This window comes from Ranitomeya imitator, chromosome 1, assembly GCF_032444005.1.
Source record: "Ranitomeya imitator isolate aRanImi1 chromosome 1, aRanImi1.pri, whole genome shotgun sequence".
In the NCBI taxonomy this organism is placed as follows: Eukaryota; Metazoa; Chordata; class Amphibia; order Anura; family Dendrobatidae; genus Ranitomeya; species Ranitomeya imitator.
The window spans coordinates 118,121,034-118,193,122 of record NC_091282.1 but is presented as its reverse complement, the minus strand read 5'-3'; the positions used below and the strand labels follow the sequence as shown (position 1 = coordinate 118,193,122).

At 44.0% G+C, this 72,089-nt stretch overlaps 1 protein-coding gene across 1 annotated transcript; it reads left to right on the top strand.

Moving 5' to 3' along the window:
• Positions 1–35,120: 35,120 nt before the first annotated feature.
• LOC138656734 (proteinase-activated receptor 1-like) lies at positions 35,121–66,278 on the top strand. Its single transcript, XM_069743976.1, has 3 exons — positions 35,121–35,208; positions 35,296–35,310; positions 65,118–66,278. The coding sequence occupies exons 1-3, from the start codon at positions 35,121–35,123 to the stop codon at positions 66,209–66,211; spliced, it is 1,197 nt and encodes a 398-aa protein (XP_069600077.1). The 3' UTR covers positions 66,212–66,278.
• Positions 66,279–72,089: the final 5,811 nt, after the last annotated feature.

Sequence of the window (72,089 nt, the reverse complement as noted above, 5' to 3'; positions counted from 1 at the left end):
GGGCCTGGAGGAGAGTCTCCTCTCCTCCACCCCGGGTAGGAACCGCACATTAGCCGCTTACTTCCCGCAACGTGGGCACAGCCACATGCGGGAAGTAAGCGGTTCAATGCATTCCTATGGGTGCAGAATCGCAGCGATTCTGCACAAAGACGTGACATGCTGCGGGTTTTAAACCGCTGTGTTTCTGCGCGGTTTTTCCCGCAGCATGTGCACAGCGGTTTGCGGTTTCCATAGGGTTTACATGTAAATGGAAACGCTATGGAAACTGCTGTGGACCCGCAGCATCAAAATCGCGGCGGTTCCGCGGTAAAAACCGCAAAGTGTGAACCCAGCCTAAACCTGGTGGTGCAGTGCTTCCTGAAAAGTTATCCGGGGTTATCCGACCTGCTCCTCAAAGTGCGCAGACTTTGCTCGCATATCCGCCGTTCGCCCGTACACTCCAGCCGTATGCAGAACTATCAGCGGTCTTTGAACCTTCCCCAGCATCGCCTAATCATCGACGTTGCAACAAGGTGGAACTCAACACTGCACATGCTTCAGAGACTGTGCGAACAGAGGCGGGCTGTTATGTATTTGTGGGAGGATACACATACATGGGCAGGCAATTGGATGGCAGACATGGAGTTGTCAGGTGTGCAGTGGTCGAAGGTACAAGACATGTGTCAAGTCCTTCAGCGTTTTGAGGAATGCACACGGCTGGTTAGTGCAGACAACGCCATAATAAGCATGAGCATCCCCCTAATGCATCTGCTGATGCAAAGTTTGACGCACATAAAGGAGCAGGCATCTGCAGCAGAGGAAGAGGAAAGCCTTGATGAAAGTCAGCCATTGTCTGGTCAGGGCAGTGTACAGGACGAGGTAGCGGGTGAACAGGAGGAGGAGGACGAGGAGGATGATGGGGATGAGTATTTTTTTAATGAGGAAGCTTCTCCCGGGCCAATGGAAATTGGTGGCGTGGCAAGGCCGGGTTCTGGTATTTTGAGGGACACAAGTGAAGTAGATTTGCCTGTAACTGCCCCTCAACCCAGCACAACCGCAGATCTGACAACTGGAACTTTGGCCCATATGGCGGATCATGCCTTACGTATCCTCAAAAGGGACCCACGCATTATTAAAATGATGACCGATGATGATTACTGGTTGGCCTGCCTCCTTGATCCTCGCTATAAAGGCAAAATGCAAAATATCATGCCACATGAGAACCTCGAACAAATATTAGCAACCAAACAAGCAACTCTGGTAGACCGTTTGATTCAGGCATTCCCAGCACACAGCGCCAATGATGGTTCTCACATGAGCTGCAGGGGGCAGCAGACCAGAGGTGTTAGGGGTGCACAAATCAGAAGTGGCGTTGGACAGAGGGGTTTTCTGACCAGGTTGTGGAGTGATTTTGCTATGACCGCAGACAGGACAGGTACTGCAGCATCAATTCAAAGTGACAGGAGACAACATTTGTCCAGTATGGTTACTAACTATTTTTCATCCCTTATCGATGTTCTCCCTCAACCGTCATTCCCATTTGATTACTGGGCATCCAAATTAGACACCTGGCCAGAATTGGCAGAATATGCATTGCAGGAGCTTGCTTGCCCAGCAGCTAGTGTGCTATCAGAAAGAACCTATACATGCAAGGCCAAAATCCACATAAAACACAATCAAGGATGTGGAAGGAATCAAGAAAAGATTCAGTGCCAAAATAGATAACTCAGAATAAAAAGCATGCACCACCATGAATCAGTATATGAAAATGTATAGCTTTTATTAAGATAAATATAAAACACTACATGGGATGTGACAGGGGTTAAACCAGAACAAGGGCAGAAACACAACGAGGGAACCAGGCACCAGCAGGTGTACAAAAATATTAAGGTAACTCCATGGTGTGCAATAATCAGTATAGATAACCAATCAAGAGTACACGTGCACACCTTATAGCGAACACCGATCAGAGAGGCTGTATACCGTATCTGAAAATAGTGAAAGGAGTGGAGAACCGAATCAAAAAGACATAGTACTTACCTGCCGGTGTCTGGAGCACCGTGTGTACCACCTTCCCCAACGCGCGTTTCGGCGCTAAAGCCTTCTTCCGGGGCGTTTCGGCGCTAAAGCCTTCTTCCGGGGGAGAAGGCTCCCGGAAGAAGGCTTTAGCGCCGAAACGCGCGTTGGGGAAGGTGGTACACACGGGGCTCCAGACACCGGCAGGTAATTACTATGTCTTTTTGATTCGGTTCTCCACTCCTTTCACTATTTTCAGATACGGTATACAGCCTCTCTGATCGGTGTTCGCTATAAGGTGTGCACGTGTACTCTTGATTGGTTATCTATACTGACTATTGCACACCATGGAGTTACCTTAATATTTTTGTACACCTGCTGGTGCCTGGTTCCCTCGTTGTGTTTCCGCCCTTGTTCTGGTTTAACCCCTGTCACATCCCATGTACTGTTTTATATTTACCTTAATAAAAGCTATACATTTTCATATACTGATTCATGGTGGTGCATGCTTTTTATTCTGAGTTTGCTATCAGAAAGAGTATTCAGTGCTGCTGGTTCAATATTAACTGAAAAAAGGACTCGTCTGGCTACCCAAAATGTTGATGATCTAACCTTCATTAAAATGAACCACTCCTGGATTTTGAATTATTTTGCCCCACCTTTCCCGGCTGACACCTAGCTTTCCTTTGAAAAGGTCTTGCTTGTGGACTGGTCTGACTGAGTTTTCCAATCTCGTAATTTGCAGCAGCTGTTTGTCCAGCATACGACATGTTTACACCTCCCTAAATGGGCAAACTCCCCCCACGGGGCCGTGGTCTTGCCACTTGGCGCAAGCACCCGTGAGAGTGCCGTTTGTCTGAAGAGGTGGGTGTGCACGCTTTTGGTCGACGGCACTGCCACTGGGTCCCTCATAGTACAATAAAGTGTCTCTGGCGGTGGTGGCGTGCAACCAACGTCAGACACACCGTTGTAACATGAGGGGCCCTGGGCCTGTACCGCCGGCCACAAGACAGATCCCCCCAGCTCAAACAGTGCTCTACGATTTGCAAAATTATCTCTCACAGCTCCACCAATGTTTAGTCTATGCGCTGACATCCTTCAATGCCTGGCACTGACAATTCCAATGTGTTGACATGTATGATGCTACTTAAAATAGTCAGGGGGAGTGTCCTATATTTACACCAGTAAATACTTAGCGCCAAATTACTAGGTCTGAAACTCAGCAGAGGAGCCCACCCCTGTACTTAAGTATGCCACCCTTTTGTTTTTTGTTTTTTTTGTATTGCGAGACATTAACATTTATTTATTTTTTGGGAGTACTAACTGTCAGACACTCCTTACAATCGGCCTCCGATGACAACACCAATGCTGCCTGTGTACCCCTGCAAGATAATTCCATGTGCATAGAGCCTACTTTTGTTATGTTAGGCCTACTAAGTCTGTCTGCGTTCCATAATAGAAATTGTCCTTCACTGACCACACCACTGCTGCCCGTGTACCCCTGGAACCTATTTTAAAGTGCCTACGGCCTACTTTTCTTATGTTAGGCCTACTAAGCCTGTCTGCGGTCCCTCCTTCCAATAGTCCTCCACTGACCAGACCAATGCTGGCCGTGTACCCCTGGAACCTATTATAAAGTGCCTACAGCCTACTTTTCTTATGTTAGGCCTACTAAGCCTGTCGGCGGTCCCTCCTTCCAATAGTCCTCCACTGACCAGACCAATGCTGGCCGTGTACCCCTGGAACCTATTTTAAAGTGCCTACAGCCTACTTTTCTTATATTAGGCCTACAAAGCCTGTCTGCGGTCCCTCCTTCCAATAGTCCTCCACTGACCACACCACTGCTGCCCGGGTACCCCTGGAACCTATTTTAAAGTGCCTACAGCCTACTTTTCTTATGTTAGGCCTACTAAGCCTGTCTGCGGTCCCTCCTTCCAATAGTCCTCCACTGACCAGACCAATGCTGGCCGTGTACCCCTGGAACCTATTTTAAATTGCATAGAGCATCCTGTTTTTAATTGTAGGTGTACTAAGTCTGTTTGCGGTCCATAATTGAAATTGTCCTCCACTGACCAGACCAATGCTGGCCGTGTACCCCTGGAACCTAGTTGAAAGTGCATAGAGCCTACTTTTTTTCTTTATTTTATATTTATAAAGCCCAGATGAACTACGCTGTACCACGGTACGAGCTACCCAGTCGACACTTCTTTTGCGAGAAAAGCCATCCCAGCCCTCCACCAGCATGTAAAAGTCCGCATTGTCCATGCACTCAGGCAATCTAAGAGTAGAAAGGTGCACCTGACAACAGACGCATGGACCAGTAGGCATGTCCACGGAAGGTTGCGTGTCCATTACGGCACACTGGGTTAATGTGGTGGATGCATGGTCCACAAGGGACAGCCTACTAAGTCTATCTGCAGTCCCTAATTCAAATTGTCCTCCGCTGACCACACCAATGCTGCCTGTGTACCCCTGTAACCTTTTTTAAACTGCATTGAGCCAAATTTTTTGTTTAAGGCCTACTACCTGTGTCTGTCTGCGCCACTCAATACAGCTGTTCTTCTCTGAAAAAAGCTGAGCGTCAATTGTCTGGTTTTCAGTCTATAGGAATTTGAAAACTGCATTGGGGCTACTACTTCGGTAGGCCTTACTAACGGTGTCTGCCGCTCCAAGGTGTTCTCCTGGTAGCATTTCCTGAGCTTCAATTTTCAGGCTCTCGTTGAAGAGTTTTTTCATTTAAAAACTGCAGTGGGCCTACTTGTTTGGTTGGGTTCTAGAAACGGTGTCTGCCGCTCCAAGGTGTTCTCCAGGTTGCCTTTCCTTAGCTTCAATTTTGAGGCTCTCGTTAAATTTTGTAATATAACAATGCATTTGGCCTACTTGTTTTGTTGGCCCTACTAACGGTGTCTGCCTCTCCTTGCTGTTCTCCACTGAACAAACCAGTGCCGCCTGTTTACTTCTGTTACCAATTTTGAACTGCATTTAGCCCACTTTATTCTTTGGACCTATATCTGTGTTTCCTCCTCATCCTGCCCATTGCCCAGCCAGTGATAGATGAGTCTGCTGGTACATTGCCCCAGACCACTACATTCCCCTTGCACGCTACACAGCCAAAATCTGACCCTGCTGAAATTCAGGTTCCCCTTCCCACATACTATACCACCTTACACGGGGACAAAGAGGAAGGTGAAGATGAAAGTGCAAGTTCCATCATCAGGTGGGGGGGGGGGGCATACTCGTTGGCGACGTCACTGGCACAGGGCTCCTCATAGTACGCAAAAGTGTCGCTGCCGGTGGGAGGCACCCCCGCCGTGCAAACACACCACCGAACTTTGAGGGGCCCTGTGCCAGTGCCAATGCCAACGAGTGGGCCCCCCCTGCTTGCTCAGGATCACAGCACTTGCAAAGTTTAAATACTTACCTCGCCCTGCTCCACTGCCGTGACGTGGTCCAGATTTCCTGGGCCCACAAAATACTTGAACCAGCCCTACCCCCAACAATTTTAGCCAAATGACCCCCAATTTCCAATGCCTAACTATTATTGTAAGGGAAATTAAGATTGACAAGCTTCATTAAGAAGAATGGATGTTTTTGCCATTAAAATGGGCACTCTAGGTGTTTTCCTGGCCCCCACTCACTGCCGACTATGCTGCCCCATTGACTTGCATTGGGTTTCGTGTTTCGGTCGATCCCGACTTTACGACATAATCGGCCGATTTCACTCGACCCGACTTTTGAGATAGTCGGGTTTTGAGAAACCCGACTCGACTCTAAAAAAGTCAAGGTCGCTCAACCCTACATAGTACATGTATCAAGCTACAGCCAGCAATCTCCAATCTCCATAGGCCATCTATACATGGGCACCATGACCTCAGCAACAGATCCCCCTTGACATCACCGCGCCAGCTCACTCATTAAACATGTGGCTTATTATCCTCCCTCTCCTAGGATCAGCCTCCTGGATGGGCAGAAGTGTTCATACCCTCCCCCTTAAACATTTGGTGAAGAATGTTCCAGAAGCCCAGTCTCCATCCTGTCTGCTTCTAGAGTTTATAGTTTTAATATCCACAGAGATATTTTGGTTGGGTGCAGACCAGGTGACATACTGGCACGGAATCACTTTCACTTTTTTGTGCTTTAAATAATTGACATACTGGGAAAGTGCACATCTCTACATTTCATTGTAGGCACCATGCATTTAGAAAAATGAATTTTGAAAAATGCCTACAGTGAAACATGGTGGGGCAGATGCACAATTCCTTCACTTACATACATGACACCTTCTTTCTTTATCATAGCTTTTTATGAAAAAGTGACTTTTATTATTTTTGTCTTATAACCGGGGATAAAAAATATTACGTGGTGCTGTGAACAATTTGTATAGAGACTTTGGATCTTTCAGCTTCTCATTCTTGATGTAAAGTTCCAGTACCAATACACCTCACAAGGACAATAGCACACTGAGATCTCTATGCTGTGAGATCCACAGGATAAGCAACCAATGTTTGATCAGGGGCTGCACTGCACCTTTAGGATCCCTGCTGTTTAGCAGCTGAAAGGGTTCAAATGGTTCCATTTGAATAGGACTAAGCTGCAGTACTCTTTCAGATGAGTGTTCTGTTTGTACAAAGGGGATGGGATTTGAGAGCAGTGGCATCTTTATTCTGAGAATCGGGGGGGGGGGGTAGAACATTAATGCTCTATAGATAGGTCATCAAAATAAAAATTCACACAAAAAATGCTTCTTGAAGACAAACCTTTTCTAAAAAGAAGCAAGCGCTGATCCTGGTGGGTTTGATTACTATTATCTGTTTTATATTACAGCAGCAATCAGTGGTTATATCTATGGGCAGTTTGGCCATTCACATATTTTCCCTGCAGCGTTACATTAGTATTACATTCTGATCATTGAAATTAATGGATATCCAAGTAATGAATGAGTGCATAAAGTTCATCAGAGCAAGTGCCAGTTTTACAATGGTTGTCGATTTTGGCACCTAAGGGATGGTACCAAGTAAGACCCAATATGTCCAACTAGGGTATGTCGACAGGGGTTGCCCTTATGAGACTTTCATTAGAACAATGCAAACAGCATACATACTGCAATTATGTCCACAATCTATTGGAAATACCCCAGCATGCTGCCCTATTCTTCTCTGATGAAATATACTGGTACTTGAAAGTTTGAACTCTTCAGAATTTTCCATATTTCTGAATAAAATAAACCTATCACTTCATCATCAGATTTTCATACAAGTCATTTTTTAAAGGATTAAAATAATTCAATATCACATGTCTGTGAGCGGCAAAAGTATGTGAACCTTTAAAATTAGCCTGATAATTGGAAGGTGAAATTAAAGTATGTTGTTTTCAATCAATGGGATGACAATCAGGTGTGAGTGGGCAACCTGTTTTATTTAAATAACAGTGATCTATCAAAGTCTGATCTTCACAACAAGTTTGTGGAAGTGTATCATGGTGTATCACGGCACAAACAAACTTTAAAGCACTACTGTACATTGGAAGGTAATAATAACTAGGATTTTTATATAGCAACATACAGTATATTAACCCCTTGAGGACTGAGCCATAGTTAATAAATAACATTTCCCACATCTACTTTACATCACAACAATTTTGAAACATATTTTTTGATGTTAGGAAGTTAGAAGGGTTAAAAGTTGATCAACAATTTCTAATTTTTCCAACAAAATATACAAAACAATTTTTTAGGGACCACATCACAGTTGAATTGACTTTGGGGGCCTATATGACAGAAAATACCCTAAAGTGACACTACTCAATTATGTTCAGATCTGGGCTCTGGCTGGGCCATTCCAAAACATCTGGTAAAGTAATTATTTTTTTAATTTGGAGGTATGCTTATCGTCATTTTTGTGCTGAAGTAAGAATTTCCTCTTCAATTTCAGCTATTTATCAGAGACCCAGGGCCAGCGTTAGGGGCATTCAGACTAGGCAGCAGCCTAGGGCCCCTTTCCCGCCACCTCCCCCATATTCAACTGTATCGGCATCATCAATGCTAATACAGTTGAGAGCAATAATGGAGGAGTGAAGGGCATTTGCATTTAGGAGTGCAGAATTTATTTTGAGAAGCGAGGAACCAGAGCATTTTTCCAGAGGCTTTGTACTACCAGTAACGTGGAAGTGCAGCACCCCAGAGTCCTGGTTCGTTGCTGTAATGTTATTCTTCCACCAGGGGGAGTGATGTTACGTCTGAAGGCAATGAAGGAGATCTTCTGTCCCGGTATCACAGCCACACACACACTTCACACGCCAGTCCACTAGGGGGAGCTAAGGGTTCTATCTATTAGGCCACTCCTCACATTAGGGTAAAACTGGGGGTTTGGTGAGGAAGTTAGTCAGTATCAGAAGGAGAAGTCTGAGGAGAGTTCCTGGCTGGGGACCGACGAGGAAAGGTCTCCCGGTCGAGCTTGCTAGGGTGATTCCTGGTCAGATCCAGACTGAAGTCTGAGGAGGAAGAAGGACACGGAGCTGCGCCTGCAACCCATGCGGCAGCATCCTAAGAAAGGACACGAAAGGAATTGTGCTGTAGTGAGTGAGAAAAGAAGTCATAGCAACAGGAGTGAAACATCAGTGGGAGACCAGCTAGATGCAGGCTGCCTCCATCTGAAGCGCAGATCCGATGGCCAGAATACCGAAGGAGTAAAGAGCTCTATGCCGTTACTTCAGAGACTGGCAGGGCAGTTAATTCCAAGTTGGCTGTCAGACCTTTATACCTAAGAAGACACAGTGGCAACTTGTGGGGGTCGGGGCGTCTCTAGGGTCCCTATAAACAAGCCTCAGGCCATCAGTCATACGGGTTTTGTCCTATCAATACCATCTGGGGGACAGAGAGGAGTAACAACAGTGAGGACCTTATGGTAGCTTATGCAAGTAGGGACCTACTATGTTACTGTGCGCTAGGGGAAGGCTATTAAATTCCTCCTGGGCTAGGGGACTCTGGATTTGCCTTCAGACCGGCCGGACTCTGCCTACCCTGTGGTCCCTACCCTGGACTGTGGATGCTGAAGTCTTCAGTAAAAGGTAAAGAGACTGCACCCATTGTGTCCTCGTTATTCACTGCGCCTTGCACCATCCACCATCTACACTCTGGGAAGCCCTGGGGACATACTTCACCTGTGGGAAGGTATACCATCTAGCTGCCATAACATCACCCCAGCGGACCCATAAGCAGTGTCCGTCACCCTGACCGAATACCACAGGTGGCGTCATGACCATTATCCCTTTAAAAACCTTCCCCCCATTTCATCAACGGACCTCCCGAGCGCCACGGACCGGGTCCGCCGCCGTGACATCCCCCATTGACTACAGAAGGGCCCGGTACCGAGTATCCCCTAGCCCTTGGGGGCGATCCAGAAGCCCTCCTACATTTCCATTTACAGATAACAGACCTGAGTTGGGGCTTGCTTTTTTATGGATTGAGTTGAAGCTTCTATTAGGAACATTTTACATAACATTTGGAATCACATTTATCCTGCACTCCACACTGAGCGCTTACATTATGATTTCCATCTAAATCTCTGAATGACGTGATTCAGATGAAACCCCCGAGGGATCCATTCACTATAATAAGGTAGCAGGACTCTGAACAGCACCTGGCCTCTGTTGAGCATTGTCCTTCTTCTAAGAAGTGCACAAAACTGTGGTCGATTGTAGGGTTATGTACATCTAAAAAGACGGACACCACTGGATCATAGGCCAGACACCATCCACAATGCCCCCATCTGCCTCATTATAGGAAATCTTCTGCCGAGCATTCCATCTGAATCACATCTTTCAAAGATTTACAGGGAAACCCTGTGTAAGCACTAAGCACAGAGCGCAGGATAAATGTGTATCGAGCCTTACTGTGTGTTTGTGAAACAAAATGAAAAAATCAGCAGTAGGTGAAGAATTGGCTAAATTTATTTTTTATGCCATTTCTCATGCGTTATAACTGATTAGACGACTTTATTCTTCGGGTCTGTGCCATTACAGCGATACCAGATTTATATTTTTTTTATGTTTGGCTGCGGTCACTCACTAAAAGATACTTTTTTTTTTGCAATAACCAATTTTTGCATCGTCATATTTTGAGAGCTATAATTTTTCCATATTTCTGCCAACAGAGTCATGTGAGGGCTTGTTTCTTGTGGGATGAGTTGATGTTTTTATTGGTACCATTTTCAGGCACATATTTTTTATCGCTTTCTATTATGATTTTTGGGAATGCAGCTTTATTCTTCAGGTCAGTATGATTACAGCGATACCACAATGATGTCATTTTTACACAATACAATAATAAAAACTTTTAGAGAAAAAAAAATATTTGTATCTCGTTATTCTGAGAGATTTTTAACTTTTTAATTTTTCCCCATTGGAGCTGTATGGTGGCTTGTTTTTGTGGGACAAGATAAAGTTTTTATAGATACCATTTTTATTTACATTTGTCTTCTTTTTTGTTTTTAATTCCAACACATTTTTATTAAGATTTCAAAATTCAATAAAAACAGCCTCCTGCCAACATGGCTGGCGGAACCACAGAACTAACAGAGTGTAACATCTCTGCTGGCATCACGTCATGGCCTCACATCTCTCACACAATCTTACCCACTGCTCCAGGCCATGATGTGGTTTCTGTTTCATGCCAGCTCCATAGTCTGTTCCTCTGCTCTGTGCATGCTTCATGGCTATGTGTATAGGGGGCCGGCGCCTGAACTCTCTGGTTCTTATAGGAATCAGGTGCACCTGTCCAATCAGTTCCTGACCAATTACCGAGCGGCCTCCTGTATATAGTGCAGCTCCACCCTGTGGTCTGGGCCTGTGCAATGTGTTTGCTCAGTTAGTGTTTTGCTTCTGAGTTTGCCAGGTCTAGCTCTGTGTTGCTCCCTCTCTGGAGACTTTTCTCTGTGCATTTGCCTTTATCTTTGTCCGCCCTCCAGGAGGCAGAATATCCTGGTCCCTGTGTCTTTGTCCTTGTGTCTTGTTCCATTGCCTTGTCTGTACTTAAGGTACCGTCACACTTAGCGACGCTGCAGCGATACCGACAACGATCCTGATCGCTGCAGCGTCGCTGTTTGGTCGCTGGAGAGCTGTCACACAGACAGCTCTCCAGCGACCAACGATCCCGAGGTCCCCGGTAACCAGGGTAAACATCAGGTAAATAAGCGCAGGGCCGCGCTTAGTAACCCGATGTTTACCCTGGTTACCAGCGTAAAAAAAACAAACAGTACATACTTACATTCAGCTGTCTGTCCCTTGCCGTCTGGTTCCTGCACTGACTGCTGGCCGTAAAGTGAAAGTGAAAGCACAGCACAGCGGTGAGTCACCGCTGTGGCTGTGCTCTGCTTTCACTTTACGGCCAGCAGTCAGTGCAGGAACCAGACGGCAAGGGACAGACAGCTGAATGTAAGTATGTACTGTTTGTTTTTTTTACGCTGGTAACCAGGGTAAACATCGGGTTACTAAGCGCGGCCCTGCGCTTAGTTACTCGATGTTTACCCTGGTTACCAGTGAAGACATCGCTGAATCGGTGTCACACACACCGATTCAGCGATGTCTATGGGGAGTCCAGCGACGAAATAAAGTTCTGGACTTTCTTCCCCGACCAGCGACAGCACAGCAGGGGCCTGATCGCTGCTGCCTGTCACACTGGACGATATCGCTAGCGAGGACGCTGCAACGTCACGGATCGCTAGCGATATCGTCTAGTGTGACAGTACCTTTAGTCTTGTCTCGGTCTCCTTGTGTGTGCCTTCCTTCCCTGCTGTGTCTTTCCTTGTGTTCTCGGTCTGCTTGCACTCCGCACTCTTGCGGCTCTGCCTGCTCTGCATCTTGGTGGCTTTGACGCTGCTCTGCACTTCTGCGGTTCTGCTCCGTCTTGCTCTGCTCCGCTCCCGTTGCTGCAGAAACCTCTTGCTGCAGTTCCCCTCTGCAATCCTTGCGGTTCCACTTTGCTTTGCTTCTGCAGTATCTCTTGCTGCAGCTTCTCTCCACATTCTTTGTGGCTCTGCTCAGCTTTTGTCGCTACGCTACCGCTTGCTGCTTTTCCATTCCTATCTGCAGTCTTTCACTCCTCTCCTGTGTGAACAGGTCCCTACCTGTTCCTCCAAACTATATATCCCTACCTGTTCCTTCATCTCACTCACAATTGGACTGCACTCGGGTGTCATCTGAGTGCAGCCTGATTCTAATATCTCATCAGCTAGTCCTGTGTTTCCTGCCGTCCTAGCCAGTCCTGTCTCCTGCCGTCCTAAGTCAGTTCTGTGTCTCCTGCCGTCCTAGCAAGCCCTATGTTCTCTGCCGTGTCTCTGCCAGCCCTGTGTTCCAAACTACATATCTGTACCTGCACCTCCAGTGTGAACAGGCCCTTACCTGTTCCTTCATATACCACATCAACCAGTCCTGTGTTCTCTGCCGTGCCTCCCAATCCTGTGTTCCTGCCGTTCCTGCCCTGCCTTCCAGTCCTGTGTTCCTGCTGTCCTAGCCAGTCCTGTTTCCTGCCGTGTCTCTGCCAGCCCTGTGTTCTCTGCCGTGTCTCTGCCAGCCCTGTCTCAGCCGTGCCAGCCTACTCGTCTGTGTTCCAGCCGTGCTCTTCTGCCAGTCCTGCCTAATGCCCGCACCAATCCTGGTGTTCCTGTCTCCCAAGTGGGATCAGCAGCCACAGCCAGACACCACCCTGGAGTAGCACCTGGCAGCTGCCTGCTGCACAAGCCTGACCTCACCATCAGAGGCTCCAGTGAAAACCCAGGCAGCTGTCATAGTTACGCCCCTTCCAGGGTAGTCTGGTTTGTGGCACAGTGGGGCCACAAAACCCCCGAGCTCACGCCCACCAGTCAGGGCGTGAGCGTAACACAGAGGATATCTGTGCAATATATCAAAACACTGTGATCTCAGCTTTTCCATCAAGTAATCATGTATTATATATTAACTTTTGAAGATTATGCAGTAAACATAATGTATTGGATAAGGAGGAAATATGAACCATTGCATCCATAATTACACCCAAACTAAACATATGCATGGTCACATAGGAGCTGGAGATTTCACTATTACATTTGTCTTTTTGATCGCATTTTATTCCACTTTACTCCAGCAGTATGATGAAAAACCATAGTTTGGCATGGTTTTTTTTTTTGTTCTGAACACGGCAATACCAAATATGTGTACTTTTTTTGTTACATAAAAATGGGAAATTATTGGTGTAATATTTTTAATACTATTTTGTAATTTTATTTTTTACTTAGTCCCTCTGTGGTACAGTTTACTTTTTTCACTTTGATCAGAGGTATAATGTAACACCCCAGGTTCCTGGTTGTTACAGTGGCATTGCTTTCCTCATGGGGAGAGTGATGGCACGCTTGGAAGCGAGGAAGGATTCCCTTTATCAGGTATTCAGCACATACAACACTGTTCTGACTCCAGGCCAGAAGGGGGAGCTCTGAACCCAGTCTTAGGGGAGCTTTCCTAGATATAGATATATATTCTGGTCTGGAGGAGGAGTTAGTCAGTCAGTGAGAGGAGAATGAGGAGTGAGGAAGGAGATCTGGGGCCGTGCAGCCATGTGAGGTGCTGCAGCTACTGGGAAGAGCAAAGAGAAAGCAGAGCAGTCTGTAAAGAGACTGAGAGGGGAAGTGAAGCGCAGGAGAGTGAAGAGCTGGAGAGAGAAGCTGCGACTGAGCTTTCTCCATGCTGAGCGCAGATACTGGTAGCTGGAAGACCGAGGTTGTGCAGTACTGTACGTCTCACAGCAGAAACCAGCGGGATGGCTGGACTTCAAGTCACCTGTCCACCATTGACACCCGCAGACACAGTAGCAAATAGAGCCCGGGTCGTGATAGAGATCCTGTAAAAAGGCTTGAGTTACCTGTTGTACGGGTACTGTCCTACCAAAAGGTGGACAGAGAGAAAACGTGAGGACCTTGTGTGAGGCCTAAGGCAGCAAGGGACTACACCACAGTGCTAGAGGGAAGACTTCCAACTCCACCTGGTAAGGGGGATTCCAGATTCGCTTTCAAGCCGGCCGGGCCATACCAGTACCTGTGATCCGGTACCCTGGACTGTGGATGCCTGAACCCTTCAGTAAATAGGTAAAGAGACTGCAACCCTGTGTGCTCCATTTCTTTCTACACCACCTGTCTCTACTACACCGGGAGCCCTGGGGACCCAGCTTCACCTGTGGGAAGCCATACCATCCTAGCTGCCATAACATCACCCCAACGGACCCCTTTAAGCAGCGTCGGTCACCCCTAACCGAATACCACAGGTGGCGTCACGAACAAACTTTATTCACATAACCCCTTTGAAGACCTTTCCCTTTACCATGGGCACCCAGGGCCACCGACCGGGTCGCCGCCGCCGTGACACTTCCCTTTAAGTACCAGACCCGGCACCTAGTACCCCACGGCCCGGGCGGGCGTTCCATATAATGCATTGCAATGCACCAGCATCTTAGACCATGTTCTGAGCATGATCTAAGCAGCTATCTGTAGCTTGGTGATGGTGATACGCAGTGACAGTTCAAAGTCATGGAGGGCATAGCCGCTCCATGACGATCTATATCCGTCATTGGTTGTTAGGGGTTAAAGGCTCTATTTACAGCAATATCATTTCTTCCTTTACATTACAACCACGACCACTACACTGGATGCATTAAAATGGATACAAGAATAATTTGCAAATTTCAACCCCCCAAAATACCAGAAAAGGCGACAGGCTCTGAATGCATATATAAACAGAGAGTAACAATATTGTAAAAAGTGTGCTGGAATTAAGAGATAATTACATGTTCAAATGTAATGGTTTTTTTTTATATGACAAGTAAATTAAACAGTTACCTCTGTTTAATGTAAATGTGACATTAGCTATTTGGGGATTGTTAATTCTTTACTTTTTCCTTCTTTTTATTTTTTCCAGCTGCATACATTAGTAAGTATGGAAATTCTTTCTAATTTTATTATTTCCAGAATGCATGGTTACCTATCTAGTAGTGCTGAGTGCCGGCTTGGACTGGCCCACAGAGGAACAGGTGACTCTGCCTGTGGGGCCTTCTGCAGGAGTGGGCCCTCACCTTTCTATATGAGCAGTCGTTGTCACAATACACTTTACTCGATGCATACACACAAGGGCAGGATCTCAGGATTCATTTAATAAATTACCAGGTTTGTTATTATATAGAAACAGAAGTAAATTTGTGACTGAGGGTAATGTAATATGTGCATGTAGCTGAACAGTGGAACCCCAAACTCAATGTTACTGGTAGGACCTTAGAACCCCAGTCAGACATTGGCTTAGTGTATCAAATCTTCAGGCCTGCGTTTGGTGCTTGGCCCAATATTATGTGCACTATTATACAAAAATGTGTCATGTTGCATAAAGTTATAGCAAACGGCTGTCTTTAAGAAATCAGAAACAATCCCTGTTGGCTAGGAGGCACCACAGTGATAACGTGATTTTGCTGGAGAAAACATGCAATAGTCAGTGAAAGAGAAATGCATTGTTACTTGGTGGTTGTTCAGATGGTCGTCAATGTAATACATGCACAGAGCGAGTCCACAGAACGTCAGATAAGTAGTTTGACATAAAGATAGCACGCTGGTCAACTCTGGACTCTGAACATGCATGATTATGAGGGAGTGAAGTAAGTTTACGCCCCATACTTACTGCATATTCTTTGAAGCACCTTTGCGTTCTACATCCGTTTCAGTGTTAGATACCAAATCTTGGACCAGAGAGTTTAGTTAAGGAATGGTCAGTTTTAGGTCAAACCATTTTATGTCCTGTAGCCTCTAGCTTTCAATTGCGTTACTGTGAGGACTTGATGTAGTTTATTTTTTCACATTTATTTTGTGCAGTGGGAAAGTTTCCGGGATCTCAGGACCTTGGTGCAGCGATCAAGGCAGTGGTCTGTGGCTTCCAGGCCAGAGCCCTGTGTACCGTCTGCTGCCTGCTGGCATCTCTGGCGCTTTTTCTGATTAATAGTCGAAATGATGACATCTTGCCAGGCCTACTAATCAGAGGAGGATCCAGGGATGCCAGCAGGTAATAGGTGGCACTGGTGGCCACTGACTACTCACATGGCTGTTAGACGAATGTACTGAAAATCTTTTTGCTCATGTCTACTTCTGAAGCATATGCCAAATGTATCCATAAACCCCTATTGTTCCCAATGCATTTCAACATAGTGTCATTGTGGCATTCTTTGGGCCAGTATATTCTGGCATATTTTTCTGCTGTATTGAGTAGCATCATAGACAATGATATTCCATGCAAAGGCACACAGAATAAACGGGGTCCTTTGGATGCTGTATGCCACTGTATATTTTTCAACACATAGTTTGAACAAAGAATTAGGGCGCAGTCAGATGGCTATATAAATTGGACCAAGATCAGGCCACAATGCTCGGACTGACTGCAGCTCTCCCGACCAGAGCGTGACAGCTGCATAGAAATATGTGAAGCCGACACACTTGGGTAAGGAGAACCATGGCCAGTCTGAACATTACGGTCTGATTTCGGTCCAATTTATAAGGTCATCTGACTACGTCCTTAGACTAATATAATTGTATGCATTTATTGTTCAATAAATACGAATCAGAAAAAAAAAGTTCCCCCAAAGCTCATCCATAAAAAATCTGAAATAAAAATATTGTTTTAGTTGAATAGATTCACAATAATTTTTTTTTCTTTCTTTACAGATGAAATGAATTTCAGTGAGTATGAGTCCAGTCCCAAGCCTCTCAACTAGCCAAATCCGTTCTCTCTCTGAAGAGGCAATTTGCATGTTAAATTTCCCAGAGGAGCATTGCACGGCAAATAAGCCTCCTTACCTTGACTAACCAGATCTGGTATGTCACTCTCCAAAAGGAGAAACCTTACCCCTTACACCCCAGCCTCTCATCTAGCCAAATCAATTCTCATACTTTGCACTGACGAGGGCCAACAGCCCGAAACACCGAGTCTGCGAATTGAGACACTGATTTGGCTTTTATCCTAAGTCATATTGAACGACTCCTTAAAGGGTTGATTGTGACTTGTAGGATCGCTACTTCCAACAGGTGGCGCTATAGAGTTCAAGTCCTCTTTTTCTTTGAAGGGGCAATTTGCATAGTGAGTATGAGTAAAACATCATATTGTTGCCTAACATATTAGGTTAGGTTAAGATTAATGTATTTGTGTACTATATGCTGTGCATGTGCAAAAGAATGGACAGAACAGGAACCCAATGTTGGCCTATGCTAGTCCCATGTGAACTATGTCCAGTTCACAACATGCTGAATTATGTCACAATTTACATATCAGACTAGGTCATGTCAATAGCAAGCGGCTCCTGTGCTCATCTGCGGTGTAGACCTGTACATGGAGCCAGTCAGATACAGAAATTGTGGATGTGACTGCCTAGGACTTTACAGCGGCCCTCTGAACCCGGCCTTATAGTACTGTATCCTATTACATCTGGTTAAGAACGTTCATTGTTTCTGCCATTATTCTGCATTTACTTTTCATTATTTATAAAGGGAAGAAAAAAAATGTTTTTTTTTGCTGTGATCTAACAAGTATGGTATATCCTTTGTCTATTTTTTTTTACAGTTAAGGCTATGGAGATGAATCTAGGTATGTTTGATCTTTCTGACCTTTCTGAATAATGTGCTTTATAATGCACTGATCAAGGTTTTTTTTCCAGAAAATATATTTATCATTTATCCATAGTTGGTTGCTGTGACCATCACTATCACTAAAAATGAGATGTCAAACCCCTGTATCTCCTTGCTGCAGTAAGAATGGAAAAGTATTGTGTGACATTAGTGCTTTATTATAGGCAGTGATGTGCCACAGACAATGAATAGCACGGCAGTGCACATATGCAACCATTCGATCCTGACTGCAACGAGAAGAAACAAGTGTTGGGAACTTCCATTCTAATGATTGATGAGGGTCCCATCGGTGAGACCCTCAACATTTAGACATTAATCATGTCTCATTGTGGGGTGCACAGGTGATGCATATGGTGATGTGCCCATTTACATACAATGAAGGAAATAGCGGCTCTCCGTACCACAATCAGGGATAGCGGACTGAAGCAGAGGTAAAATGCAAGAACTTTACTTTCAGGAAGACATCAAGCTTCATGATTACAGAACCTAGCATGAGACAATAAGATTAATACGTTTATCATTCTCACAAGAGGCAAGAGGCTCACTTGAACAGAGGAACATTGTGCTGTTGCGGTAGGTTGACTCTTGTGACACACTACTTGCGACAGGCGGATGGGGGTAGTATTATAATGAAGTCAGGAGATAGAGATTTCTTCCAGGCACCGCAAGCCTCTAAGCCTGGAAGAAATCATTAACATAAAACATTAAATCTCTATTTCTCTGTTTTAAACATTCTGTTACCTGTATGCCCATACTAATAGCTTAAAAGCGTCCAGGGGTGACATATTCCCTTTGAAATGAAAGAGAAAAATTTTCAACTTCTAATCTGTGCTATATGTTCTCTTTTGAATAAAATATGGCGCGCAAGCCTCTAAGCCTGGAAGAAATCATTAACATAAAACATTAAAACTCTATTTCTCTATTTTAAACATTCTATTACCTGTATGCCCATACTAATAGCTTAAAATCGTCCAGGGGTGTCATATTCCCTTTAAAATGAAAGCGAAAAATGTTCAACTTCTAATCTGTGCTTTATGTTCTCTTGTGAATAAAATATGGCTATAGATTTCGAAGCCACTTCAGTCTTATTTTCTTGACATTTTACATAGCGTCACTACTATTTTGGAATTGCGGTAGAGTTTGTAACCCCCAAAAATAAGAAATTTGAATGTGTTTCATCAATCAGTATGCCTTAGTTTGGATCTCAATACCTTCTACAGACAACCAAAGCTGCTATAGTACCCAATTAGTACAGTGTAAAAATACCACAGTGCCTAAATATCAAGGCCAAACAATTACAAAATGAAGTTTGCCCAGTAATACATAATAAGCTAAGTTGCTTGCCTGGATCCAATCCAGCTGCCTTTTCGTTTCTTTCAAAACAATTTGGGATTGAGTGAGAAAGCTACAGTTGACAGGGTCAGCAATAATAGTCAGAAGCTATGGTCAAATGCCCAATTTTCTCTCATCCAAAAAAATCAGTCCGATTATGCTAATCACACTCTGATCAGACTCTGAGTTTGATTATAGTGTGATACGATTTCCTCGGATGTGAAGAATAAAAAAGTTTCTCCATCTTTTAACATGCAGTGTGCCCATGAAAATCGGACCACATTTGGATGTCATCTGAGTGCAGTCCGATATTTTCCACGGAACCATAGACATGAATGGCTGAGTGCCATCCGATTATTGGAGGCAACTTGTGCATGCTGTGATTTTTTTTCCCCTCGGGCCGAAAAAGGTCCCATTATTACGGTCGTGTGCAGAAGCCCTTAGTTATGAGTAGTGATGAGCGAGTATACTCATTGCTCGGGTTTCCCTGAGCACGCTCGGGTGATCTCCGAGTATTTGTAAGTGCTCGGAGATTTCGTTTTTGTTGACGCAGCTCTATGATTTATGGCTGCTAGACAGGTAGACAACTAAATCTACGAGCACTTACAAATACTTGGAGACCACCCGAGCAATGAGTACATTCGCTCATCACTAGTGATGACAAGAGATGCTTGCTGTGAGATCTCGTGGATCTCTCACCCCAAAAGCCAGCCCCCGTGAAGCATCACTAAGCATGCCTGGACGACAAACCACATTTTGTATCATGTCACATAATCAATCCATCTGTTTTAATAATTTAATTATGAATAATGTTCAGTTTTAACAATCTTACATGTGTAAGCGAAAAATATGCTTAATCCTACATATTATTGTTTAAAGTGATAAAATCTGTGCAAAAAAATAGGCTTATATATCGGTTTCTTTTAATTTTAGCCTCTGCTTTGGTTGGTAAGTAATGAGAAACTATATCATTTACCCCAATTACTATATATGATCCATCACCTACTGCACTTCACTACATAATCAAATACTAATGTGTACCATAATACCCATATAGACATCAGTATCATTATTTTACCATACCTAGGATGTAATACAAATATATATATATATATATATATATATATATATATATATATATATATATATATATATATATATATATATATATATTTATTTATTTATATATATATACGGTATATAAATTCTCACGCAGCAGTGCCATAAAGTGAGAGCAATGAACCCTCAATGATAACCCAGCAGGAGCCATTGTCTCCTGTCAGTGTGTCACTGGAGGCCTATAGAGTGGTCACATCTCTTGATGTGACAGCTCTATAGGGGAAATCGTCGTGGGACAGTCGTTATTAATTGGACTGCGTCAGACAGGGAGTATACGGTTAGTTTTTTATGTTTTGCAGGCGAGCGATGGCTTCGGGGAATTAGGCGTGGTTGTAAGTATGGTGAAATTAAGAATATTAAAATACTTTTTTCTGGCTGTGTCTTTTTTTTAAACTCTTTCACTACTATAGGATTAGTAATGGATAGGTGTCTTATTGATGTCTCTCCATTACTAACCGGACTTGATGTTACCTTACAATATAAAGGTGACATTAACCCCTTATTACCCCATATGCCACCGCAACAGGGCAGTGAGAAGAGAGAGGCTAAGTGTCATAATTACAGATGTGCCATTTCTGGGGCGGCTGGTTGTTTGTAGCCAGGGGGTCAATATCCATGGCCCCTTCCTAGGCTATGAACATCAGCCCGCAACTGTCTGCATAGCCTTTCTGCACATTAATTATTGGGGGACCCCACATTATTTTTTTTGGGGGGAGCCCCTATTTTAATAGCCAGTAAAGGCTAAATATACAGCTGCAGGCTGATATTCATAGCCTGGGTAGATTCATGGGTATTAACCCCTTCCCAGGCTACAAACATCGGCCCCCAGTTGTTGGCTTTCCCACTCTGGACTTGAAAATTGCGCCGGAGCCCACGCAATTTTTTTCCCATTTTTTGTAAATTAAACAGATAATGCATTTAAGGCCGGGGTCACACTTGCGAGTAACTCACATAAGCCTCGCACCTCAATACCCGGCACTGCTGCCGGCTCTTGGGACCAGAGTGCACATGTATTTCTATGTAGCTGAACACTCCAGTCCTGAGTGCCGGCAGCAGTGTCGGATATTGATGCGAGAGACTCGTGTGAGTTTTCCTGCAAGTGTGACCCCGGCCAACACAGATTTTGTGTGTGTCTTTATTTAACTCTTTATGTACCATTTTATTATGTTTATTATTAAACATAGGGCTTGATATTATCTATCTATAGATATATCTATCTATTTATAGATGTATCTATAGATCTATCTATCTAGCTAGCTGTGTGTAAACATATTCTTCAATGGAGTATGTAAATGAAGAGGTTGGACAAGAAATGACATCACAATTCTTTTTTTTTTTGTTCAATAACAGATCTTTACTTAGTTTAAAGACTGTAAGGTAGCGGCGCTATTGCAATTTGTGTGAGGTCAGCTGCAGGTATAGCCCTATATCACGTAGGGAATAAAAACTACAAAAAAACAGATGTGTACCTGCGCTACAAACCACATTACATTAAATAGTCACTATTGATATTGGTTACCTGTTGAGTACAAAAGAAGCCCAAGTTGACCTGTGCTGAAGTAAATCGGTTCAGGGATAGTGAAGGGTCAAACTAAAATGAGGAGAGAAAGGGGTGTTTATTATGTATAAATTTACTACGCTATGTCTAGATATATATAGTACCCCCTTTCCTTACACCTATATGTATGAACGAATAGATGAATCCGACAGAGTGCTCTATAGTATGACTAAAAATTAGATATTCTCTAATATAGGTTTAAAAACCATTAAGATTTTACTTAAAAAAACCCCCAAGCTCCATGAGGCTTATGACAAAGTTAGTGTTTTGTACCTGCGGTACAAGTAGCTGTATCAATTAGAACGATCTGTGGATCCCAAGCAGTGGTGGTAAAGTGGAGTTACTTATCTGCTGCAGTTGTGTCTGCTTGTGGATTCCTGAGTAGCTTCTGCGAGCGCCGTCCTGGCCGGTGACGGACGCTCGCGCGGTCAGAGATCCTTGCGCAGTGTTCGGCAGGACCTTTCCGCTGTTCGGGTCACGTGATCGGCAGTCACGTGATACCCCTGAAGTAAGTACGGATCGCAGTGGGAGCCAATTACCAACGCATTTCGGAATGACAGCAGATTTCTTCATTAGGGTACCTGATGGTGGGGTACTCGGAACAGGGTCGGACAGTTCTTTGGGGAAGTCACGGGGCCGTGACCTGGCTCCTTGGCCCTGGGTGTTCAATAAAAAAGATGCAAGGGGAAAAGTTATATGGGATTGATTCGTGGCGCCACCTGTGGTGTTCAGCAAGGGAGGGCCAACGCTGCGGTTCAGGTACACTGGGGCGGTTGGTTAAGCAGCAGAAATGTTACAGCTCTCCACAGGTAGAGCGGGCCCCAGGGCAGTTATAGGGTTAATTTGTTGATGGTAACTGTTGTAGTACTGGGCAGGTGATGAAGTAAATAACTTTGAGGACACAGCAGGGTGCAGTCTTTACACTTTTACTCAGTCTGTTGGTTACAATCACCAGCCAGGTGCTGTGTCCTCCGGGTCCATGGTCCAGCCAGCTCTCGGGTAATTTAGGTGGACTTTTCTGGGACCCCCTTCTTGTGTACCTTTCCAGGTCGCCTCTCTCTGTGCTGGCCCTTGTCTTCCTGCCCTGCGCTTTACACACAGTGTCCCAAGCCAGCAGCCTCAGGTCCTGTCAGATGATGTCCTTTTGTCCCTTTGACTCTATGTGGCTGCGGTTTTAGCGAATATGTGTAGATTTGGCTGTGGTGTATACAGACACCACAGCCTCCGGTTTGCTAGCTAAGTCCTACAGTTTATCCACTAGTCTGGGGCCGGTCCCCACTGTGACCTGGTCCCTCCACTCGACTTCGTTCAGCGTGGATTCAGGCGCCATGGGTGGATTCTTCACTTTCCTGGCCCCTAGTACCTCTTCTCTCTGGAGCTCCTCTCTGACACCTCCATTATCCTCTCGCTCCTCTCACTGAATCCTAACTACGCCCCACTCCCGTTTCCATGACAACACTTCACTCCCAACTGTCACTCCCCCTCATCCACCCACACCCTCTACCTGGTTTCCCCTCCAGCCTGAGATGGTTCCCTCCCTAAATAGGGTCTGCCCATATCCCCTGGCCTGGAGTGGTGTGGTGTTGGATGCTATTGTGCGGGTACCGGGTAGTGCCCCCTCCTTACCCAAGAGTGGGATACCACAACTTTGGCTGAGATGCAGTACCTCTGTGGCGACTGGACCCTCAGGGGTGCCACATACCCCCCTGTTAAACACAGCATGTCCGCGGGCTGGAACAGAGTAAAATAGATGTTAAGAACATGCAAATATTTTCGGAAATGCATTTCATCAGGTACCTTGCACTTAAACGTTGTATATTAATAACAAAAACATAAAACAGAGCATTACTCTCAATAAAACTTTCTCAATCAAGTTCAATAGAGTGCAGTGAGATCCCGAACGGGGTGTCCTTCTCACCGTTTTCAGTGCAATACGAAGGAACCTGTCTCAAACCCCCAATGTAGGCTCTGGGCGTGGCTATAGGGCATAGCTGGTTAACTTGTTGGACCACTTTTCGGCCATGCCAGATGGTTTTTATTCTTTGGTCTACTGTAAAATGTAGAGTGTTCCATTCGCACTCTCAATGTTGGCTGTAAAACCAACAGGGAGCAAATTAAGTGCTAACTATTTACAATAAGAGTTCTGGTCATTCATCGTCCATGACCACATTGTCTTTAAACTCTACAAACATTCACTCTAACTTGCCCTAGCAATCACTTCTTACTTCATCTTCCAAGGCAGTTCTTGGTGCTTGCAACCTCCTGATCGGGAAAGTTCTCTCTCAGGTATCACACCGGGTGACACAAACTGTCCAGATTCTGCAGCCGAGGTCTGAATGGCCTGTGTCCGCGCTGCCATTTTTGCTGAATCAGCAGGGACTGGGGCAGCATCCGGGGTTGAAGCTGCTTGTTGCCCTTCTGGCACTGGACCTGATGGCATGGGAGCAACACGTCCCCCACCTGCATTCTTTTACATTGAGGGCATACCACCCTCTCTCGCCCACATACCGAGTGAAGGTCACAAGATCCCCCAAGTACAAGTTACAATCGGGGTGTTATGCAGTCCTAAAGCCTTTGCACTCCCTCTTTGAGGGATCGTAAATCCCGCCTGGGGTATGGCTACTTTATGAACAAATCAAAAGCTATGTTCTCGGGGTATCCAAACGGATCGACCTATTCCGACCGCTTACTTCTTTCGAGTCGGCGTGTCTGGGTGGGGACCGTCCATCACACACAGTATCATTCTTGTATAAAATGTTCCAGGGGCACCAGATATCTACATTAGATCCTCCTGCTTTCTTTCAGAAATGGGAAATCGACTTGAATAAGTCGTTAATACCAGATGACAGGAATAGGAGTCTTCTCTATACACTTAGATCCTCACTGTGTGCGGACTACCAAGAGAGAGGTTATAGACTTTTGGCTCGGTGGTACAGATGCCCAGACAACATCCATTTTATGTTTCCAAGTACCCCAGCCAAGTGCTGGAGATGTTGGAAGGACAAGGGATCGTACATACACATTTGGTGGTCTTGCCCATCCATTAAAGGTTTCTGGGAGGATGTTTTTAACCTTCACAACAAGCTATCTATGCACAAAGCCTGACCCACAATAGTGGTGGCTCTGCTATCTAATTGTGAGCTTTCCATAGCTAAATTTAAGTAAGGCCTCCTCAGACATTTCTTGACAGCTGCACGTAATTTAATACCTCGCTACTGGAAGCAGACGAATACCCCTTCAAGATCCGAGCTTGTGGTAGAACTGAACCACCTCTTTAGAATGGAGCAACTGGTTGGTCAGGACACCGGGACTTTGGACAAGGTCCTAAACATATGGGCCCCTTGGATAATGTTTAGGGAGACCGCGGGTCTGACTGTATGGCTCAGTGGAGTCTGACTCAAATCATTAATTTTTGCGGATATGACCCCTTGGGCTGTGAATCAATATGCATTAATATCGACTCCAGGTTGAGTTGGATGGGACAGCGGAGACCGATTCACCCCCACCCTCCCCCCTCTTGTCTCTTCTTTTCTCTGTCTCTCCCCACTTTCTTCTTTGTCCGTTAATTGTTGTATTGGTTATAAAGGTGTTATGGCTATGATTGGGAATTAATTTGGACAACCTACTCCGGTAATATATCTGAGCCTGGCTGTTAATTTGGGTTCCGGAGATATAGATCCACACTATGACTATAATCATATTCCATCGCCATTGGGTACAACCTAGTACATGTGTATGGGGTTCCTTCCCTTATCTACTTCCTTGACTGACAACACAGGTTTTGTTAATTTCACCTTTGGATATCCTAGAATTGTGAAGTTCCCTTGCAATGCATCTGAAAATGCTGGCCTGCCGACCCTGAGGGAAACTGCAGGGTGCTGATACTCATCTTATCTCATGGCAGAGGTGGCCCTGCTGGAGCTCAACAGATTTCACTACAAAAGAATAAATTCTATCAGCTTATTACAGCTTGTGTCCAGCAAGTTTTCTCTCCTGGTTAACTTGGGTTTTCCATCCAAACGTGAGAACCTTGGTCTATATAATCACATTGGCCTTTTTTCATCATATGCAGTGCCTTGAAAAAGTATTTATACCTTGTGAACTTTTCCACTTTTTTCAAGTTACACCCACAAACTTAAGTGTATTTTATTTGGGCTGTATGTGCCTTACCAACACAAAGTAGCAAGTATTTGTGAAGTGTAAAGGAAATGATACATATATTTTTATAATATTTAGAAAACTAAGTCTAAAAATTGGGATACGCATTTGTATTCAGCCCCTGGAGTCCATACCTTGTAGGACCACGTTTCGCTGCAATTCTGCTGCAAGTCTTTTGTGATATGTTTCTACCAGTTATGCACATATAGAGGCTGAAATGTTTGCCTATTCTACTTTGAACACTAGCTCAAGCTAAATGAGATTGGATGGAGACGTCTGTGAACAACAATTTTCAAGTTTTTCTACAGATTCTCAATGGGATTTATGTCTGGTCTTTGGGCCATTCACACTCATGAATATGCTTTGATCTAAACCAGTGTTCCCCAACTCCGGTCCTCAAGAGCCACCAACAGGTCATGTTTTCAGGATTTCCTTAGTATTGCACAGGTGATTGAATGCTTGCCTGTCCATGTGATGCAATTATCACCTGTGCAATACTAAGGAAATCCTGAAAACATGACCTGTTGGTGGCTCTTGAGGACCGGAGTTGGGGAACACTGATCTAAACTATTCCATTGTAGCTGTGATATTTAGGGTCGTTGTCTTGCTGGAAGGTGAACCTATGCCTCAGTCTTGAGTGTTTTGCAGCCTCCAACAGATTTTCCTCAGGAATCAGGGTAGCCTTGTATTTAGCTCCATCCATTTTCCCATCAACTCTGATCAGCTTCCCTGTCCCTGATGAAGAAAACTAATTTCACATCATTATGCTGCTGTCACCATGTTTGATGGTGGGGATGGGTTTTGCAGGGTGGTGTGCAGTTAGATTTCTGCCACACATAGCATTTTGCATTTAGGCCATAAAGTTTTACTTTGGACTCATCTGACCAGAACACACGCTCTTCCACATATTATCTGTGTCCCCTACATGTATTTTTGCAAACTGCATTTCAAAAATGTTTGTCTTCCATAAAGGCCAGATTTGTGGAGTATACAACTAATAGTTGTCCTGTGGACAGATTTTATTACCTGATATCTGCAGCTGTTCCAGAGTGACCATGAACTTTTTGGCTGTTTCTCCAATTAGTGCTCTTCTTGCTAGGGATGTCAGCTTAGGTGGAAGGCCATATCTTGGTAGGTTTGCTGTTGTGCCATACTCCTTACAATTTTGGATAATGGATTGGACAGTGCTCCATGAGATGTTCAGAGCTTTGGCTATATTATTATAACCTAACCCTGCTAACCTGTCTGGTGTGTTCCTTGGTTTTCATGATGCTGTTTGATACCTAATGTTCTCAAACAAACCTCTGAGACCTTCACAGAACAGCTGTTGTTATACTAAGAATTAATTACACGCAGACTCAATGTACTAATTACACTGTTCTACATATTTTCAAAAGTTGTCAGGTTCAATTATTAAATGAGCTATTTCTTAACAATTTTAACATCCTGAATTCAAATCTGACAATGAATATTTTTAGTTGTCTCTTGTTTCTATGATCTCAAATAGTTTTCCTTTTACTGCTACATATAATTAAGTAAGCTAATTTAATAATAGAGTTAGTACTGTCCCAATTATGGTTGCCTTGACGAGGCAGGATGGCTTTCACATTGATCAAAAAACATGTTAACTAAGTGCCATATATTTTCGTCCACTGTGATATTTATTTACTGCAGGGTATTTAATCATTATGTTTGGCTCTTTGTTTTTTTCCTCTTTAGTGGCTACTGTGAACATGCACTTACATGCTGCATGCACACCAGGTTATATCCCAGTTCATGTTTTTTTTTTTCTTTTACATATAATTAATGCGTAAAAGATTTGAAACATTATTATTTTTGCAAATAGAAAGATGCAGAATATTTTGTTATGCTAATTTTCTAATATTTATTTAGAGGCAATGTATCAACAAATCAAAAAATTAAAACATGTATAATCACTATTGCAAATTATAGAAAGTTACAGAAAGTGCACGACAAAATTTGGTCCTCATTTCAGAGACAACTATTTTTTTTTTTTTACTCCTACATTGGATCTTCTCTTACAATTATCCAACAGTAATTTGGAAACATTGATGGATTCCATTTTCCTTGATATCTTTTCTCCATAGCTACATCATCTTGGTAAAACCTCTTGCCGTACTCGTCGCTCATTGCTCCGTAGTTTGGTGGAGAAAAGTCTAGATGAAAATGTAATAAATTTATCTTTAAGGACATATTACAGTCAAGATCCTTACATGTTTTAAGGAGATTTTCCATCAACTATTCAGTAATCTGTGTTTTGAGTTTTCCCTGCAAACAGAAAAACTCCTCATCTTGAAGAAGCTTATGAATCTGAGGTCCAATAAAGACTCCTCCTTTTATCTTTGCTTCACACAACCTTGGAAATGTATCAATGAGATACTTGAATGCTTTTTCATTTTTATCCATTATCTTTAAAAAGTTCTTTATTAGGACCAACTTGATATGCAATGGTGGTAACAAAATCTTATGTGGGTCAACAAGTGCTGGATGCAGGTAATTTTTACATCCTGGCTGAAATGAATGTCGGAGAGAGGCCAGTCTCTTTCATCATAGTGATATTCTCTTGCTCTCTTAAGATGTCAACGCTGGTGAGCGAAGTTCCCTCTGCCAATGATTTCCCTGCAGTGGGTCTTGGAAAAATGGCCACAGGATACAGAACATCCACAGACTGAGATTTCAGGAGATGAGATATCATCTTATGAGCTCTCAATATGTGCATGTGCTGTCTCCGGCGGCAATTTTCCTGAAGCCCACCACAAGGAAATCATTTGGAAAGGGGCCGCTGGCCTTCTGAAGCAGTGACCCTGCCTCCTGAGACCTCACTGCACCACTACTGCCTCCCCCCGTTAAGCTACCTTTAAAATTATAAGAAAACAACCATTCTATTTTTAAAAAAAATTCCTATCTTGAACCCTAAAATTTGGGGTGTGTCTCATGTTCTGGTGCATCCTATAGTCCACAAAATCTGGTATATTTTTAAAATATTCAGAAAACATTTATTATTTCATTTACACTTCACAAATACTTTGTGTATTTCACATAAAATCCTAATAAAAATATATTTAATTTTGTAGGTGCAACGTAAAATAATGTGGAAAAGTTCACGGGGTATGAATACTTTTCCAAGCAACTGTAGACACATTACAAAATGCATTACAAACATCATAGGGTATGTGCACATGAAGTTTATTCCAGGCTGCAAAAAACACTAAACTGTTTCAGGAAACACATTTTTGTTTGATTTTCTGTAGCTTTTTGTTATTGGTTTTTCTTTTTTTGAGCTTTTTTTGCTCTTTTTTTGGGTGATTTAACGATGTTTTTTGAAATCCATTAGGCTATGAATAAAATGGTAGAGGTTTTAGACAAAACGAAAATTCCTCAAAGATGCTTACAAAACACGCAAAATGATGCCCAAGTGTCTTCCGATTGTTTTAAGTTGGTTTGCGCTATAATGACCAGGCCAATTTTTACAATTGTGACCACTGTCACTTAAAGAGGTAATAACTCTGGAACGCTTCAATGGATCCCGGTGATTCTGAGACTGTTTTTTCGTGACATATTGTACTTCATAGTAGTGGCAAAATTTCTTCAATTTGACTTGTGTCTATTTGTGAAAAAAAAGGAAATTTGGCTAAAATTTTGCAATTTTCAAACTTTAAATTTACATGCCCTTAAATCAGAGATATGTCACCCAAAATTGTTAATAAATAACATTTCCCATATATATACTTTATATCAGCACAGTTTTAAAAGCATAATTTTTTATTAGGAAGTTAGAGGAGATAAAAGTTCACCGGTCATTTCTCATTTTTCCAACAAAATTTACAAAACCAATTTTGTTCGGATCACATCACATTTGAAGTCACTTTGAGGCGTCTATATGATAGAAAATACCCAGACGTGACACGATTCTAAAAACTGCACCCCTCAAGGTGCTCAAAACCATATTCAAAAAGTTTATTAACCCTTCAGGTGCTTCACAGGAATTTTTTTTAATTTTTTTAAATGAACATTTAACTTTTTTCACAAAAAATTTACTTCAGATCCAATTAGAAAAATTGGCTGATGCAATGTCGCGTTTGAAGAGCCTCTGATGTGCCTAAACAGTGAAAATCCCCCACCCCCCACAAGTGACACAATTTTGGAAACTAAATGCCTCAGTGAACTGATCTAGAGGTGTGGTGAGCACATTGAACACTTAGGTGCTTCATAGACGTTTATAACGTTGAGTCATGAAAATAAATAAAAAAAACATTTTCCCCACAAATAAGTTTTTAGCCCCAAATGTTGCATTTCCATAAGTGTAACAGGAGAAATTGCACCATACAATTTGTACTGCAATTTGTCATTAGTACACCAATACCCGATATGAGTGAGAAAACTACTGTTTGGACGCACGAAAGAGAAGGAGCGTCATTTGACTTTTTGAATGTAAAATTTCCTGGAATCATTAGCAGACATCATGTCCCGTTTGGAGAGCGATGTGCCTAAACAGTTGAAACCCCTCACAAGTGATGCCATTTTAGAAACTAGACCCCTTAAGGAATGTATTTAGATCTGTGGTGACCACCTTGAACCCCCAGGTGCTTCACAGAAGTTTATAACATTGAGCCGTGAAAAGAAAAAAAAATCACATTTTCCCCACAAAATTGTTATTTTGGCTCCGAATTTTGCATTTTGATAAGGATAACAGGAGGAATTACACCATACATACTGTTAAGGCCCCTTCACATTAAGCGACGCTGCAGCGATACCGACAACGATCCGGATCGCTGCAGCGTCGCTGTTTGGTCGCTGGAGAGCTGTCACACAGACCGCTCTCCAGCGACCAACGATGCCGGTAACCAGGGTAAACATCGGGTAACTAAGCGCAGGGCCGCGCTTAGTAACCCGATGTTTACCCTGGTTACCATCCTAAAAGTAAAAAAAAAAAACAGTACATACTTACCTACCGCTGTCTGTCCCCGGCGCTTTGCTTCTCTGCACTCCTCCTGTACTGGCTGTGAGCACAGCGGCCAGAAAGCAGAGCGGTGACCGACGCTCACAGCCAGTACAGGAGGAGAGCAGAGCACAGCGCTGGAGGACAGACAGCGGTAGGTAAGTATGTACTGTTTGTTTTTTTTACTTTTAGGATGGTAACCAGGGTAAACATCGGGTTACTAAGCGCGGCCCTGCGCTTAGTTACCCGATGTTTACCCTGGTTACCAGTGAAGACATCGCTGGATCGGTGTCACACACGCCGATCCAGCGATGTCCACGGGAGATCCAGGGACGAAATAAAGTTCTGGACTTTGTTCAGCGACCAACGATGGCCCAGCAGGGGCCTGATCGTTGGTCGCTGTCACACATAGCGATTTCCTTAACGATATCGTTGCAACGTCACCAAAAGCAACGATATCGTTAACGATATCGTTATGTGTGAAGGTACCTTTAGACATCACTTCAGCCAACAGCTGAAGATATTTTGAGCGTATAACAAACAGATTTTTTTCAAATACCACAAGACTAAAAGATGCCACAGAACTGCCAGTGACCACTCTGTGTCGGTAGAAATATTCGCTAGGCAGGTAGTTATTAACTTCTTCTTAGGACCACAGTAAAAAAATAATATAGTCCTGGATATCCCTTTTACTAATTTAGTGCCTGGCTAAATTTACTTCAAATTGTATCTTGTCCTGTAATTAGACAGTAAATTTTTTTTTTTTGCAGAATCAGCAGTCGTGGAACAAGTACCTGTAAATATAGGTGAGTATAAGATAGAGTGACACTATAAATTACAATGGATGGTAAAGACAAAATCAACTTCCATTGCAATTCAAACAGTAAATTGCTGAGGAATGTCATAAAAATATGGGTTATCCTGACATTTTACCATAATTTTACCATTATATCTGCAGAAATAAAAAAGTTGTCCTCTTGTATTCGTAGGGGTTGTCCACTACTAGGATAACCCCGTCTTTAACTTAAATGGTCAGCCCGATAAAATAATAAAGCCTATACTCACCTCCGTTCCCGCGTTGTCGGCACTCGCTATCTTTGGGAATGTGATGCGGTGGAATAACACATGACGCTGGTGCCCAATCAGCGCAGGCATCACTGTCTCCACCTTTTTGGACAAACTGAACATGAAGTGGAAGCCAAAGATCAGCTGCAGCCCGGACTTCTTCATGTTTAGTTTGTTTACAGGTGGAGACAGTAACGCCAGCGCTGATTGGGCGCTGGACATCATGTGTCATTCCACAGCATCACTGTCCCGGGAGGAAGGATTCAGGACGCAAATTCAGTTATAGCGCAGAATCTGCCGTCCCCTCTCTCCATTGAAGGCAGTGCCACTTGAGGCAAAGTACTCAACTTGCCACATGGTAGCGGCGCCCCTGCATAGGCTTTATTATTTTGTTGGGTCCGAACATTTAGTTTCAGAAGGGGTTGTCCTAGTAGTGGACAACCCCTTTAATTTACTTGTTAATGTGTCTTAAGGCTCGTTCAGAGGAATGTATTATAAATCAGCATGCTGTCTAAAGGCAAAACAGACAAAGCATGCACTAGTCTGATCCATTTCAAAAATCAAATTGGGAAGTGGAAATCTATCAGCTGATTCATGCTGCTCAAAACACAGATAACATAAATCAGACACTTTTTGTATTATAGCAGCTGTGTATTTTTTATTCTGAAAATCTGCAGCATTTAATAGAAAACATAAGATGAAAAGCTGGTCAGGGACTATGCATCTTGAGTGACAGGTCCGAAACAGGTCTCCAGTGGCTTCTCCGCACCTTAATCCACTTAAGCTGCCGAGGATCTGCCCTGAACTTGTCATTAAACATACATCGTCTCTGACCAGATTTTTAAAGTTCTCTGCAACGCCAAAACATTTTAGAGTAAAGCATGCATAATTGCAATAATGCAACCAGTGACTGATACATGCTGCCCGTGGTTCACCTCACAGGTTCCCTTTAAATTGAATGGGTGCAATAAAAAAATAGATGGCATACAGATGATAATACGGGTAAAAATCGTTTGCTTTTTTTCCAGATGACAATGACTTTCCTGAAACTGGCCTATAACCTATAACTTTTGGTACAATACTTCAATTTAATAGAGAAGATTTAGGCCTTATACACAGAATTGGTTAGTATGCAGGTGTAGAAATTTAACTCTTACATTACCCCTGTATTTCCTTACTTATGATAAATACTGATCAAGTGGGCAATATGTGCAGAGTTCCAGTTTGTTTGTGGTCAAGAAAATAAAAACAAAATAACGAAAAATTGTAGGAACATTGGTAGAAAATGAGGCTCTTTATCTTTATTTTTTTCTTTATTTTTTTTATATAGCGCTAACATATTCCGCAGCGCTTTACAGTTTGCACACATTATCATCACTGTCCCCGCTGGGGCTCACAATCTAAATTCCCTATCAGTATGTCTTTGGAATGTGGGAGGAAACCGGAGTACCCGGAGGAAACCCAATACAAACTCTTTGCAGATGTTGTCCTTGGTGGGGTTTGAACCCAGGACTCCAGCGCTGCAAGGCTGCTGTGCTAACCACTGCGCCACCGTGCTGCTCTTTATTGAGGCCCAAGATCAGTAAAATGTTTAAGTCTGAGTAGATTCATAAAAATAAAGAGAATATTAACCTAAATTTAAAATTTGTCATAAATAAGTAAATCAGGATTTGGAGCAGTAGCCAACTACTGCACAGCCCGGAAGTAATAGTCAATTCATTCCTAACAACGCCTCTGCAATATGACATCTGATTGAACATGTATTCGTTTCTACATATAAGGCTTCTTTCACACTTCCGTCTTTCAGCTAACATCACAATCCGTCGATTTTTGAGAATGCAGGATCCTGCATTTTCCCGTAGACTTGTATTAGCGACGGATTGTGACGGATGGCCATCCGTTTCATCCGTCGTGCACTGGATCCATCGGAAAATAGCGGTCCATCGTGCGGAGAAAACGTTCAGAGGACTGTTTTTTTCTGCACGTCGGAAAATCAGTCAGCGGTGCATCCTGCGCTGCCCGTCGTCGGCTATAATGGAAGCCTCACTTTCTCTCTCTTTTCCCGGAAATTTTTCCATTGACATTGTGGCAACAACACAAACGACACATCCGTCATTACACTGGATGCGTCACACACGTTTTTCACTATTTTCGTGACGTAAGTCATTTCACTGCACAACGACGCACAGCAGAAGACGGAAGTGTGAAAGAAGCCTAAGCAGCGTTATATAGTTTTATAATATATGCCTAGCATGAGGCATATGGGTATATTAGGGGTCTATATGAGACATATGGATATAGAGTATGATTCCATAAATTGTGTGAATTCAAGCACGGTCCTGTAATAGGAATCAACAATGTAACAAGTCAGTTCATGAAATGTGTTCCCTCCTAAATATTCCACAATTAGCTCTATTGTTAAAATATGGAAGAGTTTAGAAACCATAGAAACTCAGTCATGAAAGGGAGATCACGTAAAGTTATAGCGCGCGGTCTCCGAGTGCTGAGGTGCAGAGGTCATAAAAGTCACCAACGTTCAGTTGACCAAATTACTTCAGAGTCCAATCCTCCTCTGCCATTAACATCACCTCAAATTAGTGAGACAGGAACTTCATGGCTTAGAAGCTGTATGCAAGCCTTGTATTACCAAGCACAGTGACAAGCATCGGATGGAGTGATGTAACTGACGCTACTACCAGTGCACTCTCGAGCAGTGGAAATGTGGTCTGCACAGTGAGTGATGAATCCTGCTTCTCTATCCCAGAAGAATCTAGGTTTAGCTAATGTGAAGTAAACATTACCAACTGATTGTATAGCTCCAGCTGAAAAATGTTGGTGGAGGAGGGATAATGTGATGGGACTTTTTATTAGGGGTCAGTCTAGGCCCTTAGTTCCAGTGAAGGGAAATCTTTTAATGTTTCAGATACTAATACATTTTGTACAATTGTAGTTTCCAACTTTGTGGGAACAGTTTGGGGAAGACCTTTTTCTGTTTCATCATCACTGTGTCCCATTTCACAAAGCAAGGTCCATAAAGTCAAGACTGGGCGAGTTTGGGGTTGCAGAGCTTGACCGACCGCAAGGAGCCCTGACTTCAACCCCATCCATTACTTTAGGAATGAATTAGAGTGGATATTGTGTGTGAGGTCCTCCCTCCAACATCAGTGACTGACCTCTCAAATGTTCTTTTGGATGAATGGGCATACATTTCCACAGATAGCTCCAAAATCTTGTAGACAGTCTTCCAGTGGAAACTGCAATGGAGGACGAACTCTACATTGATGCCTATGGATGTAGAAGGGATGTCATAGAAGATCCTTTAGATGTAATGTGGAGGTGCACCAATGGTTTGGTCATTTTGTGTAGATGCTCACAATTTAGAGTAAATTGTTATACATATAATTTATTGTTAATCGCTTTCCTTATCTTTTCAGGTAACTACGTTATAGGTAAGTGAAAAGAAATAAATTCTACCTAAATATACTACTGCTCCAACAGTTGAGTTAATTATGTGGAAATGTAATTAACATGGGATGTCAATCTGTTGATACATCTAGATATTAGAAACTTACTCCCATACCTGAGCCCTTCATAGGGCTACCAAAAAGCTCTGTACCTAGACTTATCAACAGATTGACACCTCTACAATGGCCAAGTCACCACTCTTGACAAGTAGGTTTTAGTAAATAATTGCATTACTATTAACCCCTTAACGTGTATTCTCAAGTTATGTCTTGAGTAGCTCATAGTTAGGCAGGCACTCCTTCTTGACTGACAGTTCTGGTGAGTAGCACAGCTACAGAGATAAAAGGACATTTGAACAAGCACACAACTCAGAAAGCTGCTGTGGTGGGGGCTGGTGAGGAGTTGTGTTGTTATTCCCCTCTTTCTTAACCCCTTTCTGTCCTCGGACGGGATAGTACGTCCGAGGTCAGATCCCCTGCTTTGATGCAGGGCTCCGACGGTGAGCCCGCATCAAAGCCGGGACATGTCAGCTGTTTTGAACAGCTGACATGTGCCCGTAATAGGCGCGAGTAGAATCGTGATCTGCCCGCGCCTATTAACTAGTTAAATGTCGCTGTCAAACGCAGACAGCGGCATTTAACTACCGCATCCGGCCGGGCGGCCGGAAATGACGTCATCGCCGACCACCGTCACATGATCGGAGGTCGGCGATGCTTCTCCATTGTAACCATGGAGGTCCTTGAGACCTCTATGGTTACTGATCGCCGGTAGCTGTGAGCGCCACCCTGTGGTCGGCGCTCACAGCACACCTGCAATTCTGCTACATAGCAGCGAACAGCAGATCGCTGCTATGTAGCAGAGGCGATCGTGCTGTGCCTGCTTCTAGCCTCCCATGGAGGCTATTGAAGCATGGCAAAAGTAAAAAAAAAGTTACAAAAATGTGAAAAAAATAAAAAAAATATAAAAGTTTAAATCACCCCCCTTTCGCCCCAATCAAAATAAATCAATAAAAAAAATATAAAATCTACACATATTTGGTATCGCCGCGCTCAGAATCGCCCGATCTATCAATTAAAAAAAAGCATTAACCTGACCGCTAAACAGCGTAGCGAAAAAAAATTGAAACGCCAGAATTACGTTTTTTTGGTCGCCGCGACATTGCATTAAAATGCAATAATGGGCGATCAAAAGAACGTATCTGCACCAAAATGCTATCATTAAAAACGTCATCTCGGCACACAAAAAATAAGCCCTCAACCGACCCCAGATCATGAAAAATGGAGACGCTACGAGTATCGGAAAATGGCGCAATTTTTGTTTTTTTTTAGCAAAGTTTGGAATTTTATTTCACCACTTAGGTAAAAAATAACCTAGTCATGTTAGGTGTCTACGAACTCGTAATGACCTGGAGAATCATAATGACAGGTCAGTTTTAGCAGTTAGTGAACCTAGCAAAAAAGCCAAACAAAAAACAAGTGTGGGATTGCACTTTTTTTGCAATTTCACCGCACTTGGAATTTTTTCCCCGTTTTCTAGTACAAGACATGCTAAAACCAATGATGTTGTTCAGAAGTACAACTCGTCCCGCAAAAAATAAGCCCTCACATGGCCAAATTGACGGAAAAATAAAAAAGTTATGGCTCTGGGAAGGAGGGGAGTGAAAAACGAACACAGAAAAACGAAAAATCCCAAGGTCATGAAGGGGTTAAGGCTGTTGTATTAAAAGTAAAACCCTAAAAACAATGGTGGAATAACAATTAATTGTCATTTCAGCCTCATCTACAAGTTGTTTTCGTTTTTCCGTACATTATATAATAAAACCTATTATATTATTCAAAAATACAACTCATTCTGCACAAAATGAGTACTGGTTGAAAAAAAATGCCAACATTTCCTTCATTATTTAAAAAAAAGGTGAAAACAACAGGTAAAAAGAAGCCACAAAAACATGGGAAAACCCTCCAAAAACCTGCTGGCAGCAAAAAAAATCTGAAAACGCTCATGAAATGACGGAAGAATCAACAGGACAGACAATTCAGGAAAAAAACACCAGTTTCTTTAAAGGGAATCTGTCAGGTGATTTTTACAGTGGGGAAAAAAGTATTTAGTCAGCCACTACTTGTGCAAGTTTTCCCACTTAAAAAGATGAGAGGCCTGCAATTGACATCATAGGTAGCCCACAACTATGAGAGTCAAAATGAGAAAACAAATCCAGAAAATCACCTTGTCTGACTTGGCAAGATTTATTTTGCAAATTATGGTGGAAAATAAGTATTTGGTCATTAACAAAAGTTCATCTCAATATTTTGTTATATATCATTTGTTGGCAATTACAGAGGTCAAACGTTTTCTGTAAGTCTTCACAAGGTTGGCACACACTGTTGGTGGTATGTTGGCCCATTCCTCCATGCAGTTCTCCTCTAAAGCAGTGATGTTTTGGGCCTACCGCTGGGCAACATGGACTTTCAACTCCCTCCAAAGTTTTTCTATGGGGTTGAGATCTGGAGACTGGCTAGGCCACTCTAGGACCTTCATATTCTTCTTACGAAGCCACACCTTTGTTGCACTGGCAGTATGCTTGAAATCATTAACATAATGAAAGACCCATAAACGTTTAATCTTCAATGCCCTTGCTGATGGAAGGAGGTTTGTACTCAAAATCTCATGATACATGGTCCCAATCATTCTTTCTTATACACGGATCATTCGTCCTGGTCCCTTTGCATAGAAACAGCCCCAAAGCATGATGTTGCCACCCCCATGCTTCACAGTAGGTATGGTGTTCTTCGGATGTAACTCAGCATTCTATCTCCTCCAAACACGACATGTTTGTTTCTACCAAACAGTTAAACTTTGGTTTCATCAGACCATATGACATTCCCCCAATACTCTTCTAGATAATCCAAATGCTCTATAGCAAACTTCAGATGGGCATGGACATGTACTGGCTTAAGCAGGGGGACACATCTGGCACTGCAGGATCTGAGTCCCTGGCGGCATAGTGTGTTACTGATGGTAGCCTTTGTTACGGTGGTCCCAGCTCTATGCAGATCATTCCCTAGGTCCCCTGTGTGGTTCTGGGATTTGTGCTCACCGTTATTGTGATAATTTTTACCCCACTGGGTGAGATCTTGTGTGGAGCCGCAGATCGAAGGAGATTATCAGTGGTCTTGTATGCCTTCCATTTTCTTATCATTGCTCCCACAGTTGATTTCATCACACCAAGCTGCTTGCCTATTGCAGATTCAGTCTTCCCAGCCTGGTGCAGGGCTACAATTTTGTTTGTGGTGTCCTTTGACAGCTCTTTGGTCTTCACCATAGTGGAGTTTGGAGTGTGACTGTTTGAGGTGTCTTTTATACTGATAACAAGATCAATCAGGTTCCATTACTACAGGTAATGAGTGGAGGAGAGGAGGTTTGTGAGAGACAGAAATCTTGCATGTTTTTAGGTGACCAAAAAATTATTTTCCACCATATATTGCAAAATAAATTTTGCCAAATCAGACAAGATGATTTTCTGGATTTGTTTTCTCATTTTGACTCTCATAGTTGTGGTCTACCTATGATGTCAACTACAGGCCTCTCTCATCTTTTTTAAGTGGGAGAACTTGCACAATTGGTGGCTGACTAAATACTTTTTCCCCCACTGTATGTAGTATGCTAATAGTATCCTGAAATAGGGCTTGGGCAGCACTTTTAGGATATGCAACTTTTATTTCTCTATGTGCCCCCATGGTGTTCCTGTAAGCCACGAGAAAATTTATTATCTCACTCTGGCAAGTCAAGTGTATGTAAATTGCAAATGAATATTCACCCCCTTCCCCCACCCATAATCCCGCCCACCCCTCTGCACCAGCGGCATTAATTCAGTCAAACTCCAAAAACCCAATGATCTCATTGTAATCCTTGGACTTGCCGTTGACTTTCCTCACCTGAGAGTGACAGCTGCATAGAAATACATGCTGTCACGCTCAGGTCAGAAGAGCAGATGGCTAGTCTGAGGATTGCGATGCGTTCCTCGGGTGGGTAACACAGCAGTCTAACTGCACCCAATCAGTGATGCCGTCCGGGAGATGTGGGTGGGATTATGGGCGGGGGAAGGGATGAATATTAATTTACCATTTATATATGCTTGACTCCCAGTGCAAGACATTACATTTTTCCTGGGCTTAAAGGAACACAACGGGGCCACAAAGAGAAATAAGTTGCCTGTCCTGAAAGGACTGCTCAAGCTCTATTTCAGAATACTATTAGTATACTACATAAAAATCACCTGACAGATTCCCTTTAAATGTCTTCTGTTTGAAACACTCGTTGGGTTTACCGGACTTAAGACATCATGAGCACATGATACATGTAAGCGTCTTGTGGTGGCTCCTCAAGCAATCTATATCAGACAGAAGAGGAGAGGTAAGCAGTGGGGCTTTATTGGGTATCAATGTGTGGCCGCCAGATGTAGACTGCACAGTTTTTCTTGTATTACCGTATTTGGTGCATCAATGTGCAGTAGCTTGTACTATTATGGGCATTACTATGTCTCTGGCACTGTTATGGCACCATTGTAGATGCAGTGCCTTCTCCACTCCGGAACACAGGACTCAATATGTGCATTGTGTTAAAGGTTTATGCAGAGAGGAAGCCGAATAGTTTTTTGCCAGAAACACCCTAAAAACTTGGTCCAAGCCTCCTCCTCATGGTTATCATGACACAAAGATTGTATGTGAAGACATTGGCCTAGGATCTGTATAATGACTAATCTTTATGTGTAAACTTTTTTTTTCAGCGTATGCAAAGAAACATGGCCGTGGTAAGTGATGTGAAAATTGTGCATTGATTTGGATACTGGATTTCTTTCCATGCAGTCGGTATGGAAATTATTCAGACCCCTTTAAATTTTTCACTCTTTGTTTCATTGCAGCCATTTTGTAAATTCAAAAAAGTTTTTTTTCTCATTAATGTACACTCTTCACCCCATCTTGACTGGAAAAAAAACAGAAATGTAGTATTTTTTTCAAATTTATTAACATTTATTATGGTCATATGGTTGAGTAGAAGCACCCTTTGAGCTAGGGCAGCCATGAGTCTTCTTGGGAGTGATGCAACAAGTTTTTCACACCTGGATTTGGAGATCCTCTGGCATTCTTCCTTGCAGATCTCCAGTTCCGTCAGGTTGGATGGTGAACGTTGGTGGACAGCCAATTTCAGGTCTCTCCAGAGATGCTCAGTTGGGTTTAGGTCAGGGCTCTGGCTGGGCCAGTCAAAAAATGGTCACAGAGTTGTTCTGAAGCCACTCCTTTGTTATTTTAGCTGTGTGCTTAGGGTCATTGTCTTGTTGGAAGGTGAACCTTCGGCCAAGTCTGAGGTCCAGAGCATTCTGGAAGAGGTTTTCATCTAGGATATCTCTGTACTTGGCCGCATTCGTGTTTCCTTAAATGACAACTAGTCATCCGGTCCCTGCAGCTGAAAAACACTCCCATAGCGTGATGATGCCACCATGTTTCTCTGTTGGGATTGTATTGGGCAGGTGATGAGCACACATACCGCTTAGAATTATTACCAATAAGGTCTATCTTCTTCTCATCATGTGTTTTTTAGAAAACTCTATGCGGGCTTTCATATGTCTTGCACTGAGGAGAGGCTTCCGTCGGGCCACTCTGCTATAAAGGGCCAACTGGTGGAGGGCTGCAGTGATAGTTGACTTTGTCTAAAACCGGCCCTGTCCCTACTGCATCTCTGGAGCTCAGCCACAGTGATCTTGGGGTTCTTCTTTACCTCTCAGCAAGGCTCTTCTCCCACGATTGCTCAGTTTGGCTGGACGGCCAGGTCTAGGAAGACTTCTGGTGGTCCCAAACTTGTTCCATTTAAAGGGACTCTGTCACCTGAATTTGGAGGGAACAATCTTCAGCCATAGGGGTGGGGTTTTCAGGTATGTACTACGGAGGACAGAGAATGAACTTCAATCCAATATTGCAGCCAGCATGCAGCCAGCGGGTAAGGAAAGGGTGAATCAAACACCTGAAAACCCCGCCCCTATGGCTGAAGATTGTTCCCTCCAAATTCAGGTGACAGAGTCCCTTTAAGAACCTTGAGTACTGCAGAAATTCTTTTGTAACCTTGGACAGATCTGTGCCTTGCCACAATTCTGTCTCTGAGCTCCTTGGCCAGTTCCTTTGACCTCATGATTCTCATTTGGTCAGACATGCACTGTGAGCTGTGAGGTCTTATATAGACAGGTGTGTGCCTTTCCAAATCAAGTCCTATCAGTTTAATTAAACACAGCTGGACTCCAATGAAGGAGTAGAACCATCTCAAGGAGGATCACAAGGAAATGGACAGTATGTGACTTAAATAAGAGTGTCTGAGCAAAGGGTCTGAATACTTATGACAATGTGTTATTTCAGTTTTTCTTTTTTATTAAATTTGCAAAAATTTCTTCATTTGTTTTTTTTCAGTCACGATGGGGTGCAGAGCTTACATTAAAGGGAACCTGTCACCTGAATTTGGCGGGACTGGTTTTGGGTCATATGGGCGGAGTTTTCAGGTGTTTGATTCACCCTTTCCTTACCCGCTGGCTGCATGCTGGCTGCAATATTGGATTGAAGTTCATTCTCTGTCCTCCATAGTACACGCCTGCACAAGGTAATCTTGCCTTGTGCAGGCATGTACTACGGAGGACAGAGAATGAACTTCAATCCAATATTGCAGCCAGCATGCAGCCAGCGGGTAAGGAAAGGGTGAATCAAACACCCAAAAAATCCGCCCATATGACCCAAAACCAGTCCCGCCAAATTCAGGTGACAGAGTCCCTTTAATGTGAAAAAAAATGAACTTTTTTGAATTTACCAAATGGCTGCAATGAAACAAAGAGTGAAAAATTTAAAGGGGTCTGAATACTTTCCGTACCCACTGTACATAATGTAAAGTGCTATTTCCTAGACAGTTAGGCTACGTTCCAGCTATCAGTATTTGGTGAATTACTGATGTTGCAGAGATTCCTATTATGGAAATTAAAGGTAACCTGTCACCCCGAAAATCGCAGGTGAGGTAAGCCCACCGGCATCAGGGGCTTATTTACAGCATTCTGTAATGCTGTAGATAAGCCCCCGATGTTACCTGAAACAGGAGAAAAAGACGTTAGATTATACTCACCCAGGGGCGGTCCCGCTGCTGGTCCGGTCGGATGGGTGTCTCTGGTCCGCTGCGGCGCCTCCCATCTTCATTCCAAGATGTCCTCTTCTGATCTTCAGCCACGGCTCCTGCGCAGGCGTACTTTGTCTGCCCTGTTGAGGGCAGAGCAAAGTACTGCAGTGCGCAGGCGCCGGGCCTCTCTGACCTTTCCGGCACCTGCGCACTGCAGTACTTTGTTCTGCCCTCAATAGGGCAAAGTACGCCTGCGCAGGAGCCGTGGCTGAAGATCAGAAGAGGACGTCTTGGAATGAAGATGGGAGGCGCCGCAGCGGACCAGAGACACTCATCCGACCGGACCAGCAGCGGGACCGCCCCGGGTGAGTATAATCTAACGTCTTTTTCTCCTCTTTCAGGTAACATTGGGGGCTTATCTACAGCATTACAGGATGCTGTAAATAAGCCCCTGATGCCGGTGGGCTTACCTCATCCGCGATTTTTGGGGTGACAGGTTCCCTTTAAGTTACTTGTGTTTTTTTTATTGCGTTTGTTTCTTAGTGTTTTCTTACATGCGTTTTTGACCTTGCAGTTTTTGTCTCTTTTTGGTGCATCATGTTTTAAATAAAGCTGCTTGGTATTTGATATTTCCAAGTATTTGGCTTTGACAAAACATCATGAATGGACTACACACATTTTAAGTGCGCTTCCATAGAATGCATATGTGTTTTTTACTTGCGGATTTTCCACATTTAATACAATTCTGAGGGGAAATCTGCACAGAAATGTCAACATACCCGCAAGAAAAATTGACGTGTTGCAGATTTCAGACATGTGCTACAGGTTAGTTTACACAGAAGCACAGTATTTCTAGGAATCCCACTCACTTTGCTTGATCTGTAAGAAGCTGCGTTTTCTCACAGCAAATATACACAGCTTCAAAAACTCATAATGTGAACACAAATTTGGTTGTCCCCTCTCCATAACAAAGGGGTATCTTACTGACTGTGGGTGATCTGTCCTTAGATACACATCAATCCTAAGAGCGGGACTATGAATCTGGAAACTTAGCTCTGAACCAGTTTTGAATGAAGAGGAGGTGCAAATGCTCAACTTCCACTCCATTCACTATCTATGAGGCTTCAGTAAAGAGACCATTGCTGTCCTTGACTTTCTCTAGCAGTCCCATAGAGAATAAATGGAGCAGAGGCTGAGCGTGCTCACCTCAGTTCCATTGAAGATCGCACAGACTCATCTTCTCGGGTCACCAGTGGTCGAACCCTCAGCAATAAGTAAGCTATTCTCACCGTATTCTATGTTTTGGGATAACTTATCCTGGGAATAACTCATTAAAGGGTTATTAACAACATTGTTAACATAAACATCTCACATTGATTCTGAGAACAAGTTGCCTGAAGGCAACTATTTGTATAAATCTATAACTGAGCATGTGCAGCCACTGCTTCATTATGTGTATACCTCCTAAAGGCAGTGGTCGTACATGCTCAATAAGGTTTCATTTGCATAGGGAATTTTGAGACTCCCTCTCTGGAAAAATGGGGGTTTCATATCTTATGGACAGGTGTTAAATACTCTTTATGGAACAACCCTTTTAGAAAAAGCTCCACAATACTTAGAGGTGGATTCCAGTAACAAGAAGTCATTATCTATTTGCAGGATAGGGGAAACCTTTTAGATCAATGAGGTTCGACGTATGAGAATCCTTAATGACCACATGAATCGGCTACTCTTGTCTCTGTTTGTATGGAGCTGCAGTACACCTTTGACCGCTGTTCCATTGATTCCCTAAGGGACTGACAGGGAAAATGCTGTATCGGCTATCTGCCCATTCCATAAGGAATCAATAGAGTGATGGTTATGTAATAGTATGCAGGTACTGAGTATGTCACCATGGAACAGACAGACCAACAGTTGAGCGGTTTAATAACAGGAATCAGGTTCTCGTCGCAGGGAGGAAGCAGTAGAATATAACTAACAATAAAACAGTGCAAAAATATGGGAGTCAAACAGTGTAACAGAAGTAAGCAGGATTTCTTGAGGAAAAAGAACACTTATCAGTCTGATGAGGACTTGCTTGAAGGGTCGTCTTCTCCAACGTAGGCACCGAGAAACAGCGGCACTTGTCGTCCTTCTGTTGTCCGTGGGCTGAGTAGTCTCTAGGAGCCCGCTGCCTGGGGTTTCGGGAGCTAATGTGATATGCACAGGCTCTGAGTCTTTAGCTTTTACAGCACAGACTATCCCGGGAAAACGATGGTCAGTCTATTATTAAGTCTCTCACCAGGATTCAGGGACTCTGTACTGATACTACGGGTACCAGGGGGTCGCAGTCTCTACATGGGCCAATGTCTCTACACGGGTCTCAAAGCGCCCCTCTCCAGTCACAGCAGAGTCCGCTTTCAAGTACTCACAAGATGCAGTCTTTCTGGGCAATCTCCCTGTATTTGTCCTCTGACCGGAAGCTCTCTCTCTCTCCTGGAGCGCAGCTGCACCCTGCTCTGACCGCTGCTCACGCTGCTCTGTTTCTTGCGTGCGTGCCTTTCCCGCTCTCTGCCCGGCTTCCTTCCTGTCCCAATCTCAAAGTCTGCCCCCTGGGGAACCAGTAGCACAGCTCAATGGTTCCAGGCACAGAGCCGAAAAGGTAACCGCCCCCGGACTTTTCTTGTTCTTCACCTCCTTACATTTATGCATCATCTCCATTCAGATGAGGATAATTTGTGCCCCATTTTGGCGATTGTGGTTATCTAAAAGGTCCAACCCCCACTTATTTACAGTGGGTTACGAAAGTATTCACCCCCTTGGCTTTTTACCTAATTTTTTACATTACAACCTTGTTTAAATATTTTGGTAATTTGATTTGTATGTGATGCATCAGCACTAAATAGTCTAAGTTGGTGCAGTGAAGTGAGAAAAATATAAGCATAATTTAAATTTATGAGATAAAACTACTAAAAAATGTGGCATGTGTATATATATTCTCCCTTTTTACTATAAAGCCCCTAAAAATTTCTGGTGCAAGCAATTACCTTCATAGTCACATGCTCAGTGAAAGGAAATCCACCTGTGTGCAATCTAAGTGTCACATGGGCTGTCAGTATATACACTTTACCTTTTCTGAAAGGCCACAGAGGCTGCAACACCATTAAGCAAGAGGCACCACTAACCAAACAACAGCATGAAGTCCAAGGAGATCTCCAAACAAGTCAGAGGCAAAGTTGTTGAGACTTTCAAGTCAGTGTTGGGTTATAAAAATATATCCTAATTTCTGATGATCCCCCAGAGCGCCATCAAATCCATTCTCATCAAATGGAAAGAACATCATACCACAACATACCTGCCAAGAGAGGGCCGCTCACCAGGGCATTAATCAGAGAGGCAGCACAGAGACCAAAAGGTAACCACGAAGAAGCTGCAGAGTTCCCAAGCAGAGACTGCAGTATCTCTTTGTACGACCACAATAAGCCGTACACTCCATAGAGATGGCTTTTATGGAAGAGTGGGCAGAAAAAAGTCTTTACTTACACACAAAAATTGTAATGCTCATTTTGTGTTTTCAAAATGCATGTGGGAGATTCCCCGAATGTATGGAGGAAGGTGCTCTGGTCAAATGAGACCAAAATTGAACTTTTTGGCCACATAGGTAAAGGCTATATCTGACACTAAACCAATACAGAAGGAGCTGGAGTAGATTTGCCTTGAGAAATGGGCAAAAATCCCAGTGGCAAAATGTGGAGAGCTCACAGAGACTTATCTAAAGCAAATTGCAGCTGTAATTGCCGTAAAAGGAGGCTCTACAAAGTACTGACTTTAGGGGCATGAATACCTAAGCAGACTGGAGTTTTCAGTTATTTGGCTTATTTGCTGTTTGCTTTACAATCAAAAAATAAAACCAAATGTTTGCAGTTGTAGGCATGTTCTTTACATAAACTAATGGAAACCCTAAAAAAAAGGGAAATTCCAGCTTGTTAGGTAGCAAAACACAAAAAATGCCAGGGGGTGTCTGAATACTTTTGCAAGCCACTGTAGAGGTTAGAACGTACACTGTGGATGTGTGATAACCACTTGCTATTTATATAGTAATTTAAAGATGCTATATGCCACAGATGCTATTAATTACTTTCAGAATTATTCTTAAGTCTATCTGTCACCTGAATATTCTGCCCTATGTGACAGCAGCACATTACCGGGACAGGTTCTCTTCCCTATTTGCCCAAATGGCACAACAAAAAATTGTGTAATTACGATAACATCTACTAAACAACCCCTCAATGGATGTGACAAAGATGGATCACAAATATATAAACTATTTATTTTTATATTATTTTAAAAATGTAATTTCTAGAGTTGGTGCAAATTGATCCACAGGACTCGGTGAGTAATTTCCGGTTGCTGGATGAGAGCCCTAAGCACTACCTCCTACCTCCCGACATCTGTGGCTCTTCTTTTGAATAGCCGGCCTGGTGTAATGTCATCCCTGTGATCCGATGCACATGTGACGTTGGGCCAGACTGGCTAATCAAACGAAGAACCGCGGCTGTCAGAAGAAAGGGGACAGTTCTTAGAGTTCCTATCCAGCTGCTGATCTGGCCACTAGATCAGGTCCTGTGAATAGATCTGCACCAACTCTAGTAATTTCCCATTGTGGGATCCTCCTACAGGAGTGGATAATGAAGCAAGTGATCATTGATCAATGCCCTGTGTATCATCCAAGAAATTGATAAATGCTACATTTCACTTTCATTTGTTTTTTTTCTCCATTTATTTTCAGAGGATGAGCTGTTGGGTAAGTATTAAGGAATCTATACATCTCCAGGCACTGTGGTCAAATTTCTCCCAGTGTATTTTATTTACCATTTACAAAAGTTTCTTTTCCTAGATGAGCGCTTTCACTTTCCATCATTTTAGAGAGGAAAGGCGCTCCTAGTGCAGATCAACCAGATGCTATAGTCGTTGTGACTTGATGTGCTGCTCACCAAATTCCATTGTGAAAAGTCAGGCACAAAAGTGATTGAGTATACAGATGGTTCCTCCATTGGGACAGGTGAAAATAGAACAAAAATCACGGGCTTGGTGAGCGCTGCCAAGGAGAGGACAATCCAAGGAGGGTAAAATATATTTATTGATAATAGAATAAATCAGATTTTAGTAATATAATAGATGTCATGGGATTGTGCAGTAATGTATTTTAAATATGTTTATAGGTATTTTTTTACTACTTCATCGTTGACTCATATAAAGGTCGTAGGTAACATCCTGTCATCATGTACCTGACGAAGATGTCTGATCGACTCTGAAACACATAGTCTTAACAAAACTGTATGCATTACTGTACTTGGAATATCCTCTCCTTGGCAATGCTCACCAAGCCCGTGATTTTTTGCTCTATATTGACTTCTCATCATTTTGGCATTTATTGATAGTAAAGCTTTTTCAGCTAATGTTCGCATAACAATAGAGTAAAAGTCTATAGTATGGCAAGGGGAAGAAAAGCTAAGGCTTCATGAATCACCAGGGTACTGAAACATGGAGAAAAACTCTGTTTTATCTTCATTTATCTCTGTATTTATACTTTTTGGTACATTTTTAGGTTGAAGTATTTCACATCTGATTTATAAATTTGGGGTCCTTGCAGTAGCACATTGACTAGACAGTCAAATTTATCATAGGGGCTCACATTTGATAAATCAGGCAAATGTTTAGACTGTCTGGACTAAGTTCACACCTCCTATTAATTGGCTTATTTTGTGCCAGAAATGTACACTGCAATTACACATTTTTGGGTGTAATGTAATGTGTAAAGATCCTGCCATTTCCTGATAAGCCACATCTCTTTTCAGCATGGCCATGCCCCCTTGTCAGACAAGGCAAAGAAAGTTTCTAAAGCACAATATGCTGAAAGTTTTTTGGAGCAAATTCTGGCACTTTACCTTTATAAATATCCCCCAACGTGGCGGACTTATCAGTATTATATAATTTTTGGACAGTCTTAAAATGAACAAGATTTATCATAGTGGTTCATGCTCTTTGACGACTCTGCCTAATTTTAAACCTTTCTAACCTAGGTGAACACTACTTATTAGTTGGCTTATTTAGCGCCAGAAACATTTTCCATAATTGTGGATTATTGGCGCACAGTGTTGGATGTTAGGCTAAGCTGCATTTTAGAGAGGCTACAACCTCTTGTTGGACAAAAACCAGACAGAGTCTAAAACACATTGAAAATATAAAGGACATTGTAAAATGTTGGTGCAAATTCAGGCACAATTCTGGAGAACTTAGATTGAAAAATATGCCATGTAGGCCAGCACTTCTGAAACTTTGAGATGCAGCATCAGCATTTTGATAGAGGCCTGTCAGTGTATATTAATTTCTATCTGATGATACAAATCTCAGGTTTGATGCTATAATGAAATAAACTCATGTCATACTTGTTATAATTTAAAGGGGTTGTCCACTACCAGCACAACCCCTTCTCAAGCTGAGTGTTTGCCAGCCTTAAAATAATAACAGTGAAAACAATGGGAAAATCCAGCAACCGAAAGTCATAAAACATCACATTTATTAGTAGATTTAAAACATGAAAAGGAAAAATTAAAAAAACATGATACATTTTTCCTTTTCATGTTTTAACCCCTTAACCCCCAAGAGTGGTTTGCACGGTAATGACCGTGCCAATTTTTACATTTCAGACCACTGTCCCTTTATGAGGTAATAACTCTGGAACGCTTCAATGGATCCTGGTGATTCTGACACGGTTTTCTCGTTAGTGGTAAAATTTATTTGATATCACTTGTGTATATTTGTGAAAAAAATGGAAATTTGGTGAAAATGTTGAACATTTCGCAATTTTCCAACTTTGAATTTTCATGCCCTTAAATCACAGAGATATGTCACACAAAACACATCAGCACAATTTTGGAACCAACATTTTTTTTGTAAGGAAGTTACAAGGGTTAAAAGTTGACCAGAGATTTCTAATTTTTACAACATTTTTTTAGGGATCACATCAAATTTGAAGTCACTTTGAGGGGTCTATATGATAGAAAATGTGACACCATTCTAAAAACTGCAACCCTCAAGGTGCTGAAAACCACATTCAAGAAGTTTATTAACCCTTCAGGTTCTTCACAGGAAGTTTTGGAATGTTTAAAAAAATGAACATTTAACTTTTTTCACAGAAAAATTACTTCAGATCTAATTTGTTTTATTTTATCAAGGGTAACAGGAGAAATTGGACCCCAAAAGTTGTTGTACAATTTGTCCTGAGTACGCCGATAACCCACTGTTAGGGCTAGCGGAACGCACCAAATAATAAGACAGATAGTGTATGGTGCGTTCACAGCCTGGGGTCCACCGTGCAGAGATTGAACCTGCTGCTAAGTAATGACGGACTATATGGCGGTACTCATAAGTATACACACGTGGGTTAAACTTCACCCAGCGTGAAGGAAGCGATCCTGTTGCGTCACAGGATCGCGGTACTGCACATAGAAGGCGAGCAAGTAGTCAGCGAACTCAACCCCAACTAGGATTGAAGTCCAATTAGACCCTTGCTGGCACAACACCGCAACTGGGTGTGTAAGGAAGCTGAATAACAATATTAGGGCACAAGAGTGCATGCGGTGCCGCACTGACGAACGCCACTAACCACCCAGGCTTGGGTAAGGAAAGCACAGAGGAAGTGCACGGCGCCGTACTGGCGGTCACAGCAACTGGACGCTGTAACGTGTGATTAGTGCTGTCGGATAAGTCGGGCGCTAGATAGCAACCATACACCTTCCGCGAACAGACATTCAATAGGGAAGGGGTATCCAAGGACGACTTGCACTCACAACAAACACACGTAAGCAAATGTACACTAGCGCATGGCCGTGCGGTCATGCGCAGTTTATATAGTTGCAGCACAGGAAGTGGCCACAGAAACTTTGCCCTTCCAAGACCTGCCAAGAGGACCAATGGAATGTGCTGCAGAGCCTGAGCACATGACCCTCGATCTCCAACGGGAGATCTTGCCCTGGGCATGCTCAGTGTGTGCAGACAAGGACTTAGTCCCAGAGAAGTCCGCTCGCTGCTGACCAGCACTGGCTTTAATGGCAGAAGCTGAAGAAACAGCAGTAACTCTCTGTACAGAGTGAGACTGAGCAAGACGCTGGGACCGACGTCCCTGCTGAGCAGACTCCACTGCGGCTGGATAAGAATGGGAGACCGCAGCTGAGATGGCTCGAGATTCCCCCTGTGCAGAAGCGGGAACTCGAGACCTAACATTACCCCCCCCTCCTTGGGCCTCGCTACGCTCGAAGGCAGCAATGAGCTGTGGGGCCCGAATGTTTTCAGCAGGCTCCCATGACCTGTCCTCTGGGCCATAACCCTTCCAATCCACCAGATAGAACTTTTTGCCGCGTACCACCTTGCACCCCAAAATAGCGTTCACCTCGTAATCGTCCGTAGACGAACCCGATGTCCCGGCAGATGACTCAGAAAACCGGGACATGTATACGGGTTTCAAGAGGGACACATGAACCATGGACCACAGGATTAACCTGTTTGAGAACCTTGAAGGGACCCAAGTAGCGAGAAGCAAACTTAGTGGACTCAACTCGCAGCCTGATGTTACGGGCGGAGAGCCACACCAAGTCACCAGGAGCAAAGGTCAGAGCGGGGCGCCGATGAACATCGGCGGAGGACCTCATTCTCTCCTTGGAGGCCTGAATGGCATCCTGCATGCGGTCCCAAATGTCCCGTGCCTCCACAGCCCAGTCTGCCACCCTGGAGTCAGCAGAAGACACAGGCATGGGCACAGGAACACGCGGATGCTGGCCGTAATTTAGGAGGAATGGAGTCTGACCGGTGGAGTCGGCTACGGCATTGTTAAGTGCAAACTCTGCCCACGGTAGCAAGGATGCCCAGTCATCCTGCCTGGCAGAAACAAAATGTCGTAAATATGTGACCAAGGTCTGGTTGGCCCTCTCTACCAACCCATTCGTATCGGGATGATATGCCGAAGAGAGATTCAACTCAATACTGAGTAGACGACAAAGCTCTCTCCAGAATCGAGATGCAAACTGGGGACCCCGGTCACTAACAATTTTGTCTGGCATACCGTGTAGGCGAAAGATATGCTTGACAAACAAGACAGCCAACGCCCGTGCAGAAGGTAGCCGTGGAAGAGGCACCAAGTGCACCATTTTGGAAAAATGGTCGGTGATCACCCAGATAATGGTGCAGTTACGAGACTTGGGTAAGCCCACCACAAAGTCCATCCCGACCATCTCCCAGGGCCTGTCCGCCACCGGCAGAGGAAAAAGCAAACCAGCTGGCCGTTGCCGAGGAGTCTTGTTCTTGGCGCAAGAGACACACGCCCGAATATACTCTGCGACATCACGAGCCATATGCGGCCACCAGTATGTCCTCGCCAGTAACTCAGATGTCCTTTTGGTACCAAAATGTCCACCCACCCTGGACGAGTGTGCCCAAGAGAGAACCTCCGGTCGCAAATTGGATGGAACAAAAGTCTTGCCCGGGGGCACAGACTCTAGCGAAACCGGGGCCACAGTTCTCAAGCTCTCTGTGGGGACAATAAGCCGAGGCTCCTCCTCCTCCTCCGCAGATGACACAACGGAGCGAGAGAGAGCGTCGGCCCGAATGTTCTTCTCCCCAGAAAGAAAATGGAGGGTGAAATGAAACCGGGAGAAGAATAAGGACCATTTGGCCTGGCGAGAATTCAACCGCTGGGCTGTCTGCAGGTACACCAAATTTTTATGGTCTGTGAAGACTTGGAAGGGAAAACGTGCTCCCTCCAAGAGATGTCTCCACTCCGAGAAAGCCAACTTCATGGCTAGCAACTCCCTGTCCCCGATGGAATAATTCCTCTCTGCTGGTGAGAAGGTCTTGGAGAAAAAGAAGCAAGGATGCTTCCGACCTTGAGCATCCTTTTGGAAGAGGACTGCTCCAGCACCAACAGAAGAGGCATCCACCTCCATGATAAATGGCTTATCAACATCGGGGCGATGTAGGATGGGAGCGCTAGCGAAGTGTGACTTTATAGAGTTAAAGGCCTTGGAGACCTCCTCAGACCACAATTTGGGATTCGCCCCCTTCTTGGTGAGGGCAACCAAGGGAGCTACCAAAGTTGAGAAGTGCGGAATGAACTGGCGATAATAATTAATGAACCCCATAAAGCGCTGCACCGCTTTAAGAGAATGGGGTTCCTGCCAGTCCATCACAGCCTGTAGTTTGGCAGGATCCATAGCCAATCCCTGGGCAGAGATGATGTAGCCTAGGAAAGGTAGGGACTCCTGCTCAAACATACACTTCTCCAACTTGGCATAGAGGGAGTTTGCCCGTAGGAGGTCGAAGACTTTGCAAACATCTCTCCGGTGGGAGTCAATATCTGGAGAGTAGATGAGAATATCATCCAGATAGACTACGACCGAGGTGGAAAGCATATCCCGGAAGATATCGTTCACAACGTCTTGGAAAACGGCTGGGGCATTACAGAGCCCGAAGGGCATCACCAGATATTCATAGTGCCCATCCCTGGTGTTAAAAGCCGTCTTCCATTCGTCCCCCTCACGGATGCGAATCAGGTTGTAAGCACCCCGCAGATCTAGTTTAGTAAATACCCTTGCTCCCCGAAGCCTATCGAAGAGCTCAGATATCAAGGGCAAAGGATACTTATTTTTAACGGTGATAGCGTTAAGACCCCTGTAGTCTATGCATGAATGCAATTCCCCATTCTTCTTCTGCACGAAGAAGAACCCTGCCCCAGCAGGTGACACTGACTTCCTAATGAATCCTCTTGCCAGATTTTCCTGGATGTACTGTGACATTGCCTCCGTCTCCGGGAGAGATAGCGGATAGACTCGACCCCGGGGAGGCTCAGCACCAGGCAAGAGATCAATAGGACAGTCATAGGGGCGATGGGGCGGAAGGATCTCCGCCGCCTTTTTGGAGAACACGTCTGCATAAGACCAATACTGCTTGGGGAGAGAGGAAAGATCTGCGGGTACCTCTGTAGTAGCAACCTGAACGCACTCCCTCTGACACCTACCCCCACAAGATTCACCCCATCCCAGGATTCTGCCTGAGGACCACTCGATATGAGGAGAGTGGTACCATAGCCAAGGTATTCCCAACAGGACCTCATCAATTCCCTCTGGAATGACGAGCAGAGATATAATCTCCTGATGAGATGGCGACATGGACAGAGTAAAAGGGATGGTCTGGTGTGTTATCTGTGAGGGCAGTGTCGACCCATTCACCACTCGTACCGTTACTGGTTGAGCTAGCATAACCAGGGGTATTGCGTGACGTTGGGCGAAGGCAGAAGACATAAAATTGCCCTCCGCCCCAGAATCCACGCAGAGCTCTACCGAGTGGGAGAATGAGCCTATAGTAATTGTCCCCTTAAAGGACAATTTAGAGGCAAACGTCGCCGTGTCTAGTGTACCTCCACCTACTACCACTAGACGCTGACGTTTCCTCGACCACTGAGAACATCTGGTGGCTAGATGTCCTGACTGCTGGCAAACATGACAGACCTTGAGTGCACAAGTGGTCCGAGACTTAGATCCCACTTGTGACACTTCCCTGGCCTCATGTGACTCAGGAACCAGGACCGGAGATTCCAGAGGTTTGGCGAAGGTAGGAGCCAGCCGAAACCTCTGCCTACACTGGGCTCGCTCTAACCTCCGCTCGTTAAAACGGAGGTCAATTCGAGTGGAGACAGTTATTAACTCCTCCAGTGTGGCAGGAATCTCCCTAGTGGCCAGAGCGTCCTTAACGTGGTCAGCCAGGCCCCTCCAAAATATGGGGATAAGAGCTTTATCCGACCAATCCAGCTCAGAAGCTAAAGTGCGGAATTGGACGGCAAAATGACTGACCAAGGACTCACCCTGAGTTAATGCCAGCAGTTGGAGCGCAGTATCATGGGTGACTTGAGGTCCTAAAAAGACCTGTTTCAGAGTGCTCAGAAACAGCGGAGCACTCTGCACCACATGATCACCACGCTCCCACAGCGGCGTAGCCCATTCCAACGCCCTGTCCGACAAGAGAGACACTATAAATCCCACCTTAGCCTGCTCTGTGGGAAAACGTGCAGCGAGGAGCTCGAGGTGAATAGAGCACTGACTCGCAAATCCCCTACAAAACTTGCGATCACCAGAAAATTTTTCTGGCAGCGGGAGGCGAGAAAATGTCGGAGCAGGGGTGGCAATGGACAGGGTTGCTGCAGCCACGCTAGCAGCCTGTACAGCAACTGCGGTAACATCCACAGCTGAGGTTGCGCTCTCAAGAGCCGTCAACCTACCCTCCAGCTGCTGGATATACCGCAAGGATTGCTGTTTGTCCGTCATTACTAGCCAGACCCTGGCGCTATTGTAATGTTAGGGCTAGCGGAACGCACCAAATAATAAGACAGATAGTGTATGGTGCGTTCGCAGCCCGGGGTCCACCGTGCAGAGATGGAACCTGCTGCTAAGTAATGACGGACTATATGGCGGTACTCATAAGTATACACACGTGGGTTAAACTTCACCCAGCGTGAAGGAAGCGATCCTGTTGCGTCACAGGATCGCGGTACCGCACATAGAAGGCGAGCAAGTAGTCAGCGAACTCAACCCCAACTAGGATTGAAGTCCGATTAGACCCTTGCTGGCACAACACCGCAACTGGGTGTGTAAGGAAGCTGAATAACAATATTAGGGCACAAGAGTGCATGCGGTGCAGCACTGACGAACGCCACTAACCACCCAGGCTTGGGTAAGGAAAGCACAGAGGAAGTGCACGGCGACGTACTGGCGGTCACAGCAACTGGACGCTGTAACGTGTGATTAGTGCTGTCGGATAAGTCGGGCGCTAGATAGCAACCATACACCTTCCGCGAACAGACATTCAATAGGGAAGGGGTATCCAAGGACGACTTGCACTCACAACAAACACACGTAAGCAAATGTACACTAGCGCATGGCCGTGCGGTCATGCGCAGTTTATATAGTTGCAGCACAGGAAGTGGCCACAGAAACTTTGCCCTTCCAAGACCTGCCAAGAGGACCAATGGAATGTGCTGCAGAGCCTGAGCACATGACCCTCGATCTCCAACGGGAGATCTTGCCCTGGGCATGCTCAGTGTGTGCAGACAAGGACTTAGTCCCAGAGAAGTCCGCTCGCTGCTGACCAGCACTGGCTTTAATGGCAGAAGCTGAAGAAGCAGCAGTAACTCTCTGTACAGAGTGAGACTGAGCAAGACGCTGGGACCGACGTCCCTGCTGAGCAGACTCCACTGCGGCTGGATAAGAATGGGAGACCGCAGCGGAGATGGCTCGAGATTCCCCCTGTGCAGAAGCGGGAACTCGAGACCTAACACCCACATGCAGGGGCAAACTGTTTGGGCGCATGGCAGAGCTCAGAAGGGAAGGAGCGCCATTTGACTTTTCAATGCAAAATTGGCTGGAATTGAGATAGGACGCCATGTCACGTTTGCAGAGCTCCTGATGTGCCTAAACAGTGGAAACTCCCGACAAGTGACACCATTTTGGAAAGTAGACCCCCTCAGGAACTTATCTGGATGTATGGTGAGCATTTTGAACCCCCAAGTGCTTCACAGAAGTTTATGTTGAGCCATAAAAATAAAAAATCATATTTTTTCACAAAAATTATCTTTTCGCCACCAATTTTTATTTTCCAAAGGATAAGAAGAGAAATTGGACCCAAAAAGTTGTTGTGCATTTTGTCATGAGCATGCCGCTCCCCAGGGTCCTGGTCGTCGCAGTTTGTATTGCTTTTCTCTCGGGGAGAGTGATGCTACGTTTGGAGGCAAGGAAGGATAGCTGCATCCAGGTATCACAAACATGCAACACATTTCATACTCCAGGCCACCAGGGGGAGCTTCTGCTCCTATTTATTAGGTCACTCCCCACATATATATAACTGGTAGTCTGTAGGGACAGTTAGTGAGTTGCTGGCTGAGCTCAGCTCAGTCAGTTCCAGACCAGAGTCTGAGGAGGACTGAGGGTCAACGGAGCTGCAGCTCCCAGAAAGCGACATTGAAAGGCAGAATTGTATTGCAGCAAGCGTGAAGGAAGTCAATGCAAAGAAGGGGATACCAGAAGGGGACCAGCCCCGCTCAGGCTGCCTCCCGGTAGCCAGAACACCGAGGGAGTAAGGACCTCTACGCCTTATTTCAGAGACCGGCAGGACAGCTAACTGCAGGTTACCTGTCGCACCTACACCCAGGAGGCACGGTGACACCTACAGAGCCGGGTTATCTAAGAGACCATATAAACAAGCTCAAGTCACCAGTCATACGGGTTTTGTCCTATCCTATACGGGGGACAGAGAGAGTGAAACGCCACATCTGTGAGACCCTTATGTGAAGCCATAGACAGTAAGGGACTACACCACCGCAGCGCAAGGGAAGGCTACTGATTTCCACCTGGACAAGGGAACTCTGGACTTGCCTCCAAACCAGCCGGACTGCCCTGTGATCTGGTGCCCTGGAATGTGGATGTTGAAGTCTTCAGTTAAGGTAAAGAGACTGCAACCTTGTGTCCTCGTTCTTCTCTGCACCTCTCACCATCCACCGTCTACACACTGGGACGCTCTGGGGACATACTTCACCTGTGGGAAGTTATACCATCTAGCTGCCATAACATCACCCCAGCGGACCCCTTAAAGCAGCGTCGGTCACCCTGACCGAATACCACAGGTGGCGTCACGAACATAAACTCTATCACTTTAAAGACCTTTCCCCCTTTTATACGGTCCGTGACCACTCCTAGCACTTGGTACCGGATGTCAGCTGTGAGAATCAGCTGACACCCGTCCCCGATCGACCGCACACCACCCGTGTGTGCTGTCGATCGGACTCGTCATATTATTCCGTCCATGGTCATACGGGCCCAGCCCACATGGATGGGATAGTACCCCGGATGTCAGAAAGGGGTTAAATCTACTAATAAATGTGATGTTTTATGATTTTTGCGGTTGCTGGATTTTTCCATTTTTTTCATTGCTCATTTACTCAGGAAACCAGCCTCAAGTCTCGATGCACCGCACCCCTATTCTAGGAATTTCTCAACCTGGTGAGCTGATGGTTGCTCCATTGTGTTTTTCTACCTTAAAATAATAACACTTACTATATACTCACCTCCTGGGTCGGCGCTGTTCCAGCGGTGTCGGTACTCACTTTCCCTGGGCTCAAGTGAGGTTGTTATGTCACGTGAGCCCTGCATGCAATCAGCGCTGGCTTCACTTTTCCCACCTTTGGACTTATAAGTAATCAAGAGGAAGTGAGAGCAGCTGCAGCTTACTTGGTACTTATTTGCTTGAAGGCAGTGACATTGAAGCCAGTGATGATTGGACGCAGGGCTCACGTGACGTAACAACCTCACGTGGAAAAGTGCCGGTCTTGGCACTTGGGGATGACTGAATAGTAAATGGAGCATATTTTTTTTTATATACATAAATTTTAAGCCATAGCCATTGAAAGATCCCTACTTGAATCTAATCTAACAATGTTTTATAGATTAGTTAAACTTTTACTTTCAGGTTATGCTAGAAGACTGGGGATATCAATAACAATAGGTAAGAAAGAATCTCTGCTATGAAATTTTAGCATAACCCAATACTAAATACAGTACATCAGGCATATACAGTGGGGAAAAGTATTTTCCTTAGATTTTGAGAAAAGACCTTAGATTTTGCAAGTTTCCCCACCTACAAAGAATGGAGAGGTCTGTAATTTTAATTGTATGTACACTTCAAGTGTAAGAGACAGAATCTAAAAATGAAAACCAGAAAATCACATTGTATGATTTCTAAATGATTAAATTGCATTTTATTGCATGAAATAAGTATTTGATCACCTACCAGCCAGCAAGAATTCTAAGACCTGTTAGTTTTTGTTTAACCCCTTTACCCCCAAGGGTGGTTTGCACGTTAATGACCGGGCCAATTTTTACAATTCTGACCACTATCCCTTTATGAGGTTATAACTCTGGAACGCTTCAACGGATTCCAGTGATTCTGACAATGTTTTCTCTTGACATATTGTACTTCATGATAGTGGTAAAAATTCTTTGATAGTACCTGCGTTTATTTGTGAAAAAAATGGAAATTTTGCGAAAATTATGAAAATTTCGCAATTTTCCAAATTTGAATTTTTATGCAATTAAATCACAGAGAAATGTCACACAAAATACTTAATAAGTAACATTTCCCACATGTCTACTTTACATCAGCACAATTTTGGAACAAAAATTTTTTTTGTTAGGGAGTTATAAGGGTTAAAAGTTGACCAGCAATTTCTCATTTTTACAACACCATTTTTTTTTAGGGACCACATCTCATTTGAAGTCATTTTGAGGGGTCTATATGATAGAAAATACCCAAGTGTGACACCATTCTAAAAACTGCACCCCTCATGGTGCTCAAAACCATATTCAAGAAGTTTATTAACCCTTCTGGTGCTTCACATGAATTTTTGGAATGTTTAAATAAAAATTAACATTTAACTTTTTTTCACACAAAATTTATTTCAGCTCCAATTTGTTTTATTTTACCAAGGGTATCAGGAGAAAATGGACCCCAAAAGTTGTTGTACAATTTGTCCTGAGTACACCGATACCCCATATGTGGGGGTAAACCACTGTTTGGGCGCATGACAGAGCTCGGAAGCGAAGGAGCGCCGTTTGACTTTTCAATGCAAAATTGACTGGAATCGAGATGGGACACCATGTTGCGTTTGGAGAGCCCCTGATGTGCCTAAACATTGAAACCCCCCACAAGTGACACCATTTTGGAAAGTAGACCCCCTAAGGAACTTATCTAGAGGTGTGGTGAGCACTTTGACCCACCAAGTGCTTCACAGAAGTTTATAATGCAGAACCGTAAAAATAAAAAATCATATTTTTTCACAAAAATTATCTTTTCGCCCCCAATTTTTTATTTTCCCAAGGGTAAGAGAAGAAATTGGACCCCAAAAGTTGTTGTACAATTTATCCTGAGTACGCTGATACCCCATATGTGGAGGTAAACCACTGTTTGGGCGCATGGGAGAGCTCGGAAGGGAAGGAGCGCCGTTTGACTTTTCAATGCAAAATTGACAGAAATTGAGATGGGACGCCATGTTGCGTTTGGAGAGCTACTGATGTGCTTAAACATTGAAACCCCCCACAAGTGACAACATTTTGGAAAGTAGACCCCCTAAGGAACTTATCTAGATGTGTTTTGAGTGCTTTGACCCACCAAGGGCTTCACAAAAGTTTATAATGCAGAGCCGTAAAAATAAAACATTTTTTCCCACAAAAATTATTTTTTAGCCCCCAGTTTTGTATTTTCCCAAGGGTAACAGGAGAAATTGAACCCCAAAATTTGTTGCCCAATTTGTCCTGAGTGCGATTATACACAATATGTGGGGGGAAGCACTGTTTGGGCGCATGGGAGAGCTCAGAAGGGAAGGAGCGCCATTTGGAAGACAGACTTAGATGGAATGGTCTGCAGGTGTCACATTGCATTTGCAGAGCCCCTAATGTACCTAAACAGTAGAAACCCCCCACAAGTGACACCATTTTGGAAAGTAGACCCCCTAAGGAACTTATCTAGATGTGTGGTGAGCACTTTGACCCACCAAGGGCTTCACAGAAGTTTATAATGCAGAGCCGTAAAAATAAAACAAAAATTTTTTCCCACAAAAATAATTTTTAGCCCCCAGTTTTGTATTTTCCCGAGGGTAACAGGAGAAATTGGACCCCAAAATTTGTTGTCCAATTTGTCCTGAGTGCGCTGATACCCCATAAGTGGGGGGGAACCACTGTTTGGGCGCATGGGAAGGCTCGGAAGGGAAGGAGCTCCATTTGGAATGCAGACTTAGATGGAATGGTCTGCAGGTGTCACATTGCGTTTGCAGAGCCCCTAATGTACCTAAACAGTAGAAACCCCCCACAAGTGACACCATTTTGGAAACTAGACACCCTAAGGAACTCATCTAGATGTGTTGTTAGAGCTTTGAACACCCAAGTGTTTCACTACAGTTTGTAACGCAGAGCCATGAAAATAAAAAATAAAAAACTTTCCCCAAAAAATTATTTTTTAGCCCCCAGTTTTGTATTTTCTCGAGGGTATGAGGAGAAATTCGAACCCAAAAGTTGTTGTCCAATTTGTCCTGAGTACGCTGATACCCCATATGTGGGGGGAACCACCGTTTGGGCGCATGGGAGGGCTCGGAAGGGAAGGAGTGCCATTTGGAATGCAGACTTAGATGGAATAGTCTGCAGGCGTCACATTGCGTTTGCAGAGCCCCTAATGTACCTAAACAGTAGAAACCCCCACAAGTGACCCCATATTGGAAACTAGACCCCCCAGGGAACTCATCTAGATGTGTTGTGAGAACTTTGAACCCCCAAGTGTTTCACTACAGTTTATAACTGTTTTTTTCCCATAAAAATTATTTTTTAGCCCCCAGTTTTGTATTTTCCCAAAGGTAACAGGAGAAATTGGACCCCAAAAGTTGTCGTCCTATTTGTCCTGAGTACGCTGATACCCCATATGTTGGTGTAAACCCCTGTTTGGGCACGCGGGAGAGCTCGGAAGGGAAGGAGCACTGTTTTACTTTTTCAACGCAGAATTGGCTGGAATTGAGATCGGACGCCATGTAGTGTTTGGAGAGCCCTGATGTGCCTAAACAGTGGAAACCCCCCAATTATAACTGAAACCCTAATCCAAACACACCCCTAACCCTAATTCCAACAGTAACCCTAACCACACCTCTAACCCTGACACACCCCTAACCCTAATCCCAACCCTATTCCCAACTGTAAATGTAATCTAAACCCTAACCCTAACTTTAGCCCCAACCCCAACTGTAGCCCCAACCCTAGCCTTAGCCCTAACCCTAGCCTTAGCCCTAGCCCTAACCCTAGCCCTAACCCTAGCCCTAACCCTAGCCCTAACCCTAACCCTAGCCCTAACCCTAATCCTAGCCCTAATGGGAAAATGGAAATAAATACATTTTTTTAATTTTTTCCTAACTAAGGGGGTGATGAAGGGGGGTTTGATTTACTTTTATAGCGAGTTTTTTAGCGGATTTTTATGATTGGCAGCCGTCACACACTGAAAGACGCTTTTTATTGCAAAAAAATCGCGGTGTGCCAGGGGTTAATGTGCCGGGGGCGGTCTGTGACCGCTCCTGGCACATAGTGCCGGATGTCAGCTGCGATAGGCAGCTGACACCCGGCCGCGATCGGCGGCGCTCCCCCCGTGAGCGCTGCCGATCGCATATGACGTACTATCCCGTCGGTGGTCATAGGGGCCCACCCCACCTCGACGGGATAGTACGTCTAATGTCAGAAAGGGGTTAAGAAGCCCTCCTACTCTGAACGTGGAAACATAGCCATAGTCCTTGCTCACACTGACCTATAACACAGCCGAGTGCTATGTGATGTTTATACTATGGGGCAGCGCAGATCTGTGATTTTTTCTACAGACCGAATTGGTCTGTGGAAAAAATACTCTGTAGCATGCTGTGTCTCTGGAATTCGGATCACATGCACCCACTGAAATCTATGGATACGTATGAAACATCAGGCTGCACACAGCTGTCATCTGAGCCTCAGACAATGGAGAAGATGGAGAAATTAATTTCCCTGTCTTCTCAATGTGCCCCTATTGTCTCATGCAAGAGAATCAGGTGACACTCGGATGAGAGTTTTAGCCGAGAGTCAGTAGCATAATTGAGCCGATTCTCTCGCATGGGAGAATCATCATTCGTGTGACCCCGGCCTTACACTTTTTTCAGCTGGACAATTCTTTTCCATACCTTAATTAGTCCTAATATTCCTGAAGACTTATAATATAATAATAATAATCTTTATTTTTATATAGCGCTAACATATTCCACAGTTCTTTACAGTTTGCACACATTATCCTTCTCCCCAAACCCACTGACGGCAGAGTGCCCCCTCTCCTCTGCTCAGCGGGTCCCAGCATCAGGATTCTGCCAGCTCTGTAGCTGCCCATTCATCCTCAGATGCAGGGGCAGATAAAATTTGTTGCTGTGTGGGAGATTCCTCCCGCACGGCAACAGTTAACAGCCGCCAGCCAATCACAGGCCGGCAGCTGATATCAGCGGGCATGCTGCCAGCGTATGACGTCACTGTCATATGCCGAAACGAAGGTCCGCGCCTTAGATGCATCGAGTGGAGGACAGATAAGGAGAAACTTTTTTATTTTTTTGTAAAGCCGCGGTAATGGGGCATAATACACACCATGGGGTTGCATTATACCACTATGGGAGTCCATCATACTACTATGGGGGTGCATTATATCCTGTGTATAATGTCACTGGTGATCACTGTATTATCTGTACACTGACACTATATACAGATCTCCTATATATAATGTCACCGGTGATCACTGTATTACCTGTACACTGACACTATATACAGAGCTCCTGTGTATAATGTCACCGGTGATCACTGTATTATCTGTACACTGACACTATATACAGAGCTCCTGTGTATGATGTCACTGATGATCAATGTATTACCTGTACACTGACACTATATACAGAGCTCCTGTGTATTATGTCACTGGTGATCACTGTATTACCGCTACACTGACACTATATGCAGAGCTCCTGTGTATTATGTCACTGGTGATCATTGTATTACCTGTACACGGACACTATACACAGAGCTCCTGTGTGTAATGTCACTGGTGATCACTGTATTACCTGTACACTGACACTATATACAGAGCTCCTGTGTATAATGTCACTGGTGATCAATGTATTACCTGTACACTGACACTATATACAGATCTCCTGTGTATTATGTCACTGGTGATCACTGTATTACCGCTACACTGACACTATATGCAGAGCTCCTGTGTATTATGTCACTGGTGATCACTGTATTACCGCTACACTGACACTATATGCAGAGCTCCTGTGTATTATGTCACTGGTGATCACTGTATTATCTGTACACTGACACTATATACAGATCTCCTATATATAATGTCACCGGTGATCACTGTATTACCTGTACACTGACACTATATACAGAGCTCCTGTGTATAATGTCACCGGTGATCACTGTATTATCTGTACACTGACAGTATACACAGAGCTCCTGTGTATGATGTCACTGATGATCAATGTATTACCTGTACACTGACACTATATACAGAGCTCCTGTGTATTATGTCACTCGTGATCACTGTATTACCGCTACACTGACACTATATGCAGAGCTCCTGTGTATTATGTCACTGGTGATCACTGTATTACCTGTACACGGACACTATACACAGAGCTCCTGTGTGTAATGTCACTGGTGATCACTGTATTACCTGCACACTGACACTATATACAGAGCTCCTGTGTATAATGTCACTGGTGATCACTGTATTACCGCTACACTGACACTATATACAGAGCTCCTGTGCATTATGTCACTGGTGATCACTGTATTACCTGTACACTGACACAATATACAGAGCTCCTGTGTATAATGTCACTGGTGATCACTGCATTACCTTTACACTGACACTATATACAGAGCTCCTGTGTATAATGTCACTGGTGATCACTGTATTACCTGTACACTGACACAATATACAGAGCTCCTGTGTATAATGTCACTGGTGATCACTGTATTACCTGTACACTGACACAATATACAGAGCTCCTGTGTATAATGTCACTGGTGATCACTGCATTACCTTTACACTGACACTATATACAGAGCTCCTGTGTATAATGTCACTGGTGATCACTGTATTACCTGTACACTGACACTATATACAGATCTCCTGTGTATTATGTCACCGGTGATCACTCTATTACCTGCACACAGACATTGTAAACTAAGTACAGATCTCCTGTGTATAATGGCATTAGTATTGTGTTTCTTATTAATGATCAGTATTGTAGTAGTTGGTCATTAAGTGGTGGTAAAATGTGGTCTGGTCATGGTGTGGTGGTATTTGTTCCTTGTATATGTATTATTGGTCACAATGTGGTGGTAATATGTGATTTAGTCATGGTGTGGAGGTATTTATCCATTGTTTGTGATATTATTGGTCATTTTAAAAATTGAAAAATAATTAAAAATATAACTAAATTGTATTGGATATTTTAACAAATGTTTAATAAGTTACAGTAGAGAGAGTCCGGCCAAAAGAGTCTACCTAGTTGTGGTAGCAGATTAAAAAATCCTTTGGCCAAAACAAAAGCTCCTGGCTATATATGTGATCTGGTGATGGGAACTGTTAATGTGTGATTGGTGAGGACGTGGTGCAGAAGAGGAGTTTTTCCAAGAGAGGGTGGTGGGACTGTGGAAGGTTGGAGGGGTAGAGGCGTGGCTAGGGTGGAGCTTGGGTGGAGTTTCAAGGGGCCCCGAAAATTTTGCCAGTATGGGGCCCCGAAATTCCTAATGGCAGCCCTGCCTATGATGTCAATTACAGGCCTCTCTCATCTTTTTAAGTGGGAGAACTTGCACAATTGGTGGCTGACTAAATACTTTCTTTTCCCCACTGTATGTAGTGCAGGTCAATGTGTACCTATATTTTGATAGGTTTTTTTTTGTCTGCCACGTCTTCATATACTAAACTTCTTGCTTCACTAGTGTAATTGTTGTCATCATTCATTTAGATGGAAAAACCTCAACTGAATCAGAAAACAGCAATGAAACCTATGACAACTCTACAAAATGTCCATCAACAAACTCATCCATAGAAGACCCACAAAACGGATTTCATATGGAAAACTATATTAGTGTCGACAATGATATCTCACCTAAAGTCATATATTATCTTTCAAGCCGCTGGTTGACCCTATTTGTACCATTGATATATATGTTCGTGTTTCTTTTTGCCTTACCATTAAATATAAAAGCCATCATCATATTTCTTGTAAAGACAAAAGTCCAAAAGCCAGCCGTGGTGTACATGTTGAACCTTGCGCTTGCTGATGTGCTTTTTGTCTGTACGCTGCCTTTTAACATTGTTTATAGATTTTCTGGGAATAACTGGCTCATCGGAGAAGGAATGTGCCGTTTTACCGTTGCGGCATTTTACTGTAACATGTACTGCTCCATCCTCATCATGACAGGTATGAGCGTGGACAGGTACCTGGCTGTGGTTTATCCTTTGCAGTCCCTCTATTGGCGTAGAGTGAACAGATCTTGGTTGATCTGTTTCGCCATTTGGTTCATTTCCATATGCAGCACCATACCTCTTCTCATACAGAAGCAAGCTCAGTACTATGTCTCTGTGGACAAAACAACCTGTCATGATGTTCAGGATAAAGAAGTAGTGAATAATTACTATCTATATTATTTTTCTACTTTTTGTATACTTTTATTCTTCTTACCTTTAATGGTTATAACCTTCTGCTATGTTGTAACCATAAGAAAACTGACGTCCTCAGAAATGGGCAACACAGAGAAAAAGAGACAAGCCGTCATCTTGGTTATCATTGTGATATCCGAATTCATGTTGTGCTTCGGGCCGACCAATGTCATCTTTTTAATTCAAAATCTCCGTCACTGGCCTGATTCTGGTGATCTGTATTTTACCTACATGATATGTACCTGTGTGTGCACCATTAGTTGCTGTCTTGATCCCTTTTTATATTATTTTGCATCAACAAAAAAATATATGTCCCTGTACAGGCGGCTGTGCTGTAAGAAGGACGCTAAAGGAGTAACACACAGTAACTCCACACGTATAACTTCTTCAGGATGAGTTTAGGTGCACTTGAAAAATTAATTGAGAAAATGGAAACGACAACTCAAATCTGTAAATAGTAATACTTTCATAGATTTCTTCTTTCTTACCTTTTTAGAACAGTCCATTTAGGGAGATAGATTGAAAATAATGAAATGAAAAAGTGATCAGTTTAAATGAGTTACAAAAACACATGCTAAAAAAAAATGCAAGAGTGAATATAATTACAAACAGTAACTCAACATGGACGACCACTGCATACATTAAAATCAATCGGAGATGAAAAGGAATGTGTAGTCAATCATCTGACGAGGGTAAGCACATTCAGCTTAGAGTGGCCATTGACCAATAGTCTATAGTTTAGATCAAGAAATTGAGTTAAATGTATTTTTGAAAGATTTTTACATTATTCTTATCATACAACTACTTATTAAAAAATGAAAACTGGCAATTTTCACACTAGGCCTAATTGAAGACTCCTACTTCCTATGGGCAAGGCCGGTTTTAGGCAAAGTGGGGCCCTAGGCAAAAGTTTAAAATGGGGCCCTAAATGCTAACATATTGCACATCACACAGAAACATTTTCGTTGTAGTTACACGCGCTGATTTCAGGCCACTAAACCAGTGTGATCAACAATATTGAAGTCATCCACGACTTGTTTCCCGGCCTCTTTACACCGGTGGAGGAATAATGATGGGGACAGAATGATCACTAGTAGATCAATCTGTCCACATACAGTATCATCTTAGCAGCATATCTGCAGTTTTCACTGGGCAATGTGCTGATGAAAACAATGATCTTTGTTCCGGCATAACCAATCCAATCACTTCATGAATATCCTGCATTCTACAATCCCACTAGTCCTCTTTATAGTATAATACACCCCCATAGTCCTCCATATAGTATAATAGACTCCCCATAGTCCTCCATATAGTATAATGTACTCCCCCTAGCACTCCATATAGTATAATGTAATCCCTAGTCCTCCATATAGTACACTACCCATAGTCCTCTATATAATATAATAGACTCCCTATAGTCCTCCATATAGGATAATATACTCCCCATAGTTCTCCATATAGGATAATAGACTCTCCATAGTCCTCCATATAGTACAATACACCCCCCATAGTCCTCCATAGAGTACAATACACTCCCCATAGTCCTCCATACAGTATAATAGACTCCCCATAGTCCTCCATAGAGTATAATACACTCCCCATAGTCCTCCGTAGAGTATAATGCAGTCCCCATATAGAATATAATTCTGACCTCACATAGTATAACGCAACCCCCACGTAGAATATAATGCAGCCCCCTATAGAATATAATGCAGTCGCCCATAGAATATAATGCAATCCTACAGTATGGCCACCAGATACTCACTCGCTCACTGATATATATCGTATTCATGGGCATGGAGAGCAGTGAATATTCATTACCTTTAGTAACGGGCACAAGTGATTGCCCAGCAGCAGGAAGCCTGCAGCTGTGGCTACTGTGCCTGCTATTAAAGTAAAATGAATATTCACTGCTCTCCACTCCTATAGTCCCTCCCATCTCTTGGCGCCGGCTTCAGTACATAGCAGTGGGGACTATGGTTGTGGTCAGCGGTGAATATGAATTTCTCTTTATCAGCGGGCACAAGCTTTAGCCACAGCAGCCGGCTCTTGCCTCCTGTCACCCACTGCTCCTACTTTACTGGCAATGGGTGGGCCCCCCTGACTCACTGGCCCCATAGCAGCTGCATGGTGTACCACTATTAGCGACACGTCACTGGCTGGGGGCAGGGGTGGACACTAATAGCTTGGGGCCCCTGTTCAAGAAATGTGTCTGGGCCACCCTCCTTGCCTGGTACGCTGCTTATTATGATGGCAATCTGGCAATGGGACCCTGGAGCCTTGGGCTTCGAGAAACAAGTCAGATTGTCCTCATTATTACTGCTCTGCAAGCAGGGGCGTACATAGCAATCACAGGGCCCCCACAGCTCTAAAAAATATATATATTTAGCTGGAGAGGGCTGCAGAACTCACTGTGGGGGAGGGGACACAGAGCAGACAGGACTGATATCAGCCACCTGGTGTTGTCCCTTGCAGTGAGCTCCTCTCCTATCTCTTCTGTGAGGAGATGCTGCAGCCTGATTGGAATAGATCAGTGGAGGGAGCAGAAGACACACTGTAACTCCTGCTCTTCCTCCACTGCTGTCCCTGTGTGCTGTGCAGCAGGGGCCCCTGACTGTAGGTGAGTACTCACCATGGGGACGCGCCATGCAGGAGGACAGATGACAGCCAGTGAGTGCTCTCCTCAGTCTGGTGAGGAAAGCATTCATTGACCAGCGTCTCTCCTTGCATGACACGCCCCCTTTTTGAACTTCTGCACTCCGCGCCCCCCTCTCTCTCCGGCACTGAGTGTTGGCATGATTACAGGAGTGAGAGGGGCCCCCTCCACCTCTGGGCTCCGAAGCAGTGCTGCAGAATATAAACCGTGGGTATACTATATAGTCTATAGATGCCAGAGTGATTTTTTAAAATATATATAGTGATAAGGAAAAATTGTGTTTGAAAAAATACTGTATATACTCGTGTATAAGTTGACCTGAGCATAAGCCGAATCACCTAATTTTGCCTCGAAAAACTGGGAAAATTTATTGACTCGAGTAGAAGTCTGGTATGCATTGTTCCCTAATCCCCATTCTGGTATGCATGGTTCCTCATCCTCATCCTTGTATGCATGGGCTCCTTATTCCCATCCTTGTATGCATGGGCTCCTTATTCCCATCCTTGTCTGCATGGATCCTTATTCCCATCCTTGAATGCATGGCTCCTTATTCCCATCCTTGTATAAATGGCTCCTTATTCCCATCCTTGTATGCATGGCTCCTTATTCCCATCCTTGTATGCATGGGCTCCTTATTCCCATCCTTGTCTGCATGGCTCCTTATTCCCATCCTTGTATGCATGGCTCCTTATTCCCATCCTTGTATGCATGGCTCCTTATTCCCATCCTTGTATGCATGGCTCCTTATTCCCATCCTTGTATGCATGGGCTCCTTATTCCCATCCTTGTATGCATGGGCTCCTTATTCCCATCCTTGTATGCATGGCTCCTTATTCCCATCCTTGTATGCATGGCTCCTTATTCCCATCCTTGTATGCATGGCTCCTTATTCCCATCCTTGTATGCATGGCTCCTTATTCCCATCCTTGTATGCATGGGCTCCTTATTCCCATCCTTGTATGCATGGGCTCCTTATTCCCATCCTTGTATGCATGGCTCCTTTTTCCCATCCTTGTATGCATGGCTCCTTATTCCCCTCCTTGTATGCATGGGCTCCTTATTCCCATCCTTGTATGCATGGGCTCCTTATTCCCATCCTTGTATGCATGGGCTCTTGTATGCATTGGCTCCTTATTCCCATCCTTGTATGCATGGGCTCCTTAGTTCCATCTTTGTATGTGTGGCTCCTTATGCCCATCCTTGTATGCGTGGCTCCTTATCCCCATCCTTGCATGCGTGGCTCCTTATCCCCATCCTTGTATGCGTGGTTTCTCATCCCCATCCTTGTATGTATGGCCCCCATGAGAAAAACATAAAAAAAAAAACAAAACATCCTACTTATCTTCCCTGCGCTCCCTCGCAGCATCTCGTTCTGGCTTCCAGCAGCTCTTCTGACCGGGCGATCACGTGTCCCTGCTCATTAATGTAATGAATATTCACCTCTCTCCAGCCTATGGGAGTGAAGAGAGGTGAATATTCATTACCTTAATGAGTGGGCACCCGTCAGAGCCTGGCGGCTGCAACTGTGCGTGCTATGAGAGAAATGAATATTCATTGTCCATGCAGTGAATATTAATTTCTCTCTAGCAGCGGTCACAGGCTTTAGCCGCAGGCACTCGCTCCTGCCGCCTGTGACCAGCGGCTCTGCCGCTCCTCTTCCCCTGCCATAAACTAGGACAATGACTCGTGTATAAGCCAAGGGGGCATTTTCAGCACAAAACAATTTGCTGAAAAACTCGGCTTATACACGAGTATATTTGGTACATTTAATCTAAAACCAGATTTACACAATAGATTATTTTATTACACATTCCCTTTAAACTCAATACCGACAGTCTGGCTTATTCTGTCTCATGCAACTGCTCATTTCTATTGTAAAGGCCCCTTACAAGGGTCAAAGAAGACACTATAGTTCATCACAACAGAAGCTCATCAAGTCCTGAGCAGATTATCCCCCCCCCAATGACAACAGTATGTTCAGATGAGGCAAACCCTTCAATGGGTCAATAGCTAAAGTCATTGTGCTAGTTAGTGCTATCTGGTGTTAATGATAAAATGTTGTGAATAAAGGTACCTTCACACTAAACGACGCTGCAGCGATCCAGACAACGATCCGGATCGCTGCAGCGTCGCTGTTTGGTCGCTGGAGAGCTGTCACACAGACCGCTCTCCAGCGACCAACGATGCCGGTAACCAGGGTAAACATCGGGTTACTAAGCGCAGGGCCGCGCTTAGTAACCCGATGTTTACCCTGGTTACCATCCTAAAAGTAAAAAAAACAAACACTACATACTTACCTTCCGCTGTCTGTCCTCGGCGCTGTGCTTCTCTGTACTAGCTGTGAGCACAGCGGCCGGAAAGCAGAGCGGTGACGTCACCGCTCTGCTTTCCGGCCGCTGTGCTCACAGTGAGTGCAGGAAAGCACAGCGCCGAGGACAGACAGCGGAAGGTAAGTATGAAGCGTTTGTTTTTTTTACTTTTAGGATGGTAACCAGGGTAAACATCGGGTTACTAAGCGCGGCCCTGCGCTTAGTAACCCGATGTTTACCCTGGTTACCAGCGAAGACATCGCTGAATCTGTGTCACACACGCCGATTCAGCGATGTCAGCGGGAGAGCCAGCGACCAAAGAAAGTTCTGGCCTTCTAGCCCCGACCAACGACATCACAGCAGGATTCTGATCGCTGCTGCGTGTCAAACTGAACGATATCGCTAGCGAGGACGCTGCAACGTCACGGATCGCTAGCGATATCGTTTAGTGTGAAGGTACCTTAAGTTAAAATCAGGGTACTGGAGGGAAATATTACCGTAGTTATTTTTGAGCAGACTGAATCACATATTGTGGTTGTGCATGTGCCTCTTCCATTTATTCTCTCCTATTCTTTGGTTAAACTTGATAATCAATGGTCTTTTTTTAAACCATATTAAAGAGGGCCAGCTATGTGCACACGTTGCGGATTTTGATGCGTTCCCGCAACGTTTTTGGACACGTGGAATTGCATCAAATCCGCAGTGTAGTGCACAAGCAATGTTAGTCAATGTGAAACTGACATTTGGTGTGCATATGCTGTGGAAAAAGCGCGCACAATCGCAGTTTTTTTTTCCGCAGCATGTCAATTCCTTTTGCGGATCTGCAACGTTTCTGCACCCATTGACTTCCATTGTGTCAGGCGAATCCGCAGCAAAACCGCAGGTTTAAAAAAGATCTGCGGATTTGCCTGCGATAAACGCTGCAAATCGGGAGGGGGAAGAATGTGTGGGTGGAGTGTGGGCGGAAACTATGTGTGTGGACGGAGACTGTGTGTGCGGAGACGATGTGTGTGTCTGTGTGCGAGTGTTGTTTGTGTGTATCTGTTTGTGCGTGGATGTGTGTGGCTGTGTGTGTGTGCCAGGCTGTGTGTGTGTGCATCGTTCGATGGGACTTCTAGTTCCATCCAGCTATGCCTGCTACAGTGACAGGTAGCCGGGTGATGGGACAGCAGTAGTCCCATCATCCGGCTACTGTGTTCAAGTGTTAAAAAAAAACACATACACACATATAGACATAGAGTACATACTCACCACACAGCTAATCCCTGAAGCCATCAATCACCTGTAACAAATATAAAAATAATAAACC

What these genes read in the sequence shown, in the direction of transcription:
- LOC138656734 (XM_069743976.1), top strand. Translation starts at nt 35,121, where the DNA reads ATGGAGGACGAACTCTACATTGATGCCTATGGATGTAGAAGGGATGTC.